Source organism: Dasypus novemcinctus, chromosome 20 (genome assembly GCF_030445035.2).
Source record: "Dasypus novemcinctus isolate mDasNov1 chromosome 20, mDasNov1.1.hap2, whole genome shotgun sequence".
Lineage (NCBI taxonomy): Eukaryota > Metazoa > Chordata > Mammalia > Cingulata > Dasypodidae > Dasypus > Dasypus novemcinctus.
In genome coordinates, this window is record NC_080692.1 from 33114272 (window position 1) to 33186360 (window position 72089).

Below are 72089 nucleotides of genomic sequence, written 5' to 3' on the forward strand. Positions count from 1 at the left end.
TAGAGAGAGAAAAATCTGAATGTCTAATTTGCAGCTGATAGTGTGCTTCAGTATGAGATAGAGTCTGATGCTTGATTAATACAATCTTGATCCAGAAATTGCTGTTAGCATGAGACCTAATCTTAGTATCATCTGATATAAACTGATTTCCTTTCAAAGTGTTCTAAATCTGTGCAAAAGTTTGCCCTTAACTTCAAGTTCTTGAGTATGATGGCAATTGAAAGGCTGAGCTCAATTTGCAATTTTTCTCTTGGCATGGGTCATTTAGATCCAATGCTTGCATTCTGAATGCTTGTGTTACATCAGAGTGCTTATACTGGCAAATCCTCAAAAAAGTAATTTTTTGAAGAGAATTTGCCAGTATGGTTCTTTGCAGACTCACAAAAATGTACTTTAAAACTTTTCCAAACGATCGTGAAACTAAACAAGTAACGGGGAGAGGGTGTGGCTCAGTGGTTTGAGCACCTGCTTCCCATGCACCAGGTCCTTGGTTTGCTCCCTGGTGCCTCCTAAAATATATATTTTTATATATACACACATACACATACATATATAAATAAAATAAATGAGTCATTACGTAAAGATTATTTATGATGAAAAACACAGTGCTTAGTAGTTAAAATGGGAAGTTAGTGAGGATAATGAAATGTGGATCACTAACACATCTCAAATAACACCATGAGAGTATTGTGGCTTTGGAAGAGCCATTATGATATTATAAGGGTAACCAGGATTTGAAAGTAGATGTTAGTAACACATCGCAAGGCTTGGACAAGCCCAGTCACAGGTTTCACAGGTGCATGTCCATGCAGAAATGATTGAAGTTTCCATACTAACATAGACTTTACACAGGTGGGAATGTAACACGTATGCCCTACCAAAAAAAAAAAGTGTGTATCTTTTCTTTTTGCTTAAGTTGGTGTGTAATTTCTGTCACACGTGACTGAAATAGTCCGAATACATAGGAAAATCCACAGCCTGAGATTGTGTGCATTAACAGTTATGTTGCATTACATATATGGGACTTTATTCCCAGATTGGCCTTGGTAAAATCATCTTGCCCTAATATTGGAGTTACGGAATCAAAAGGATTAAGATTTCTGGCTAATATCCCAGCTCACGCAGCAAACCTGAGTTTTAATCCAGGCTTCGGCTTTCACAAACACCGTGCACTAGAGAAAATTTTAAAATTTCCCTTAGCTTCCTCTTCTAAGTGGAAATAACGTCTGGAAGTCTGTTATAAAATAAATGAAATGTTATAAAAAATGACATCGTAAAAAAAATTATATATATATATATAAATAACCGGGTCCAGACCAACCACGTGCTAAACTCTTAAGTGGTAAATTATGAAAACCAGACAGGAAGAGGCGGGGCGCCAGCGGCTGCCGGGGCCTGAGCACTGAACAGAAAGCAGCGGCGTTGCGGGCTGTGCTCGGCTGCGCCGGGAGGCAATTTAGACCTTGGCCTCCTCCTAGTCCCGACTACCGGCCGGCGGCTCGCGGGGCGCTCCCTCGTGGCGACCCGCATCTCCAGGCGCTGGGTGGGCGGCCACGCCGGGTCCATGATCAAGGCGGCGGCTCCGTCGGCCCTGGCCGTCGGGGCTTCGGGCCCGCCCGCGGCCCCCGGCTCGTACGAAGTCTTCTGCAAGGGGCTCTCCCGCACCCTGCTTGCCTTCTTCGACCTGGCCTGGCAGCTGCGCATGAACTTTCCGTACTTCTACGTCGCGGGTTCTGTGATCCTCAATATCCGCCTGCAGGTACACTTCTAATGCAGTGAGGAAGTTACCAGCAAGATGGCGGACTCCGCCCCCCGCGGCTAGGCTGCTGCCGGAGGATGCTAGCGGCAAGTCCCGCAGTCTCGCGAGATTCCCGGGCGGCCGGGCCTCCGACTGTCGCGGGAAGGAGAAAAATTAATTACGCCATTCCGGAAGCAGAGATTTAAGTTGAGGCCCATTTAAGAAGCCGTGCAACCTTAGATAAAAGAACAGGAGAAACTTAAAAGATATGACAAAGGACTCAGGGTGCATTATGAAAAAGGGAGGCTGTTGAACTTTTTAGAAAAATAATTTTTTTACGTGTACGGGAAACTCATGGCCCAAATTAAAATAGGAAACCAATGGACTTAAGGAATTTTGGATTGGATTGCAAGCAATTCAGTGAATGAGGAAGAAGCTGAAGATGTTAAGGATACGATATGATAGGCATGTATTTCTTCATGCCACAAGAGTATAAACATCAACAATCAGAAACCTCAGGTGAAAAAAAATAATTAAAACTGAATGGAAGAGGCAGTCTCCAAATACCAAACAACATAAAATGCTGCAGGATTTCCAGCAATGGTGGAGTGTAAGAAAGTGAACGCTTTCGTTGTCCCCATGGTCAGTTGTTTCAAGGACAACGTCAAGACCTTGGAACCAAAGAGAAGGAACTGCAGTTGTAGCACAAAGCTTGGCTGTTCAGTGAATCACATTTAAATAATTACAATGATGTAAGTGCTGTTTATGTTTTTCATCTTTTAAGGGAATAATTATGGTTACAAAGTAGAAAGCAAATATAAAAAAGGATTGACAAGTGGGGTTATTGAAGAGGGAAGGGAAAAAGTAAATGGAATGAAAGTGGTGTCCCTTTTATAGTGGGAAGTTAAGAGGTGCCGTGCGTTATTGAAGAAAAAAAAGTTTAAGTATATAATTAAAAAGGGAGGAGAGTAGAGGAGGATAAAGTCAACAGGAGATGTTTGTAGAAGAGTTCAGGTGTGATGTCTCAAAAAGAATAATTGAGTACTTGAGGTATGTGAATATACAAATAAGAGGTTTTTAGTTTTTCTAAGAGTTTGGAGTTAATGATGTGTATGTAGATTTTTTAAAATGAAGAAAACAAAACAGGTGATTATGAACCCCAGGCAAACTTAAAAGTTAAGGAATTACACTGCAGACCTCAACTGTGAATACTAATCAGAAAACGTCAGTCATTATTTTGTAAACACTGAATACTCATTTAACAAGAAATGATTATATAAAATTGGGCAGGGGGAGAGGGGAGAGGTGTGTGTGTAATTGAGGGGAGGCAGTCAAAATCTAATGTTTGAAAAGCATAACCTTGGTATTCAGAAAAATGGAGGTAACTACAATAAGAAATGGTTAAAATAAAAGTGGTTGTCTGAAGAAAGGAGATCGGGTAGGTACAGAAAAGGCAGAAGGCTGTATTTCACTACCAGTTAATGGTATTATTTGATTTTTTTAAAAATTATTTACACTGAGTTTGAATTTTTAAATAAGTCTGCCTTAGTGCTGGATATATACACAATAAGCATTATAGGTTATAACAATATCTTAATAAGATGTGAGTAAAACATAAAATTTACACAGATGGAAAGCCTGTCTTTCTTTACTGAGATCCAACATGGGAGTGGAGGGTGGCGCCTTCAGGAAGATTTTAAATGAGAAGTTTGCCCTGGAAGAGGCTAGCATTGCCCAAGGTAAAGATTTAAAATAGTTGCAATGCAGTGTTTTGCATTCACTAATTGCCGCTAACAAGCAAGTATACTCTAGGATTTTAAAATAACAAGCACTCCCTCCACCACCATATTTGGTTTTGGGTAATTGAACCTCCTACTCTTTATTGTTTCCACCCAGTCTCTTATTTCGCATATCCTCCTCTTTTTTCTACCATCTCTACCCTTTTCTGCTTATGGATGTTCTAATCCACTAAGGCTGAAGCTTAGATGTCACTTTTTTCCATTAGGTTTTCCCCAGATTCCCCTGACTAGATTAGAGCTCACTTTTTAAAAATCAAAATCTTTATATAGATCTGAATATGCATTTATCATCATCAGTCATCAAATAAATCATCATAGATAGAGGGGAGTAGCACTCCTTAGCACAGATATGCTCCCAGCAGTTTTCTACATTAAGCATGCACTTAACAAAGCCTTCATGATTCTTATATTCTTCCCAGCATAACATTTCACTCACTGGTCCATCAAAATTAATTTACGACCCAGATATTTTCAACATTTATTTTATATGGTATGCTTTCTCTATGTTGTTTTTTTTTTTTGCTTCTACCATTGAAAGATTATAGCAAATATAAATCTTGACAATTTCTTTATTGTTGATAGTAGTTTTTTAAATGTTTACATATATAATCTCTAAAAATTACTACAAACTGCTATATTCAAATTGTGATATCATTAGCAAGCACAATTTTACCACCTGCTGACTTTAGTATTGTTTACATTTCAAGCTACTTTGATATAACTTTTTTATTATAGAAGTCAAACCACTAAAGATACATACAAACATCTAAAATTTACACAGAAATGTGGTTTTCTCTTATAAATTTTGCTTTCTCTTACCCCTAGTCAATTTGTAGTATCCAAAGGATGCTAGTGGTTGTATCTGACACATGCACACACACACATACACATGCATACACATACACAGAAGCTCTGTGCCAAAATGTGAGTTCAGTCCTTATATGGTAGAAATATACGCATTACTATGTACTTTGAGATAATCACTCAATTTATTTTTAAATTTATATTACAAACAGTAGTTTATAAGCCAACTAATTTATTTCCGCTACTATGAAAACGTATGTTTTAATTCCTTGAGCCAGAAATTAGCAAAATAAATAAGGTGTCTGGGAAATCTAAAACATATATAATTTGGGATCTTAATTTTCAGTGTGTTTTATAAATTAAATTTTATTTTATTCTAACAAGCTACTGTATATTCTAGCTTGGATTCCTAATTGTAAAATGCTTGCTTGTTTTTAAAGTTATGTCTGTCATTTAAAACGTCAACATTTTTTTCCTTGATTTGTTTGCTTAATGTTATTCAAAAATTCTCCCTACTCCAGCCTGTAAAATATTTTCATTTCTAAATAATCATGTTCATTTCCTCAAATGTAAATATAATTTCATATTTACCAGTACGTATAAAATGAATACATGATGCATTATATATTTGTATTCCTAAGTCTCAAATATTTTCTTCTTATTAACAAGTATTATAATGACAATACTTGCTTTAAAAATTCCAACGTTATGTCTGCTGGCTGTAGGACTAAATTGTTAGTTTATAACTCATTCTGGGGGAAATTTCAGAGATGCACAATTATACCTGAAACAATCCAGTAAAAGAAACAGAAGCTAAAAGTGATCCACAAAGGCTTCTCATTATTTTAATTCCTCTGGAATATGGAAAATCTTGAAAGAGTCTGTCTATGAAGATAAAGGTTTTGCTCTCTTCATGTGGCCTGTATAATGCCACAGGAGTCTTAAGGCAGTCTGTCTCAGCTTGCTGTTTTCCAGAATTAGGAGAAATGAGTGGCCCGAAGGAAACACAGTTGTTAGTAGAATGATAAATAAGCCTGCATGTTTTTTCTTCTGCATAAGGAAAACCCAACCTATTATTTGATTGGAAAAACAGTGAACTATGAAGAGGAGAAGGAAAGACATCACCATTTTCATCGCCCTTTTATGGGCCTCGGTGCTGAGATCCCTGGAGCCCAAAGAGTTGAGCCGCAAATTCCTAGTGTGTCTCCTCAAGGAGAGATATAAAAGGAGCAATGAGGTTAGGGACAGAAGGAATGGGATTAAATAGGTGATATTAAAAGCAATCATGCTGTTACAGTACAGACTTTTACATACATCTGAAGACCAAGTGAAGTTTCTTTCATCTCTTATAGAGACATTAGATGAGCCTAGAAATACAAGATTGAAAAACAGTAAAAACAAAGACCCCAGTGGAAGCACCAGTAGCACTTTGCTAATTCTCCACTTTAGCCAGATGAAGCAGGGATGGGAGAAATTGGCTATTTTAAGGAAGTAGAAAATACTTAAACAGGTGGCAAGCCAGGTAGCTAGGTGATTGGTCAGTATCCAAAAAATAGTAATAATTTCTTTTATTTTATGAATGCCAAGCAGCTGTGGCCCAAACACTAATACAAATGAATTAAATAGTATTATCCAAAGATAACCGATTCTGGTGATAGCCAGGCAGGTGAGGATGCAGTTGACTGATGAGATCTTTTGACTCTTGATCCAGTCCATGCAGTTAACTAATCCAATGAATCCATTCCCTAACATTCCCATTAGAAATTCTCCTGTTGCCAGTATCAAAAAGATATTTTCAGGTCCAGATGGCATTTCTGTAAAAGGAAATCCAGAAAGCTGATACTGTGTTTCACAGATATTTTTGCTGTCAAAAGGTTTTAGAATAATATCCAATTCGAGGCTTTTAACTTTTGTATTAAAAATGAAAATGCAACTAAGAAAGTTCTCCTATTTGATAATCATCTCATGTATCTTCGTAAAAGATCTTTCTGTTTTTTGTATTAATTCCAGCCTTAGGCCCGAAATATGTGCAGGGAGATCCAGTCTCTCAGGTCGTAATGAAAATCTTTAATGTTGTTTCAGTGCGCTTCTGATTTCCAAATTAAATGATGAATGTACCCACTCATCATTGGTACTGGCAACAGTTTTCCATGTGATGACATCTGAGGTATGCAAACATGCAAATAGGAGATAGATTTCGTTACACTGATTTGTAGTTTCCTGCTCAACTGAAACCTGATATCATTTGGAATCAAGTATCTTCTTAACTTTAATAAAAGTCTCTAAAAGTAATCTCTAATTCATCTATTAGAACTTGAACTGTGCTTTACAGTGCCTTCCAAACAGGGCAAGAATTTTTCTACCCTCAAGCTGCAAATATGCAAAGATTCTTCAAGGACAAGACAGTTTGCCCAATTGTCCTCTGACAGTGTGCTTCCAATTCAGTTAATTCTGACATAGGCTGACAAATAACCTTAGCCACCTAAACTCCATGAGGGAAGGGACATTTTTGTTGTTTCCTGCTCTGTTTCCAATGCCTGGCAAATAGTAGGTCCTCAATAGTTATTTGTTAAGCAGAGGAGTGCTAACTTAGTTGGTAATCATACTGAAAGTACAGAACAGGAGAGAGTGACTAAGACTTAATTGTGAAGCACTAGTATTAGAGTAAGAAAAGACAGTAACTCCTTAACTAAGAAAGTTTTAAAATTTATTTATAAACTCATGAAAAATTTCTACACTAACCCTGAAATAGCCCACACTGCTCTGTAGTCTCCCTGGGTCAACCTGGAGAAGTCATATACAATCATAAAAGCCTACATGTCTAAGACCCAGGATTGGGGGCCTCTGAACTTTGCTTCATGGTAGGTAACTATGTCCAGCTTAGGGAGTTGGAGACAGGTACAAAACTCAAGATCTGTCAGCAGGGGAAATAAGATGGCCCTAGAGATTGCTATTGTTTTCAGAAATGGTCTGAAGTGGTAGAGAAGGCTACCTGAGAAGAGGACTCCATTTGGAGGCTTGGTTTAGCTGTGGCAAAAAAAAACAAAAAAAAAAAAACAACATCCAGTACAAGTCAGGGGATGCTTAGTCATTAAAGGAAGCTTGAGTTCATAGTGACATTGAAGAAGAAACTTAATATAAAGGATACAACAACAATTCTAAAAATTTTAAGTTCCATATACTTTGAGTTGAGTCCAAAACCAACTTAATAATCACACTTAAAAATCTCTATAACTGGGGAAATAGATGTGGCTCAAGCAGTTGGGCTCCCACCTACCACACGGGAGGTCCCAGGTTCAGTTCCCGGTGCCTCCAGGAGAGGGCAAGCTGGCGCAAAGGGCAGATGCAGCGAGCTGACATAGCAAGATGATGCAACAAGGAGAAACAAAGAAGAAAGACAAAGAGAGGCACGACAAACCAGGGAGCTGATGTGGCTCAAGCGATTGAGTGCCTCTCTCCCATGTGGGAGGTCCCAGGTTCTTTCCTGGTGCCTCCTAAAGAGAAAATGAGCAGATAAAGAGAGCACACAGCAAATGGACACAGATAGCAGACAGTGACTACAAACAAAAAAGGGGGGGGGATTTTTTTTTTTAAATCTGTGTAACTGAAGATTGTCTCAACTCCTAGGTTGAACTACCTTTATGTATTTACTCTTCAAATGGTTGCGTTATTCATAATAGAAAAAGTTTTATTGTATGTATAAGTACACGGTATATTATTGCAAAATGTTTGGGCATATAATTAAATGTATGTTTATGCTACAGTAACAATCCAAATTAGTCTAAACTTAAAGTGATAACTGAAATAGAAATCAGAAAATTTCTGAACATTGTTAAATAGTCATCAGTAGAAAGATTGCCATTTCCCCCAAAGATTGGTGAGAAAATACATTCAGAAACCTGTTTTGTCGTATTTCACATAAAATGAGTGATTCTGATATGTAATGAATGACTACTTATGTGAATGTAAATAAAGTTGATTCAGCTGAAGATCTTATGTTCTCCTTCATTGACATTACCCTTTTGGCAGGAGTGGAGAGTGACTTCAACTGCAAACTAACTCCTTAAATTCTTCCTTTTTCCTCCCTGTGTCTGTGAATCTGCAAGGAAGAACATACTTGAACTTTATATTTACCTCTTTCTAATGTCTCTCCCACTACCCTGGCCCACATTTTTGGAACTCCCAATTGTCTTAATAGCCAGCAACAAATGTTCTACTGTGTGATTCTATCAATAATGACCATTTCCATTTACTTGCAGAGAAAGAAATAGTCGCCTGGTTGAAAGAAATAGTCCCCTGGTTCTTTTTGAATCACAACTTGGAAATGTACCCACATTGAACTGAGCAACAGCTTCTTTGATAGTCACTAAATTAAACTAATGCTCTTTGTGGGGTTTTTTTTGTTGTTGTTGAAAGAAATCTTCAGCATTTCCTTGACTGAACCCCAGCCCAAGAGGCAATCAGTTGGGGCCAGGGGCCAGAAGAAATTACATCTTCATATGTGGTGGAAATTTGCCTGCAGGCATGGAAGAAATGCTGTCTTAATCACTGCTATGCAAGAACATTCCTTTCATATTTCATTGTATGTTTTTGTCTGATTTACCAAGCCCCTTTAATTTTCATATCTGAGGACTACAGTTTTTTCTTCAAAATCCTTGAGACAGGGCCACTTTAACTTGTTAATACCAATCCCCTATCTGGCAAGCATCGGTGTTAGGTGCAAAAAAGAATTTGGCCATTTCCTTGGCCTTCTGAGACTGAATCTATATTGATGAAGGAAAAAGAAAAAGTGAAAACTGAAAAGCTTCAGTCTGTGAAATTGAATTTGTTCTGTGAGGGGACAAAAAGGATTACCTGTTTGTGTTTCTCAAATTCATCAGATAAACTTTTCAGATCAGTTTGTTCTTGTGAAATGTGGTCTCCAGGTCCTGAATAGAACAATAATCTATGAAACATACCCATTTTCTTGAACGAGAGAAGTGGTATGACTCTGATGATGATGTAAATGCTCCTTAAAATATGTCCCAGTCTGTAAACCTACAACTTCTCTACTAAAATTTAAATAAATGGATAAATAAATACCATGTCCCTGGTTTCAAGTTAATCAAGTCTTTGGTAGACGTCAAATACCAAGAGGGAACAGATTAACCACCTGTGACGTAGAGAAAATAGGTGTGCCTCTTTCTCAGAGATTGGCATAGGAGTGGGTTTCTGTTGGACACACACTGTAGGGCACAAGAAACATGCCTTGACTTGCCTGATTTATGCTTTCATCAGATCCTTAAGCCCTAGACCTGGGATTCAGAAATAAGCCTAATTTTTTTTTATTATCTTGTAGGAGCACAAGTTTAACTTTAAGATATTTACACAAAAGAATATATTCTGAAACAAACTATCTGAATCTAAATGTGATATAAATGTATTTTGTAAGATGTAAATTACTAAGTAAAATAGATACTATATTTCTTATAATTAAAACCATCATCAGTATCATTATTTTTGATATATGGAGGCACTGCATAGCCCATATATTCTTGCAGGGGGAAGGGGATGCTACCATTTGGCACTGAGACCTTATACTTTTAACATTCCCAGCTCCAGGGAATGTTAAAATGATGAGGGCCCAAGAGCAGTGCCCTCACCTATGAATCCATCAGGATTAATTTACAACGCAAATATAATTTAATTCCTTTAATTCCAACTTTTTCTGTTTCTTTGTTCTAAAAATCTAAAGAACAGCAAAAATAAATCCTAAAAGAATTCTACATTTTTAAACAATTTTACCATATATACTTGTATAAGATCTGCACAATATTATAATCCATACCATCATGTTCAAAATTTTTGTAGCAAAATTTCTCTACCCTTAAACTTATTTTCAATTTATTGTTACCCTTTCTAAATAAATTTTATTCACTCAGAACAATACTATATATATGCATTGTCCCAAATTTACACCAAACATGGCATTCTCTTATATACTTTGATTTCTGTGCCTTCTCTATTGACCTATATCTGTTTTTTTTTAAAGATTTATTTATTTCTCTCCCCTTCTCCCCTCCTCCCCCCACCCCAGTTGTCTGTTCTCTGTGTCCATTTGCTGCGTATTCTTCTTTTTGTCTGCTTCTGTTGTCAGCAGCACGGGAATCTGTGTTTCTTTTTGTTGCGTCATCTTGTTGTGTCAGCTCTCCGTGGGTGCGGCACCATTCCTGGGCAGGCTGCACTTTCTTTCAAGCTGGGTGGCCCTCCTTACAGGGCGCACTCCTTGCATGTGGGGCTCCCCTACACAGGGGACACCCCTGCGTGGCAGGGCACTCCTTGCGTGCATCAGCACTGCGTGTGGGCCAGCTCCACACGGGTCAAGGAGGTGCGGGGTTTGAACTGCGGACCCCCCATGTGGTAGACGGGCGCACTATTCACTGGGCCAAGTCCGCTTCCCTGTATCTGTTTCTTTAAGAACTCTAGTGATGAGTGTGACAAAATGCATATGCAAAACAAAAACAAGAAACAAAAGACAAAATGCAAATGCACAATCATTTTCAAATTAATTATCTTTGTAGTAGCAGTATGAGTAATCAATTGGGCTAACTTTTATATATGTGTATATATATATATATATATATATATGTATTTTTTTTTTAGGAGGTACCAGATATTGTAGCCAGGGCCTCATATATGCAAAGCGAGTGCTCAACCACTGAGCTACACATGCTCCATCCATATATTTTAATTCTATTACATAACATGGTAGAAATACTGATTTCTGACACTCTGAAAATGCATATTGCATATCCTGGCATTTAGCAAAATTAGTGTCTAGAAACATCAAAAGTGTTTATGACTTGGGGTTTCAAATTAAGATTAGCATTTTACATTTTTCCAATTTCTACTTTGCAAAGACTATTTTTGTCAAAAATTGTATTCTATTCTCATATAAGCATCTCATTTTCTTGTTATGAAACCTCTAACAACAAAGTTGGAATACTTTTTCATTAAAAGAAAAAGGTCTTTAGACTTAATGTTACGGTTCTTTCTCATCTAAGATTTTAGTTACCCAATTAACTTTTCTATCAGCATTTTATAAATGTTCTACTTATTCATGTGTATTACTTATCTTGATTTCTAAAGAATTGCATACTCCTACCATATGAATTGCAATTATATCACACCTTTGCATACAAAATTAAATATAATTGAAAAATATTTGAAATTGTAAAATATTGGTAACAAATGCTTTAAACAAAAATGATTCCTTTAAGAATTATATTGGCTGTGATATAATTGGGGGGGGGGGATTACATATTGACTGACCATGTGTGAATATCATCCAAAGCAGCCTGTTGTGGGGAAAATTTCAGTGATGCTCAACATACTTAAAGGAACCCAGTAGAAAGAAAGGGTGGGTGGGAGGGAGGAAGGAAGGAAGCAAAGAAACAGATGGGAAAATGGATTCTGAAAGGCTCCTCATCAAGGTATTGTAGAAAATATAAGACCTGGAAAATCTATGAAGCTAGAGAATTTGCTGTTTTTAGGTGGCTTCTAGGATGCCAGAGGACTCCCGAGGCAGTCTGACTTAGCTTGCTGTTTCCCAGAATCAGAATAAAGGAGTGGCCTAAACATAGTGACAACTAATGTTACTGTGTTGGGACCATGTTCTGAGACTATCCATTTTGCCGCATGGTTGGGAAAAAGTGAACTGTGAAGAGGAAGGGGAAAGCACCATTTTCATGGACCTTTTATGGATGGGCCTCTGTGCTCGGGTCCCTAGATCCCAGGAAGTTGGGGTGCAAACTCTTGGTGTGTTTCACCAAGAACAGAAATACATGGAGCAAAGAGGTCAGGGACAGAACAGTGGGGATAAAATTGGTCAAGCTAAGAAATTGGTCAAGGTTTTGACATAGCTTTTTTAATCAAAATGTGAAGTCAGGTTTCTTTAATTAGCCACTCCACCAGAGATCATTAACTGTTTCTAGTAACAAAAAGTCAAATATCAGTAAGAACAAGGAAAATAGGTGCACAAGAACCGCTCTGTTCATTCTCCATGTTAGCCAGAGAAAAAGGGGATGGGAGAAGTGAGTTGTCTTATGATACCAGAAAATACCTAGGCAGATAGCAAACCAAGTAGGTAACTGTGTAATCAGACTCCAAAGCAATCCCCAGTACCTCCTAAACAAAAAACAAAAAGCATATGAACAGATTTTGCCCATTTATAAGTGACATAAAAACATGAGGATAACCCCACTATAAATGAATCAAGCAAAGACCACAGCACATGAGTGATTTTGGAGATAGCCAACCTGGTGATGAAGTCAGTTGAAGAAACCTTTTTATTCCAGACCCATTCAGAGAAGAACTCCAATTATGAAGTCTCCAATTGCCAGTATCAGAAAGAATGTATCCAATGCTGAGAACATTCCCACAGAAAACTATATTTCTAATACCACATCTCACTGATAAATTTATAGTCAAAATTTTATAGAATAGCATGCATTTCTGATACTTCATTACTTTTATTGCAAGTCCTGTCTCAGAGCCTCCTGCTGGAAACAGTCATATATATTTAAGGAAACCCTTCCTTAATCCAGAAAGATCTGCAAAGGAATACAGCCTCACATACCTTCATGAAAAAGTTTTAATTTCTTTCAAAGAGCTATGAATTTCTAAACTATGTCTATTTATCATTGGCATAGTCTGAGCTTTTCCACTCAGGGTAATGATTATAATGTCAAAGTCAAGTATGTTAACATGCAAATTTAGGCCAGATTCTTTTTCACTTATTTGTACTTTCCTCCTCACTTGAAATACTATACCATTTGGACCCAAATAGCTTGTTTTTATTAGAAAGTTCTAGAAATAACCTAAATAACTTAGTTATTATTCAATAAATATATTTTGAGAGTGCCTGCTGACATCTTGGACCGTTTTGCAAATGCATTACAGGTTACTATAAAAAAAAAAATTAGGAATTCAAAAAAATAAAAATACAGAAAGAATAAGTAAGATATAATGTGAACACAGAAAAGGTTACTACAAAAACTGCTATGGGAGTGTTAAAGGGGTAATTATATTGCCTTCAATATCTTGAAGATACTCAGTTTTTCATGAAGAAATTGGCAAATATATTTGTGCTTGTAGAAGAGTATACAAGAAGATAAAAATCCAGACTACTTTTTTTATATTAAAGCACTCATATGAAAATTTATTGGCTATTTCAGTCTGACTGTTCCTCAGATATCTCAGAGTAACAATATTCAGAATTAAATTGCATAATTTTGCTTTTCATCTTTGTACGTCTTTGTTTAATTTATATCTTTGGTGAAAGACAAAATGCTGTTGATTTAGCCCTAACAGGAAGGAAGTATGTGTTTCAGATTAAATAAAGCACTAATAAGCAAAGTTATCTGCTATTCATTCCAGAACTATGATTTTGACAAAAGCCATCAGTTCATGAGTCCTGTACTCGAGTTTAAAGTGTATTTCAAGAACAATATTTTTTTGAAATAACAATATTGCATAATGACCTAGCACTAGGTTATTTTACATGAATAAAAATATTTTAATTTAGGACAAGTATTTTTAAATCAGAAGAAAGAATGATAGAGGAACATATTATATAGGGGCAAAACTGAATGAAAATAAAGGAATTTGGTAGTATTTTAGAGGAAAGAATGATAGACTTTACCAGATGAATGTCCAGAGATGGAGAGAAATACGTGGCTATGAGAAACATTTAGGGGGCCAAGTCTTTAAGGCTTGTTGATCCAGTTGAGAACTAGAAAAGGGAGGAGTAAAACATGATATCCAGGATTTTTCTTTTGCCTCCAGATTGATGGAGTACTGTGATTTGAGGGAATTGCTGTAGGAGGAGCAGGTTTAGGAAGCCGAGGGGAGGAGAAAGAAGAAAAAATGGAAGTTGATGAATTGTTTCAAACATTTGAGGTATCTGTCATGCCCCCAGTGAAAAGGTGGAGTAGCCATTTCGATAATTTGTGTCTGTGGCTCCGAAAAAGGAATTTAGACTAAAAGTGGAGATTTAGAGATCATCAGCACGTACTTGAGAAGTAATTGGCTCCAAGGGCCTTGAGGAACACCAGAAGATAAAGAATACCTAAAAAGTAGGGGGAGGAGAGAAACCAGGTTCTAGGGTTTCCAAGCAATTGAGAACAAATAGTGTTATAAGAAGTAATGTGGACCACATGATACTAATGAGAGGTCCTTTACAAACTGGACTGGGTAGTGTTTTAGTTTCTTTGGCTGTTGAAGCAAATAGCATGAAATGGGTCTGATTGTATGAGAAGCAAATACCATGAAATGGGTCTGATTGTACAAGAAGCAAATACCATGAAATGGGTCTGATTATACAATGGGAGTTCATTTGCTCATGCTTTTGAGGTTAGGAAAAAGGTCCAAATCAAGTCCTAATCAAGGTGGCACTTTCTTCCCAAAGACTGTCATTCTGGGGCTGGCTGCTGTGATCCTTGGTCCTTTGTTTATACATTTTCACATCTTCTCATCCCTCCCTTCTCTTCTGGGTTCTTTGGATGCTCAGCTTCTGGCTGCTCGTCTGTGGCTTTCTTTCTCTGTAAATTTCATTCTGCCTACAAAGGACTCCAGTAAAGGACTGAGACCCAAACTGATAGAGCTGAGTCACTCCTTAACTGAAGTAACCTCATCAGAAGGTCCTACTTACAATGGGTTCACACCCACAGGAATGGATTAACTTTAAGAACATGTTTCTCTGGGGAACATGCAGCTCCAAAGCACCACAGTGACTAAGTTTTTAATATTTATGACCAGTTATTCAGTACATTATTTTAAAATAGCTGAATTATTTTAGAAGAGAGCATAGTAATTTGTTGAGAAGAAACCAAAAAAATACTTAGTGGGAAAATCATAAACTGCTTTAGGCACTTACTAATTATGAATAATAATGATAACTCATAATAATAGGTGACATTTATAGAACTCTTACTGGCTCTGGGAAAAGTGATTTATTTGCATTTGTGCATATATTCATTCACCTAAGAACTTGCACAAGAACATTCATAGGACTATTTGTATTATACAGCAATATAAATAAATTTGAGTGAAGTGGGTAAATCTGACAGACAAACAAAATGTTACATATTATCCATTTTTGTAAAGAAGCAAAATGAAACTAGCATTATAGGTCAGGTTAGTGGTTATCTTTGGGAAGAAATAGGGGCATAATGATTAAGAAGGGACAAAAGGGGAACTTTGTGGTGCTGGTAAAGTTCTATTTCTCTTCTGTAAAATGGCTATCAACACTACCTGAAGGTTTGCTCCGATGGCTTTTTTTTTTTTTTTTAAGATACTTAGGTTACATAAATGTCACATAAAACGTGGTGGATTCCCATATGCGCCACTCCCTCCCACACTTTCCCACTTTAACAACATCCTTCATTGGTGTGGTAATTTGTTATAACTGATAAACACATATTGGAGCATTGCCACTAAGTGTGGATTATAATTTATTAGTATATTATAGTTTAAACTCTCTTCCACATAATTTTGTAAGTTACGACAAGATATATAATGGTTTATATCTGTCATTACAATGTCATTCAGGACAATTCCAATGTCCCAAAAATGCACCCATATTACACCTATTTTTCCCTTTCCCTCCTCTCAGAACCTCCAGTGGCCACTACCTCCACATCAATGATAAAAGTTTTTCCATTGCTAGAATAACTATGAGTCTACTACAATACCAGTCAGTCTACTCTAGTCCATCGTTCATTCCCCAATCCTGAGAATTCTGGGATGGTGCTGCCCACTCCACCTCAAATTGAGAGGGGAACACAGAGACCATGGGGCAGATGGGTGGGACTACCTTGCTTGCAGTTGCAGACTCTCTCTGTTCTTGGGATGGTCATTGTCCATCATTATCTTGTTAGTTGTCCTGGGTGAGTCCAATGAACTCAAGAGTAGGTGTTGCAACTCTGTTGAGATTCAGGGCCTGACTGGCACATGGATAGCCCAAAGATTTAAGTCTCTTGGACATAAACCTGTCAACTCTAGTACTAACTATAGATTCAAGTAGAAGTGGCAGAAGAGCCATGTATAGGGAAACCACAACTGAGTCCAACTTTGTCACACTGGGGAGCATAAATTCCAAAGTAGGGCCCAGTGGCAGGGTGCCAAATTCCTGAGCTGTCAGCCCTGCTTATAGTGTCTGGATGTCTCCAGAAACCCTCAGGAACCTGCTATTTGAGGCAATATTTACTGTGATGGTCAATGAGATCCTACTGAAATGTGCATAACATAACCTCTGGAATGACCTCCCAACTCATTTTGAAGTCTCTTAGCCATATAAACTCATTTGTATTTACCTTTTCCCCCTTTTGGTCAAGGTCTTTTTCCAGTTGCATTGCTAGCTGACTTTTGGTAGTAATCCTCAATGCCAGAGAGCCTCTTCCCTGGGAGTTATGTCCCACACTAGGAGAAGGTAATGCATTTATATGCTGAGTTTGACTTTAGAGAGAGAAGCCACATTTGAGCAACAAGGAGGCTCTCAGGAGGTAACTCTTAGGCACCCTACAACATTAGGCTAAGTTTCAATTTCAAAAAAAAAAAGGTTCATAAGTAGTCTTTCAATATCAAGGGCCCATCAATGGTCCATCCTCCTTCACTAGTCACTGCCCCTGTACTCAGGGGATTCTTGCTGTCCCATTAGAGAATGTGGCAAAACTCCCCAGGATGGGAATTGGATATTCTTTCAGTTATTTTGTGGATCTCCACCCATCGTGACAATGCCTCATGAACACTTGAACTCTTTCATATGCCTTATAGATATGCCCCAAGTGAACCTCCTCCTATGCATGCCCCATCACTGACACCCTGCACCAATTATCCCCCCCCGCCACAGTTGTAACCCTTCTGTAATCCAAAACTTCTTCAAAAATGAAGCCAACAAAATGACCAAATAAAGTGAATAAGAAAATGAAATAATGATAGTTTTTAAAAGGACAAAATACAAAAAAATTGAAATAATAAAATTTTAAAAATTAATTTTGGCATTATGTCTTTCATCCCTGTAAGATCTTTTGTCTTGTATGTACAGTGACACTTTCTTCCATTTTATTCCCCCAGTCTCTTTTTTTTTCATTTTATCTTCAAAGAAGCTTTAGGTTACAGAAAAGTCATGTACAGCATATAGGTGATTCCCATATGCCCAACATCCTCCCCCTTTTCACATTTCCCCTATTAATAACATTTCCCAATCTTATTTTAAAGAAACTTTATCCTCTGAATTTTCCAAGGCAGTGCCATTAAAGTTGCTCTTTTAAAAAAATCTCTTATACCTAAATTAGAATTTTATATTCTTTATTCACTGTAAAAGGTAATTCTCAAAATTCTATTTGTGAAGGCATTGGTGGTTCAGTGGTAGAATTCTCACCTGCCCAATGTTATTTTTTTATGAGTTATTTCCTTTTTTAAAAAATTTTATAACCCCTCTTCCCCCAGATGGCTCCCTTATCTGTCTGCTGGTCTTCTTTAGGAGGCTCAGGGGCACTGGGAACCAAACCTGGGACCTCCCATGTGGGAGGCGGGCACCCAATTGCTTGAGCCACATCCACTCCCCTGCCCAATATTTTTTTTTCCTTACCAGTAAAATGTGTTTATTTTTATAATAATAAAATAAGGAAAATAAAAATTTATTTTTGTTGATATACCAGAGTTAAGGGAAGTACAAGAATAAGGTAATTTCCTTAATTAATTCATAGGATTTTTAGGTACTTTGATGACAATAAAAAGTTAACAATACCAACAGTTTGCCATAAAACTTATCACAGCACCCCAAAAACATATGTATAAAGGGACATAATTTTAAAATCTATAAAAGTAAAAAATACACAATCAGAAGATCTAAGTCTTATTCCATTTTAACATAAAATTGTAAGCATTTATTTGCACAAAGCAAGTGTGTATAACAAAAGCCCAAGCACCCTTTTCTTGAGTCCAGGTCGCTGGAAGATGGGGATTTGCACAGAAGCAATTGCCTCCTTCCCTGACTACCCAGAAACCAGATTCATAAACAGCCCTGGGAGAACCACAAGAATCACGTTTCATTGCTATGACACGGCAGCAAGTGAGAAGCCCGGTGGTCTGTCTAGCCAGCCAGCCGCAGAAGTAAGGCAGGGCATGGGGACCAGACAAAGGGGGCACTGGATGAAGAACAGGAGCTGGAGCCAGCCAGCAGGCCCTGCTACCTATGATAGAAACCCACTGAAGTTGCCCTCTTCCCCTTCAGATTGGGGAACTTGCTCAGAGGGTGAATTCTTCCCTGGCTCCTTTTAGAGCTAAATTCATCAACTGGGGAAAGCTGAAAGGGTATGGGGTGTTTAAAGGGGAAATGACCCAAACACCACCCCAGGTGGCAAATGCCTGCCCATTCATTATTATTATTATTATTATTATTATTATTATTATTATTATCTTAGGTATCAAGGCTCGGGATTGAACCCAGGACCTCATATGTTGGAAGCTATTGCTCAAACACTGAGCTACATCACCTCCCCCAATATTGTTTTAAAGAGACATCTTCTCTGAATTTTCCAAACCAGTGCTGATAAAGTTATTTTTTAATATCCTATACCTAAATTAGAATTTTATACTCTTTATTCACTGAAAAGGATAATTCTCAAAATTCTATTTATGGTTACCCAAATAATTAAGATGAAATAAAGCAAATCAAATGTCAGCCTCTACATCTGGAATCTTCTCCTTCAGTGTCTTTGTATGTGTGGAAAACAGTTGTATTTAGAAGATGAATATGAGTTGGCTCAATTTTTATGTTGTATTGAACTATAAAATAGGTATTAATACTTATTTTTTAAGGGAAAATACAGTTTTTTCCCCTCCCATCTGAGGCTGAAATACCTAATAAGTTGAGTTTGGGCTGCACTGATTAGAGGGAAAGTGAAAGAGTGGTTTAAGCAGGAATCAGCAAGTTGTGGTTTTTCACCTTGGCCACAATTATAATCATTGTCAAGAACTCACACTTTCGTTAGTATGGGGTGGTGGAGGATTTAAGTTCTTGAAATAATGAATCATTCATTCCAGTAGGCATATATGAGTCACAAAAGATTTGGCTACAAATTTGCTCTGAACAAAAATAAAAGTTGTTCAATTTGAACAAAAATTCATTTTTAAAAATTAACTGTGTATAGGTTGTATGACAGAGCCAGAAAACAAATGTTTTTATTTATCAAATATGGCTCCCTGAGAAAGATAGAATACTTGAGCTAATAGTAATTAGACTCCAAGTAGAAAGAAAAAAGTATACGGGCTAAACCCCCGCTGCTCCACCTCCCTGCCCACTCCACACCAAGTGGGCACACACACAAAGATGTAACCGTGGAGAAAGGATTTGGAGAAAAGTTGGTTTGGTTCCCATGAACAGAAGCAGGTGGATGTGGGAAGAGTTCTGCTTACTGCATATAACAGAGTCGATACTAAAACAATTCCAGGATTAGAATGTCAGTATGAACTCTAACCTAATTTTTTATGTTCGGCCCAGAAAGGAAGACAAGGATCCAGAACACTTAAGGTCTGGTCCACACAGAGCTATTTAACATCATGTCACCTTTAAGCTACATCTATCCTAAGGGTGACCTTCAGACTCAGGACTTGAACTACAGATGGGAGACGAAGTGCCATTGGTGCCATTTTTCTTTTCTTTTGTCCCCAAGCACCCAATCTATGGGCTTTTTTCAGTGTGAATGAGTCATGTGCATAGGTTGGTATTATCATATAGACTGTCTGTAAATCCCTGCATTGCATTATGGGATTTCATCACAGCCACACCTGCCTCTTACACCACAGGGCTTGGATCTGATCTGTGGAGCCTGTTGTTGCTACTGTTGTTGGTTTTTTTTTTCCCCTCCCCTCCCCTCCCTTCCCCTCTCCTCCCTTTTTTTTCCCTTCCCTTCCCCTCATCTAATTCTGTGATCATAAAGATGATGAAGCTTCACCTCTAAAATTCAATATTATCTTCATTTTTGAGTCTTCAGAATTTGACATTCTTTTTAGTTCACAGCTATAATCACGGATACAAATTTGCCTGAAAAAAAGTTAGTGTGTCAGTTCCTAATTTGCAAGTAAGTAAATGCTATGTTAATCTGTCAGGCATCATCACACATGCAAAAACTAATCCTGTAAAATGAGTTTGTTTTTTTTTTAAGTCACAAAACGTCTTCTGCATTGATTAAAAGAACTGAAAAGTTTTGCTGAAAATAATCATATCCCTAGTCCTATCACAGGGTGGGTAGGGGGAAAATCTGACTTGAAAAAGCATCAAAAAATAGAAGAAATGCACTGTACAATCAAGATATCATGCTAAAGAACTGTATACATGTTATTCTGCAGCTATTTGATTAGACATCAGGCCATGAACTGTGAAACTCTGTTTCTGCAGAAAGCCCAAATGCAGTGACAGGATTTGGTGACTGGATGATACAGGAATTGTATAAAGAAAAAGGAAAATTCAGGAAAGTCTCAGTTTTCTAGCTTGGATATCTTGCTACCAATTAAGATAAAGAATATAAGAGGGGAAGCGGACATGGCTCAAGTGATTGGGCTCCTGTCTGCCACATGGGAGGTCCCTGGTTTGGTCCCCAGTGCCTCCAAAAGAAGACAGTGAGCTGGTGCAATGGGCAGTCACAGCGAGTTGACACAAGATGATGCAACAAAAGACACAAGAAGAAAAACATAATGAGAGACTCAATGAAGAAGGGAGCAGAGGTTCCAGTGCCTCCTAAAGAGGATGAGCAGGAGTTCAAGCAGGAAGGCAAGCTGACACGACGGGCAGGCGTAGCAAGCTGATGCGCCAAGATGACGCAACAAGAGACACGAGAGGGAAAACATAACTAGAGGCACAACAAAGCAGGGAACAGAGATGGCTTAAGCAATTAGGCACCTCCTTCCCACATCAGAGGTCCCAAGTTTGGTTCCTGGTGCCTCCTAAAGAAACAAAAACACAGACACAGCAAGGACAAACAACAAGGGGAGGGGAAAAGATAAATAAATAAAATTTTAAAAATAAAAAGAATACAAGAGAAAGAGGAGATAGGGAGGGGATGTGGCTCAAGCAATTGAGCTCCTGCCTCCCACATGCTCCTGAAAAAACAAAAACAAACAACAAGCAAAACAAATGAAAAAACCAAGCAGGGAAGCCCATGTGGCTCACTTGAGTGCTGGCTTCCCTGGTTCAATCCCCAACCCCTGGTATCTTAAAAAAAAAAAGGGGGGGTAGGATAAGAAGAAAGATGTTTTTTAGTGTTTCACACTTGTCATTTTAAGATGCCTAAGTATAAACCTTATAATATTTTTTGCCTTGAATTCTAGTTTTACCTCTGCTTTAATTTTATTTGCTTTACCCAATATATGCCCCATAGGTCGCTTGTCACTTAATTCAGGTGTGTCTTATTAAAGGGAATAAGGTAGGGACTAAAGAAAAACATTCTCAATCTTTATTCAATAATGAAGTTTAAATTGTTCACATTTGTTGTTATCTCTAATATAATTGGGATGTATTTTTGCCATTTTTAAAACTTTTGATCAGTGCTACTTGTGTTTTTCTCTTTTTAAATAAGCTGGTATATGGAATATGCTTTGTTTGCCTTTATCCTTAGGAACTGCTCACCTGTAGAAATTAAGTTCCTCTTAATTTTCTAATCCTCAGACTTCTTCAGTGTACAAAAAAATAGATAGGTTTAAAAGAAAAATGTGACATGATAATTGTATGCTTAAAAGACTAGTGCAGCTATAGTGTTGGGAATGGATTGTGGAATGGTCATAGTGATAGCTATGGCAAACCCAGGTAAAATTTGGTAGTAGCTTCAGTTGGGATGGTCTGTCAAGAAGGAGCAAAATGGAGGATTTTCATTAATATATACCTTTGATCGATGTTTTGATTGTGATAAACCTTTAATGGAGGTTAAACCTTTGATTTATGTCAATCTAAACTTGGAACATGTTTTAAAACAGATTATCAGCCCCACTGTAAATGATAAATAAAGTACAAATACAGGTACAGTTTCATGTTTGTCAAACCTCAGTTAAAACCAATATTTGATCATGTTACCAAAATTAAAGGTATCAATTCTGGAATGTAACTGAACATGACAAGAACTTCTTAATGGACACAATTTGGAAGAATGAAGCTAATAATTGCATGCTATTGTCATCTGAAATGAAAGTGTACATTATCAGTAATTTTCATAAAACTCGTCACTCCTCTATGATTTGTTTACTGTGTATATTAATGTAATACCCTAAAAAAATAAAAGGAAGGATGGCTCTCTTTTTTCATCTACCAAATTATATCTCCTATTTTTTGTTTTTATGTTTTGAGGAAATACATTTTGATTTAAGTATTTTAGAATTATACACCACTTTTTCAGAAGCCAACCATGGCATAAATGAAGAGAAATAATACCAAAGTAATAGGCCAGATGGATTGTTATCCAATTTGGGGAGTATATTTGGTATGGTCTGACCTAACGTGTGTGTGTATAGAAAATGAATAAATCACATTATTTAAATCCTCCATCTACTTAGTCTCCTTGATCTGTTAATAAATTCTGGTAGAGAATCTACATTTGTGTTTTTTATAACTTCTGTTTGTGCTATAACAGTTATGTATCTAAATGGTCTACGTTGTTTTGTATGCTATATAATGGTTCATAATATATTCTTGCCCAATTGTACCTTCCATCAATATTCTTCCTATACAATTAACTGATCCTTATACTGGACTTCATTTTCTCAGATATTAAAACCACCAGCCTTGTGCTATTTTGTGCCCATGTTCCTGATATGTATTTCCCCATCTCTTTAATTTTTTTGTACCTATATATCATTTCGTCATAAATTGCTTTTACAGATGAATTTGACCATGCAAATTCAACTGTAAGCTATTTATGAAAATTTTAAGGATATTCAAACCATTTCTAGTGGTAGTTAACTAGTATATTTGATCTTGGGTCCAAGATCTTATTTTTGTCTTTTTATTTTGCTTTCTGTTTTCTTTTCCATCCTAATTTTTGCTATGTTGACCACAACTCCATTCTTCGTTTTCTTTTTGCTCTAGTGGTAAGAAAGTTCTGGCTTGTATTTCTTATCTACTGGTAGTTACCCTTAAATGTTTATAAGTATACTTAAATCTTTAATTGTCTATAGGCATCAAAAATTTATCAGTCTGCTACCATGCTCCTGCTTCAATAAAATGAGTCCTTTCATTACAAATTATTTTCTTACAGAGCACTTCCTAGCTCTCAGATTTTGTTGAAAACATCTGGAATTTTGGTTCCAGGGTATTGCTAACTTGTTCTTTATATTTTTACTCATTAATTTGCTTACTCATTTAAATAAAATTCAAAGCCACATAAACAAAGAGTATTTAAACATGTACAGGTTTGACTGATTTTGCATGCTCCTCACTGCTTCTTGTTAACGCTCTTGCCTCTTTCCTCATCCTTTTATTTTGACCGACTTCTATTTTTTCAGGAGAGATGTATGAGTGGTAGTGCTTCTGGGTCCTGGCATGTCCACCAGGGGCTGATTTTGCCCTCACACTTAGACGATAGAATGGCTGGACATACGAGGTTCACAACTGTTTCTCTTCAGAGATCTGTAAATACTGTTTCATTGTCTTTCAGCTGGAGACCATCTGGCTCTTTTCTCTTTGTCAGGAGCCTATGTTTCATTTGGAGGAGTGTATGATTTTTCTTTGTCTTTGGAACGCGGTAACCTTAGAAGGGTGTATAGAAGCACACATCTTATCTTTCTTCAATATTCCTCAGCAAGGCTCAGGTTCTTTTGAATAGAAAATCCTAGTCTGTCTTCCATCAGGAACATTCCACACACACCCTCATTTCTTTCGTTAGTTTCTATTTACATTTATCTCTATATTTTTTAATCATTTCTTTCATGTAAATATAGCCTCTCTTAGCTTTATCTTCCCTATTTTATTTCTCTTCCCTACTGAGTTTCATTGCCTTTCTCTTGATAATTCTATCCCATTCTGAGAGAGGACTTTGAATTGGTCTTTAAATCACTAAGCCCTTCGAAGCCAAACTCAGCATGTAAATGCAATGCCTTCCCCCAGCGTGGGACATGACACCCGGGGATGAGCCTCCCTGGCAACGAGGGACCACTATCAACTACCAACTGATGATGCAACTGGAAAATGACCTTATACGGAAGGTTCAATGCGGATCAGCAGAATATCCATGTCTACATAAAATAACATGACTTTAAAATGCTGTTTGACCTAAAGTAAGGGGGAAATGGAAAGGAGAAATGAGTTTATATGGCTACGAGTTTCTAAAAAAGAGTCTGGAGGCTGGCAGAAGGATTGCCCTCATGCACAACTGAGCAGAGTCAGAGAGACAGATAAAGCAGATACAACCCCCAGATATTGGTTCCTTTGAGGGCTAAAGAGACCCATGGGAGTTATGGTCATGGCCGATGGGGTTAACTACCAGGGCAGATGGCCCCTCTTTGGAAATGGTGTTTATGTGTGATGAATCTGGACTCAGATGGGATCTCCCTTCATAAGACTTTCATGCTAATGTGCTGGAGGTGCAGTTAATGTTGGGGTTTAAGATATATTTAGGGGATTTGAATCTCTGGACTGACAATGTGATAGCCAGGTCCTGAGTGAGCCTCAACAGACTCCAGCACCTACAATCTGATCTATTGGACTTACCACACTCAGCTAAGATGGAGTTGAAGAAGGACAACCACCACACCATGGAGCCTAGAGTGAATACAACTGAAAATGGGAGGATTGCATCCAGCATCCATGTGGAATCTGAGCCTCCTCTTGACATAGAGGTGCAATGGACACAACCAATCCAATGTCCACATAGAAGAGGTGGCATTGGATTGGGAAAAGTGGACATGGTAGACGATGGGTATGGGGAAAGGCAGGAAGAGATGAGAGGTGGAGGTGTCTTTGGGACATGGAGCTGCCCTGGATGGTGCTTCAGAGGTAATCACCGGACATTGTAAATCCTCACAGGGCCCACTGGATGGAATGGAGGAGAGTATGGCCCACGATGTGGACCATTGTCTATGAGGTGCAGAGGTGCCCAAAGATGTACTTACCAAATCCAATGGATGTGTCATGATGATGGGAACGAGTGTTGTTGGGGGGGGGAGAGGGGGGGTGGGGGGGTGGGGTTGAATGGGACCTCACATATATATTTTTAATGTAATATTATTACAAAGTCAATAAAAAAAAAAAAGAAAGTAAAAAATAAATAAATAAATAAATAAATCACTAAGCCTTCCCTAAGCATTATGCATTCTGCTGTTAACTTTCTCTACTTTTAAATTTTCAGATATTATCTTTTGGATTTTGAATTTTTCTTAATTTCTTAATGCAGTGTACACATTAATTTTCTAAGGATTCTAACTGTTGAGTTTTTCTCTCTCTCCTGTTTCCTCCCATCTCTGTGTGCTATTAGGGCTATTTGCTTGGCATGCTGACTTGACTATTCTTTTTCTGACTCAGGTTTCCCCAATTATTTTCTTTGTCATTTCAGTAGTGTATACAGGATTGGAGATGTAGACAGACGGGTCAGAAATCATCTTGAAACCCAGAGACTTGTGGTTTAGTGTTGATGAAGATTTTTTGGGTTTTTATTTTTTCACATTGATAACTAAATATTTTGATTTGACATCCGGATTTTAATCTCACATACAGTTTCATAAAATAAAGTTTTTGCCTAGTGAGTAACTAACTGTTCATAATTGCATGCTAGTTCAAATTTCTATTTTCTATTTATAGTCTATGATGAAGATTTTTTAATCCTTTTGAGTTCATTGTCAAGTGATTTTACCAGAAATATAACAATGTTGTTTTATAGGAATAAACAATTAGAATGGTTGAAATCTTTCTCATTTTTTTAACCTGCTTTCATTTTTTTCTTTCTCTCTCTTTTTTAAACTAAAAATCAATTATACAGAATCTGCCAAAAGGACTTACAAAACTCTGCAGGATGGATACACCCAAGCTTTAATGGAGACAAAGGCTGCTGCAGGAAAAAGAAAGCACTGGCAACCATAGAGGGTCCCAAAACTTCCAAGTCCAGCCTCCAGTGTCCTTTCTCAGTCTCGCAGGACACACTTCATCATCAAATTATGAATCACAAGATACCTGTGAAGTATCTTAGTTTCAGGGAACCCAGGGACAAGTTTACTGAGGGGTCTTTTATATCCCAAAGGCATCATGAAAAGCCAGGCCTTTTAACAAGTTAAACTGGGTGAAAACCACTAAACAATACACCCCCACCTACGCAATGTAGTTAAGCTAGTACAGGATGCCTCCAAGGAAGTTCTGAACTTTAAATAGCACACTAAAAGTCACTAGCTGGAACATCCCATCCTTATCCTGAGTCAATTCCAGACCTGATGTCTCCAGAGATAAGCACAGAGTGAATACAGTCTACCTACAAGTTAATTTAAACCAACAACAACAAAAACCTAAGAGGAGTTAATTCTGTTTGTTGGCTGTAGGCTAAGAACTGCCCATGTCCTTTATGAGCATGCCAATGTCTAGTGTGTTTCCAGTGGGAGATAATCAACAAGGAGCTTGCGATTAGAGAAAAAATAAAAGGTAAAGAAGATACCAGGTTAACAAGAATTTGATCAACAATAAATTGAGTTTCATTCACACTGTCTTTCCAACTGGAGTTTCTTTTGTATTTTATATCAGTGTTAATCCAGAAATAATTTGACTGCTTACTCATTAATAAAAGGCTATATAAGAAAACAAATATCCCAGTAAAAATAAAAAGCTCTCCCCTGGCTATTAATCCTGAAGCCAGAGGAAAACGACGATAGAAAAGTGTTACCTTCAGCAAATAAAAATACCGAGTATGACACTAACCAGATACTTGAATATTTTGAAAGCAATCTAAGGACATCAAAAATTTGAACAATTTTGACCTCTGTTTGACCAATTAGGCTAACCTCATCAATCCTAATGACTACCCTATACTCTGCAGCTGACAATGTAAAACGAAAGTTATAAAGTCAGCTTGAATAATGGGGGTGGTACCAGTAAAGTGGCCATAAGCGTGTGCACGGGGGCATGTCTAGACACAACAAAGGAATACATGTGTGTACAGAACTTAAAAACAGTAATGCAATCGACCAAATCCAGTCTACTTTTTTGTTTTGGCCAGAATTCACAACTAGTAAATTATACTAACTTCTTGTCAAGTGGATGCATATACATGGACCTCTAGGGAAACCTCCTTAAAATGTCTCCTTAAAATTGCCACCACTGGGGAGTGGATGTAGCTCTTCCCATGTACTAGGTCCTGGTTTCAGTCCCCGGTAGCTCCTAAAGAAAAAAAAATATATATATATATATATATATATATATATATATATATGTATGTTTGTGTTTATGTGTAAATCCATCATAATAAAACAAATATGAATAATACCATATCAGCTTTGGAAACTATGTCATGAAATGGAACTGTGATAATTCTTTGCTAGCCAAGTTAATAAAACAAGGCTAAGAAAACTGGCAATAGGTGGTCTACCCAAGTAACCAGGACCCAAAGAGTAGTGGGTCTCGGGACACTCCCAAAGGTCTTGATAATGTTGACCTGACTCAGGTGGTTTAGACATTTTTGGGCCACATCAGAGAAAGCATTGCTTATTTCCTTTCACTTCTGTGATTGACAACATGAGGACTCCACTAGAAAGTTATGGAAGTCCAGGGCCGTGCTGCTGACATGGACTTCCGTATCGTACAAACAATTTAGCAAAGTTTAAAAGGGCTCTTTAGAGGTGAAGTTTGTGTAAGTAGTTAGAATTCTTTCAAGCAGAACGAGGCTAAATTTCTAACACCTACGCTCACTGCTTTCTCCGTGAGATGCTTGATCTCCAAGCAAGCAATCTACTCATGACTTTATCCTTCCTTCTACACAAAGGTGAAGTATTTATGCAAGGAACTTTACCAGTTTCTCGCAAACTACAGTTTAATTCCTACTTGATATTTAGTCAACACAAAGGCAGCTTAACGCTTCATGTACAGAAAAATACACTAATAAACAAAAATCCTCCCCTGAGGCCAGATGATTTCTTCTATAGTTCAAGACAAGAAGCCCTGTGCACTAAGGATTCATTGCCCAAGGAAATAGACCTGTAGCAAGAAAAGAAAATTTATGAGAATATTTTCTTCATGTTCTCCAAAATGGTCAGAAAAATACTGTCATTGTGTTCTAGAACAAAAAAAAAAAAAAACAATGATAAAAGAAATGACTTTGTGGAGCTAAAACTTGGTAGCATAATTTAATATCAATATGGAGGCAGGAAAGAGTAAATTTGACATTGCAAAAATTAAATAACGGAGTTAGAAGCCAGTTTTCTCAGAGCAACAACAAAAGAAGATTAAAATAAGGAATGTAATAGCTATGTAGAAGATAACAGCAGTGATAATGTTAACAAATTTTTATTAGCTCTCACTATTTTCCTATCACCACTCAAGTATCATAATCATTGAATCTTCCACATAATCCCATTATTCCTGTGGTCTATTATATCATCACTACTTTGTGGATGAATAAATGGAGGTTAAGAGATATGAAGTACCTTCCTGAAGTTGCCACAATCAGGAAAGGGAGAGAAATTTGAAACTAGCTCTTGGATTTCAGAGCCCACGCTAAATTAAATCATTCCAGAGTGCCACTTTTTATATCTGAATCATAGATTTGATTTCTTTAGCCTAGTCTGTTGACACCAAAACCTATGAGAACACAAAAAAAGAAAACATGGGCTGATCACAATTCTAAAATTAAATTATTTACTTAAGTCCTAAATGTTACACCAGCAAAATTTTTTCAGCACCAAAAGTCTAATACTAGGAGGTTGAGTTCCTATAGGAATTAGCAAGACACTCGCCCAACCCAGTCCTGGCTACACATGAGCCCCCTGGAGAGAACACGTCAGTCAGTAAAGAGGAGGTAAAGAGGTTATAAAAAACATATGGCCCACATGTCACTCACCTAGACAGACTGACGGTTCCACAACATCCAGGACCCAGACCTACAAACCTCCTACAGATTGGTTTTGGTTTTGTTTGTTCTCCATCTCCCCCGCTAAATTGCAAACTTCTTAGTAGCAGGAACTTTTGCCTGTTTTTCTTATCTATTCCCAGCACTTAGAATATGCCTGAGGAATAAATGAATAGTAATGTTATTATTTTATTTATTTATTTATTTTTTGAGAAGAGGATGCTTAAATGTTAGTGACTTTCCAAACGCAGGGTCTGGATAGCTGGAATCAAGAACAAGATCGCAGGCTACAGAACCAGGAAAGCAGTAACCGCAGATGATTCTTTCTGCAAAGAAAGCAGTTAGTGTTGAACTCTGAGAACTGCCAGGAGCTTGGTCAATAGGCCATAGCTAGTTGTTTCTATTCAGAATAACAGATCGTGGATCCAGGGTGCCACCTACTGCCAAAACTTTTAAAATGCAGAATCGCTTTTAGGGAAGTGAGTAAACCCTTCAAGGTGCCATCAACAAAATGAAATAACTGATGAGGTAATCTGTCTCAGATATTAAGACGTCAAAGTTAGATTTATTAGTTTAAAGTTTTCGCTGACCGGCAACACCGGATACAGTTTTTCCCAACCTTCAGCAAATGCAATTATAAAGGCAATATAAAAGCAAGAAGCATATTATTAACAATAAACTTGAGCCAACTGCAAAAATCTGGGAGAAAGTTTTATTTATCATAAGGATAATTCATTGGCTTAAAATAGAATTTATTGTAGACTCAGGTTTCAGCTCATTAAATAAAAGCAATTTGGAAGCAGGTAGAACAGAATGTCATTTACTCAGACATTTATTAAACAAATATTGACTAAATATCAATAGTGCCGGGAACTATTGGAGGTACTAGCCGCATCACAGTGCACATGTTACATAATGTTAGAGGTTTGCAATAATTAACAAGCTGTAGCTCAGTTTCCCCTGATATGCACTGGGGAAAGGCTAACCCCATCCCCCACAAGCCTAAGTGTCCAAGGGCATGGAACTTCCCCACAGGTTAAATAAAGAAACCACATAGAGATGGGAGTAAAGGGAAATGGAAACCTTCCCTACCTACATATCAGAGAGAGATAAAATTCCTACAGAACAAAGAAACATCTGCTCCTGCAGCATTCCAAGGAACCATAACTCCCTAACCACTATCTTCTAGTCACTATCAGGAAAAACTTTCACCTCTAGGACTTCCTATTGGCTCCTGAACTTCCCTCGGACCCTCAACCCCCTCCCACCATCATTCCCCCGCCTAGGAAAGTTCTGTATAAATTTAAGTCCCCCCCCTTCCAGGAGTGGGCTGAAGTCTCTCTTCAGACCCCCTCCATGCTGGTGGGGGGGCTGAAGTCTGTTCTTCAGACCCCCTCCATTGGGACAGCTTCTTAAGAAATCTTTGTCTATTGTCATTTCAGTCTCCGTGTCCCAGTAAGCCATATTTCTCCAACACATAATATCCCTGCTGTTGTGAATTTTGTATCCTATTTGGTGAATACATAAAATATAATTAGAAAATTAAAAGTGTATTTTCAGATAGTGATAAGGATTTCAGAGGAAGCAAGGTAAAAGAATTGGATAGTTTGCTCCTAAGAACCAGCAGCCTTTTTATGTAAGGTGACCAAGGAAAGCCTTATTGAAGAGAGGATGTATCAGTTAACTTCTGCTGCATAACGAAAGCACTCAAAGCCTTAATGGCTTTAAAAAAACACACACACACATATTATTTCTCATGATTATGTGAATTGGCTGTGCAAATCTCCCCAGCTAGGCCCTCTCAGCTGGGGTGGGTGATCTAGAAGAGTGTCACTCAGCTATCTCTGAGGTAGGATAGCTGGCATTGCTGGCTTCTCTCCATAGACAGTGAAAGGGTTCCCAGCAACAAGTGAAAACGATGAATAAATGGCAAAGGAAAGTCACAGACAGTAATGATGAATAACTTGTGCTTTCCATCTGTCCTCATGCAAAGTACCAGAAGTGGTCAGTTTTTATAATGGGGATTTTATTTAGGGTAAAAACTTAACAGTTCTGAGGCTGCAAACTTCAAATCAAGGCACCATCAAAGATGCCTTCTCACCAAAGTCACCTACTGTTGATCCTGGCTGCCATGCAGCCATCAGGCAAGACAGTGGATTGCCGGGTGTGCTACTCTCTCCTTGATCTCAGCTGTAGCTGACCAGTCATCTTTCCCCAGACCTTGGCTCCTTAAGCCTCTTGGGGCTCTTCTCTCCTTGAGATCAGCTATGGGCAAACCTGGAGTCCTTTCTCTCATGTAGCCAGATCAAAATCATAGAACTCCCTTTTCCTGTGTGTGTGTGTGTGTGTGCCCATTTTTATCAGACCCAGCAAGAGGGCAGAGACTCAACCTGAGGCATCCTTCACTGATGGAGTCCAATCAAAAGGATCTCAAGGAAGGGGGATGTGGCTCAAAGAGATGAGCACCTGACTACCACATGGGAGGTCCTGGGTTCAGTCCTGTTGCCTCCTAAAGAAGACAAGCAGATGCCTGCACCTGCCACAATGAGCTATACAACCACACCTGCCACAGTGAGCAGAAGCCTAAACGAGCAGATGCCATAAGCCAGCAGTAGCTGCAGTCCATGGGGAGCAGATGTGGCTCAGGCCGTTGGGCACTTGCCACCCACGTGGGAGGTCCCAGGTTTGATTTCTGGTGCTACAAATAAAGTAAATAAGTAAATATTTTAAAAAGGAGGGGGGGAAGGTCTCAAACCCACAAAAGCGTAACATTTTTCTTTTTGGGATTCACAAAAAACCTCAGACTGCCACACCATCTTTAACGTTATTTAAAAAAGAATATAGACTTATTGCACATGGATTTACTTTACTTATTCGGTCAGTGTATCAGTTTCCTATTGCTGCTGAAACCAATTACACAAACTGAAGGTCTTAAAACAATGCAAATTTATTATCTTTAATTTCTCTAGGTTAGTTGTTCAACACAGTTCTTGGTCTAAAATCAAATTGTTTGCAGAGTGACATTCCTTTCTGAAGACCCTAGGAGAAAATTCTTGCACTTTTTCAGCTTCTAGATTCAAGGCTTCCTTCAGTCTTCATAGAAGCATTGCTCCTCTCTAATGCTTCTTCCATCACCATATCTCTTTCTCTGACTGTAACCTGGAAAGTTTCTCTGCCTTTAAAGCACTGTATGGGGAAGCGGACTTGGCCCAGTGGATAGAGCATCCATCTACCAAATGGGAGGTCCGTGGTTCAAATCCTGGGGCTCCTTGACCTGTGTGGAGCTGGCCCAGGCGCAGTGCTGATGTGTGCAAGGAGTGCCATGCCACGTAGGGGTGCCCCCCGCATAGGGGAGCCCCATGCGCAAGGAGTGCATCCTGTAAGGAGAGCCACCCAGTGTGAAAGAAAGTGCAGCCTGCCCAGGAATGGCGCCGCACACACGGAGAGCTGACACAACAAGATGACACAACAAAAAGAAACACAGATTCCCATGCAGCTGACAACAACAGACGCAGACAAAGAACACGCAGCAAATGGACACAAAGAACAGACTACTGGGGCGGGGAGTGGGGGGAAGGGGAGAGAAATAAATAAATAAATAAATAAAATAAAAAAAAAAATTAAAGCACTGTATGATTAGATTGGGCTCTCCCAGCAATCCAGAATAATCTCCCCATCTCCAAGTCTGTACCCATAATCACATCTGCATAGTCCCTTTTGCCATGTGAGGTGGCATGTTCACATGTTCTGGGCATTAGGATATGGGCATCTTTGGGGACCATTATTTTGCTTACCACAGTCAGTTTACCAAGGACACAGAGAGGCATTGTTCAAAGACTGCCCTTCTTAGGAATCCTTAGGAAATGTACCATACCAGCTGCTAAAACAAATACCATACAGTGGGTTGGTTTAATAACAGAAATTTATTGGTTCATGGTTTCAGAGGCTAGACGGCATCTTCTAACTGGCAGGCAATCCTAGGGGTTCCTGCGCTCGTCCATCAAATGACAGTGTGCATGGTGGTGCCTTCTCCTTTCTCTCGTGGGTTCCATTGACTTCCAGCTCCTGACTGCTCCCATGACGTGTCTCTTTCCATGACCAATTTCCTTTGCTGATAAGGACGTCAGCCATATTGGCTTATAGCCCACCCTTCTTCAGTTTGGTCTCAAACTAATAACACATTCAAAGCTCCTATTTACGAGGGGTTCCCACCCACAGGACCAGGGCTTGGGACTGAGCAGGCCTTTTGTGGGGGACCTAAGTCAATCCCCAAAAAGCTTCGCCCTCTTTTTTTCCTGAGCTGTTCATTCTATTTTGTTCCACTTTTAGGGGCAACTTAAAGCTTTTTTATACCTCTATCAAATTACGTTCAATCAATTTTTTATGCTTATAAGGCATTTCCTATGTTATAGACTAAGCAATTTACATACAGTGACTAGTTTAACTCCCCAGACTTAATGAATTTAACAGCCTGAGGTAGGTATAATAACTATCCCCTTTATTGCAATTAAAACCGAGGTGCGTTAGATGACTTGCCCAGATCCACCAGCTAGTAAGCAGAGAGAGCCAGGATTCGAACCCTACCGGCTCGATTCCAGAGCCTGCGTTCTCACCCACTGTGCCTCCCTGCCTCTCACTGTTTCTGCTCTTTCACTCAGGTCATTTTGTATGAATTATTTTGTCTCATTACTGCAATGGTGAGAAAGCAGGAAAGAGACCCACACTGACACGCTTGTGATTGTGCTATGAGTTTCTTGTTTTGGGTATGTTGGAAGACAACAGAGAATAAGACAGACCTTTCAGTGGCCTCGTCCCCTGCCGATTCCTGGGCCTGGGCCAGGAGAGTCCGGTACAGCCTGGGTGAGGGTGTCTGGGTGTGGGAGGCTAAGGGTGCTCCTGACAGCAGCAGCATGTGCCTAAGAGGATGTCCATCCCCAGCACTGCGTGCAAAACAGAAACCATTTTTATATCCTATACAATTTTGGATTACACAGGACCATCTCTTTGGGATGTAATTAGGTGGAATCATTGAGTTCTATTTACTAATTGCTGAACAGTTCACCTTCAAGGCACAGTGATTCCCAAACTTGGCCACCTGGCAGAATCATTGGGGCGGTGGTTTAAAATGCAAGTTACAGGATCTAGCCTAAGAGCCAGTCAGTCAGAATCTCTAAGGGAGGGGCCTGAGAACTTAAGTCCCTTGAAAATACCCAGATGATTCTGTGTAGCTGACCCAAGAACTGGCAATTCCTAATCATCATAGCAGGCAACCCGGGAAGAAAATACAGCAATGACACTGTGCATCAAGTTGGAAAACACAAAAAATTTTCAATTAAATCATGTTGGTTTTTCAGACTGAATGATTTCAGGGTCTCTGCCTCGTTTCCAAAAAGAAACCTCAGCAAGAAAAAAAAAATTGTTTTTAATAACAGAAAAAGAAACCTCACGAACATTTAATCAACCCTTCAGTAGGCTAAGAGCCAATCAGGAAATAAGGATAAAAAATGAAACGTGAGAACCAGAACTTTTTTGTATGAGTACTGAGGGTCCCCCTGTGTGGAGCACAAATCAAATGCTATTCTCCTGGGTATGAAAACAGGCTCTGGTGCTGCCTGATCAGCAATCCCAAGCAGCAAATGCTGCTGGTCCTGCCGTGAGTGGCCACGGGGGTCCTGAGCTCACACGGCAGGGCAGTGGCTTTGCGGGATTGCCACCTCCATCACCTTGGGCAGGACGCAGTGTGGGTTACAGCAGCTATAGAGAAGATAGAAGAGGAAAGAATCTTGAGCTGTCAGGAGGAAACTCGTCTTCACCGAGGGCCCTGCCGTTAACTGCTTTTGGTGGAGGCTACAGGCCTCAGTGTCCTCAGATATAAAATGAAACTATGTGTTAAAACCATGGCTTCATTCTGCATTCCAAAGTGGGATGTAATAGGGCACTGTGAGAAGGGACTCTTGAGTGTGTGGGGATGGAAACCCTCAGACGAATTGTGAGTAGGTTTTAACTCTGTCTACACCGGGTTTATGATTTTGGGGTTTTTTTTTTTTTAGAGTTAAGGTTTGATCTTATTTGTTACTCTTAGAAAAGCTTATTTTTGACTAGGTTCAGACGTAAAGGTCTCAGAAGCTCTCAGAAGGACAGCCTCCATCTCTTGGCATTCTGTTCCCGGTGTTTTTCTTTGGCTTCCTTCATTCTTGGCCAAAAGTTTAGCATATTCGGTGTCTTACTTATTTTACTTGGGACCTTGTTTCTTCTGAGTAATACGGTGACGTTTGCGTTGCAGGACATACAGAAGAACAAGGCGCTGACTCTTGGGCGCTGGTCCTGGGGTTCGTATCTTCTTTGATCTGGGGTATTCTCATCACATACTGGTGGACATCATTTTCTTTAGGGATACTGGAAAGTTTGCAATTTTGCTAGCTCTTCTGGGCCGGAGGCAGCCAGGCACAGCAGTATTGGTCAGTCTAGGAATATCCTTCTCTCTTTTTTTTTTTACAATAACCAGATTGGGAACACTCAGGCTTCTGCAGTCCCAATGCAATCCCAGTGCAATCCCAAACAGATTTGCCTTTCTGTCCCTAGTTCTCCTTGGTCTGTGAGAGCAACGCCTCGTACTAGGAACCAGGCAGACACGGCCATGGGTTAAGACATCCTGCTTCCTGTCATTTCCCCCGTGGAATCCAACAACGTAATCCTGCTTTTCTTCACCCAGAACAGCGGCAGCAACTTCGCGGCGGTAAGCTTCTCAGAAAAGGTAGGAAGGTTGCCTTCCTCTTCCGCTTTACCGAGCTTCTGGCAGCCAGCGGCTGGAGAGAGATGTTCGGTTTCATCCCGAAGCAGCCCAAGACACCGTGAAAAAGAGCCACACTGGGTTTTAAGGTTTCATTAGAAAAGGGGTTTTCACTACCAAAAACTGAAGAGAATTAAACTAATTAAAACCATTTTAAAAACCAGAAATAGTATAAAGATTAAAGCGAACTCAACATGGCAAAAATGAAAGAAATCAAAACATAGCAAGATAGAAAATTAACATGCAGAAATAATCTGTATTGATAAATATTATATATTTATATTAATATTATGTATTTATAAACTGTTAAAAGATATAAAGAAAATTCCATTAGAGTAACAACAAAGGATATAGAATAGATGAAAAAACCTTAACAGGAAATGCATAAATTGTACTTGAGAAAAACTTAAAAAGAAAAAAACAACTCCTAAAATACACAAAAGTAGCTTGACCAAATCAAGAACATCATTGGTCTTTGGAAAGAAAGACTTAACACCATAAAATATCAGTTCTAAGTTAATTTATAAATTTAATGAAATTATAATAAAAACAACAATAAGTTTTTAAAAATAGAGCTAGAGAAATTAATACTAAAGTTGATATGGAAAATAAATATGTAAAAAAAATACAAGAAAGGGAAGTGGATGTGACTCAACCAGTTGGACACCTGCCTACCACATGGGAGGTCCCAGGTTCTAGTCCTGGTGCCTCCTAAAGAAGATGAGCAGATGCCCGCACCCGCCACAACAAAAGCTAGATGCTGCACCCCACCACAACAGAGCTAGATGCCCACACCTGACACAACAAGAGCTAGACACCTGCACCTGCCAACAAGAGCTAGATGCTGTACCCTGAAGCAATGAGCAGATGCCTAAACGAGCAGATGCCACAAACCAGTGGACACTGCAGCCCATGGAGAGTGTCTGTGGCTAAGGACCATGTAGGAGGTCCTGGGTTTGGTTCCCGATAACTCCTGGAGAAGGTGAACAAACAATGAGCAAACAGGCAAGAGAACCATCTGGGTGAGGGGGGAATAAATTTTAAAAATAAAGTAAAAAAAATAAATCTTAAAAATATACATATTTTTAAAATACAAGAAAATACAAAAACAAAAATCTACAAGGAAGAATCAGCCCTATCAGATATTAAAACATTTTATAAAGCTTCCTTAATTTGGAAAGTGTCATATTGCCTCATGAATATAAAGACAATGGAATAGAATAGAAATTATAGAAACAGACTCAAGTACACATGTATTTAGTATTTGAAGATGGTGGTATTTCAAATCACTAGTCAATGATTACTCCTCTCCCCCCCTTTTTTTAATTAAAGAAGTAGTAGATTTACAGAAAACTCATGCATAAAATACAGAGTTCCCATATACCACCCTATTATCAACACCTTGTATTGATGTGGTACAACTGATGAAAAAACATTTTTAAAATCCTGGGGATGAGCCTTTCTGGCACTGAGGGATTATACTAAGCACCAACTAGAAATGTAACTGGAAAAGGCCTTGACAAAAAAGGGGAAAGGGTAAAGACAAATGAGTTTATAGGGCTAAGAGACTTCAAAGTGAGTCGAGAGGTCATTCCAGAGGTTACACTTATGCTCATCTCAGCAGGCTCTCAGTGACTGCCAAAGTAAATATTGCCTCAGATGGTGGAGACATCCAGACACTAAAGGCAGCACAGACAGCTCAGGAGTTTGGTACCCTGCCAGTGGGCTCTACTTTGGAATTTATGCTCCCCAGTGTGACAGAGCTGGACTCAATTGTGGTTTCCCTACACATGGCTCTTCTGGTCCTTCTATTTGAGTCCATATTTAATGCTAGTGTTGATAGGTGTGTGTCCAAGAGACTTAAGTCTTTGGGCTGTCCATGTGCCAGTCAGGCCCTCAATCTCAACAGAGTTGCAACACCTACTCTTGAGTTCATTGGACTCACCCAGGACAACTAACAAGGAGATAATGATGGACAATGACCATCCCAAGGAACAGAGAGAGTCTGCAACTGCAAGCAAGATAGTCCCATCCATCTGCCCCATGAGATCTATGCCCCTTCTCAATTTGAGGTGGAGTGGGCATCACCATTCCAGAATCCTCAGGATTAGGGAATGAATGATGGACTAGAGTAGATTTACTGGTATTCTAGTATAGATTTATTGTGATTCTAGCAATGGAAGAACTTTTATCATTGATGTGGAAGCAGTGGCCACTGGAAGTTCTGAGGGGAGGGAGAGGGAAAAGCAGATGCAATATGGGGAGACTTTCAGAAGTTGGGAATTGTCCTGGATAACATTGCAATGACTGATGCAAGCCATTATATATCTTGTCATAATTTACAAAATTGTACAGCAGAGAGTGTATACTACAACATAAACTATAATCCACCTTTAGTGGCAGTGCTCCAAAATGTGTTCATCAATTATAACAAGTGTACCACACTAATGAAAGATGTTATTATGTTGGAAAATATGGGAGGGGTTGGGAGCACATCATATGGGAATCCCTGTATTTTTTTTTATGTAACATTTATGTAATCTATGTATCTTTTTTAAAAAATTCAAAAGTATATTTTTAAAAAACACACATTTGAAAATATATATACTATTAACTATATGGTTTACATTAGGGTTCACTGTATTGTATATTCCTCTATTGTTTTTATTTTTATTCTAGTAATGTATATACAACCTAAAATTTCCCTCTTTTAACCACATTTGAATGTATAATTCAGTGCTGCTACCATTCTCAAATCTTTTCCATCATCCCAAATAGAAATCAACAATTTAAGCATTAACTCCCCATTCCCTACCCCCACCCTGTCCCCTGGTAACATATATTATGATAAACGACTCTATGAATTTGCTTATTCTAATTATTTCTTATCAGTGAGATCATGCAATATTTGCCTATTTCTATCTGGATTATTTCATTTGTCTTCAAGGTTCATCCATTTATCACATGTATCAGAACTTCATTCCTTTTTATGACTGAATAATATTCCCTTGTGTGTATATACCACATTTGTTTATCCATTCATTGGTTGGATACTAGGGTTGCTTCCATCTTTTGGCATTTGTGAATAATACCACTATGAACATTAGTATGCAAATATCTGTGTGAATTCCAGTTTTGAATTCTTTCTATGTAACTTAGAAGTGGATTACTGGCTCAGATAGTAATTCTATACATAACTTTTAGAGGAACTGCAAAACTGTCTTCCCCAGTGGCTGTAAAATTTTACATTCCTACCAATTATGAATGATTGTTCTTATTTCTCCACATCCTGTCCAGCACTTGCAATTTTCCATTTTCTTAATAATAAACATTCTAGTGGATATGAAATGATATCTCATTATTGTTTTGATTTGCATTTCCCTAAAAGGTAATGATGTTGAGCATCTTTTCATGTGATTTCTGTCCATTTGTATATCTTCTTTGGAGAAATGTCTATTCAAACTTTTTGCCCATGTTTTAATTGGGATGGTTGTCTTTTTGGTGTTGAGTTGTAGGTTTCCTTACATATTCTGGGTATTAAATCCTTACTGTATGGATATGTGGTCAGCAAATATTTTCTCCTATTGTGTAGGTAGTCTTTTTACTTTCAAGATAAAATATTTTAATACACAATTTATTAAAATTTTGATGAGGTCCCATTTATCAATTTTTCTTTTGTTGTTTACACTTTGGGTGTAATGTCTACGAAACCATTTCCTAAAACAAGGTCTTTAGGATGCTTTCCTATGTTTTCTTCTAGGAGTTTGATAGTTCTGGCTCTTATATTTAAGTCTTGGATTAGTTTTGAGTTAATTTTTTAATATGGTGTGAGATAAGAGTCTACCTTCATTATTTTGTCTATAGAGATCCAGTTTTCCTAGCATCATTTGTTGAAGAGACTGTCCACCATTGAAATGGACTTGACACCCTTGTCAAAAATCAGTTGGGCATAAATGTGAGGGTCAATTTCTGAGCTCTCAAATTGATTCCACTGATCTATATGTCCATCCTTTTGCCAGTACCATGCTGTTTTGCTTACTGTGGCTTTGTAATAAATTTTAAGGTCAAGATGTGTGCATTCCAGACCAAAGTAAATTTATTGTTATTGTAGTTAACTATCTTGTGCTAAAGAAGACCTTGTAACATTGATATAAAGGCAGTGGTTGCCACAAGTTCAGAAGGGAGCAGGAGGGATGTATGGGTGGAACACAGGGCATATTTGGTGAAATTCATCTGTATGATACTCCAGTGACAGACACATGACATTATGCATTTGTCAAGGCCTGTGGAAAAAGTAAACCATAATGTAAATTAAAGTGTAAACCATAATGTAAACTATAGACTTTGATTTGAATCAGTGTTTCAATATTGGTTCATCAACTTTGACAAATGTACCACACCAATCTAAGATGTCAATAGTAGAGAAAATTATGTTTGTGGGGGTATGTGTCGGAGTTATATGGGAATACTTTATAGTTTTGGTGTAATTTTTCTGTAAAGATAAATCTAAAATGTCTCTAAAAACAAAGATTAATATTACAAAAAAATAAAAATGAAAAAAGAAGTGTGAGTCCCCCAGTGTTGTTCTTCTTTTCAAGATGGTTTTATCCTTTGTTATAAATTAACTTATCAACTTTTCCATTTCTGCAATGCAAGTTGTTGAAATTTTTATTGGGATTGTGTTAAATCTGTAAATCACTGAATAGAATTGCCTTCTTAACAATATTTAGTCTTCCAATCTATGAACATGGAATGTCCTTCCATTTAGTTAGATCTTCTTTGTTTTCTTTTAATGATGTTTTGTAGTTTTCTATGCAAGTCCTTTACATCCTCGGTTAGATTTATTCCCAGATATTTGATTCTTTAAATTGTTATTGCAGGCGGCAGACTTGGTCCAGTGGTTAGGGCATCCACCTACCACATGGGAGGACCGTGGTTCAAACCCCAGGCCTCCTTGACCCATGTGCAGCTGGCCCATGCAGTACTGATGTGGACAAAGAGTGCCCTGCCACGCAGGGGTGTCCCCCGCGTAGGGGAGCCCCACACGCAAGGAGTGCGCCCTGCAAAGAGTGCGCCCCATAAGGAGAGCCACCCACACGGAGAGCTGACACAACAAGATGATGCAACAAAAAGAAACACAGATTCCAGTTCCTCTGACGACAATAGAAGCGGACAAAGAAGACGCAACAAATAGACACAAAGAACAGAAAACCGGGGTCGGTGGGGGGAAGGGGAGATAAATAAATAAATAAATCTTTTAAAAAATTTGTTATTGCAAATAGAAGTTTTCCTTACTTTCTTCTTCATACTGTTCATTATTGATGTACAGAAACACTACTGATCCGGGGTTGTTGATCTTGTACTCCACAACTTTGCTGAATTCATTTATTAGTTCTAGTAGCTTTGTTGTAGATTTTTCAGGATTTTCTCTATTAGGATTATGCCATCTGCATATAGAGAAAGTTTCACTTCTTCTTTTCCAATTTGGCTGTCTTTTCTTTCTTTCTCTTGTCTATTTGTTCTAGCTAGAATTCCCAGAGCAATGTTGAATAACAGTGGTGACTGGGGCGTCATTACCTTATTCCTGATCTTAGAGAGAAAGTTTTCAGTCTTTCACCATTGACTGACGTTAACTGTGACTTTTTCAGATATACTCTTTATAATGTTGAGTAAGTTTCCTTCTATTCCTAGTTTTCTAAGTGTTTTAATCAAGAAGGAGAGCTGATGTTACAGGGACTATAATTAGCAGGGCTAATACATGGATATGATAGTCATTGAAAAGGAAAGCTTAGGGTTTTGTTTGTCACTAGAAGGAAAGCTAATGCATGAAACATGAGACTGTATAGCATAGTGACAATGAGTGTGGTTAATAGTACAAATTTGAGAATTTTATTCCACAAATCAGAACAAATGTATGTTAATATTACAAGATGTTAATAATAGGGTATTATTTGGGCAAAAATACACCTAAAGCAAACTAAAAAAAGTCTCAAAAACGACTTAAGAAAAATGCACCAAAATATTGGTACACATCTCTGAGTGATAAAATTACAGGGCGAATGTGTGGGGGTGTTACTTTCCTTTTTATATATATTTGTATTCTCAGATTTTCTACAACAATTGGGAATTCTTTTTGTGATTTAAAAAAATGTTGAGGGATAGGAAAGAACCTTTAAAAGGTGCTTGCTTTGATGCTGACAAGTAATTAATGTAACTTGCTAATTACTAAGTACTCTGTTTATTAAAGCAGTCTCCTGGCCTGTGCCTGGCAATAAAAAGGTGTGGGATGGGGGCTGATGGATTTTGTCAAATGCCTTTTCTGCGTCAGTTGAGATGATCATGTGGGTTTTCTTCCTTTGTTCTGTTAATGTGGTGTATTGCATTAGTTATGATGAACCAACCTTGCATTCCTGGGATAAATCCCACTTGATCATGATGCATAATTCTTTTAAAGTGCTGTTGGATTCAGTTTGCTAGTATTTTGTTGAATATTTTACATGTATATTCCTAACAGATATCAGGGTATAATTTTCTTTTCTAGTGGTATTTTTATCCACCCTTGGTAAGAGGGTGATGTTGGCCTTATAGAATGAATTAGGAAACATTTCCTCCTCTTCAATTTTGTGGAAGAATTTGAGCAGGATTGGTGGTGATTTTTCTTGGAATGTGTGATAAAATTTACCTGTGAAACCATCTGGTCCTGGGCTTTTCTTTGTTGAGAGGTTTTGGATTACTGATTCAATCTCTTTACTTTTTATTTATTTGACAGATATTTCCTCCTGAATCAGTGTAAGTCATTGCTGTGTTCCTAGAAATTTGTCAGTTTCATCTAGGCTATCTAAATTGTTGGTGTACAGTTGTCCATTGTATCCTCTTATAGTTCTTTTTATTTCTGCACGGTTGGAAGTAATGGTCATATTTTCATTTCTCATTCTAGTTGTATCTTCTCTTTTTTCTTTGTCAGTCTAGCTAAAGGTTTTGTTGATTTTCTTGATCTTTTCGAAGAATCAACTTTTGGCTTTATTGATTGTAGCAGTTTGATATAATTGATGAATTCCAAAAAGAAATATTGGATTATGCTTGTAAGCTGACCTGTACCTGGGCATGATTGAGTTATGATTAGGGATTGATTAGGGATTGATTATGATTAGGGATAAAAGGCAGGACAAAGGACAGAGTTGAGGATTTCTGATCTTGGAGTTTTGGTGCTGGAATTTGATGCTAAAGACTTAAACTGGAGCCCCAGGAAGTCAGCATGCAGAAGAAAAAGAAGGAAGCCCCAGCAAGGAAGGAACCTTGAATCCAGAGAAGAGCAAGCCCCAGGACCCAGAAAGCCTGAACCCTCGCAGCTGTCGGCAGCCATCTTGCTCCAAACAGATTTTGGTGAGGAAAGTAACTCATGCTTTTTGGCCTGGTATCTGTAAGCTCCTATCCCAATAAATACCCATTATAAAACCAACCAATTTCTGGTATTTTGTATCAGCACCCCTTTGGCTTACTAATATATTGATTCTCTCTAATTTTCATTCTCTATTTCATTATTCTCTACTCTAATATTTATTTCCCTCTTCTGCTTGCTTTGGGTTTAGTTGTTCTTTTTCTAAATTCTCCAGTTTTGAGGTTAAGTCTCTGATTTGACATCTTTCTTCTTTTATAATGTAAGAATTTGGAGCTGTATATTTCCCACTCAGCACTGCCTTTACTGTTTTTATATGTTGTATTTTCATTTTCATTTGCCTCAATATATTTCCTAATTTCCCTTGTGATTTCCTCTTTTTTTATTTGAAAACAAATGATTTCCTCTTTAACTTGTTTAAGAGTACCTTGTGGTGGGGGCAGGGAAGGAAGTATCCAGGGAAAGGTTCTTTGCCTGTGAGTTGTGAGACAAGTTCAGATTGTCTGACCATTGTTCTCTAGGCATTTTAGTTATTACTGTGTATTACAGGACAAGTCCTAATGTCCAAAGTATATAAAAAATAGAGGTAGTAAATAATCCCTATATAAAGGTTTTTGTATTAGTTTTAGGATGGACTGTCTTCTGGGAGTGACCTCTGACCATCCACCTTGAAATGGTGGGTGAGGAAGATGAGGAAGGTCAAAGGGAAGTGCTCCTTGGTAGTATCTCTATATCTAGAAGACAGTTGTAGATTATAACCATAGTTCTATACGTACATTTTTTGGTAAAATACCTGTGTTGATTGCAGATATGGGTCATACTTTACTTCACATCTAAGCTTTTTAGATATCTTGAGGTGACAATGTATGATAAAAAGTAGAGCTAGTGAATTAATGAATTTATAAATATCTTTTTTTTAATTAATAGAAAAGAAGCATTTTTGATGTGAAATTGTTAAACCACCTCTGAGCAGTATGCACCAGAACTTGTTCTTTAAATTGGCAGCAGAAGGGCAGGGGGAGGGGTGTATGAGATGTGTTCATATTTCCATTTGATGCTAACATCACTGTGTGAGCATCTCTTGGCTATAACGTAGGAAAACTTTGTTAATTCAATAGAAACATAAGTTCTTGCTAACAAGTCAATATAGATCTGATAATGAATTTTCTTAGAAGCATTATACTTACTGTACTTTATTGCTTTATGTCTCACTTTAAAATGAGCATTATTAAGGGAGCACAGTATTTTGTAATTCTGCCAGTATCTATAGAGGCCTGTTGCTATTTTTGTCTTAGGAAATTTTTGTCCCCAAGAAAGGAATACATGGGGTGAGGGGGGTGGTAGGTATATGGGGACCTCATATTTTTTTAATGTAACATTAAAAATAAATAATTTTTTTTTAAAAAAGGAATACATTTTTTTCCCCTGAGATGGTGTCATATATTCTTGGTCATCACAATACCTCATGACTTTGGGGCTGTGAATTGGTAAATATTCATGATGTGTGAAAAAGCATAATACATTCTGTGATATCTTGACTAGATAAAAATGTATGCTCCGTTGTGTCTATACACACACAGGACCTAAAGGTTATGTCAAACTAAACTGCTTATGATTCTGGATGACTTTTGTGTTCTTTGCTTCTTGTGTTTTTCCGTTTCCTATATTGCACAAATAAAAGTTTGAAAAAAAAAATGTTACTTTAAAAACCAAAAAAAAAAAAAAGAATTCCTTGTTTTAAAAATTCACATATTTGTGAATTTTCCATTTCTCCCCATTATTGATCTCTACCTTCATTTCTTTGTGATCAGAGATGGTCCATTGTATGATTTCAATATTGTTTAATCATTGAAAATTGTTTTGTGATCTAAGATATAATCTATCCTGGAGAAAGATCCATGTGCACTAGAGAAGATCTTCACGTGTATTCTGCTGCTGTTGGGTGAAGTGTTCTATATAAGTCTGTTAGGTCTGGTTGGTTTAGAATATCATTCAAATCTTCTATTTCCTTATTGGTCTTCTGCCTACATGTTCTAACCATTGTTAAAAGTTGTATATTGATCAAGGACTTAACGATAAAAACAACCATAAAGCTCCTAGAATAAAATGTAGGAAAACATCTTCAAAATCTTTTGGTAGGCAGTTTCTTAAACCTTATACCCAAAGCACAAGCAACAAAAGAAAAAATACATAAGTGGGACCTCCTCAAAATTAAACACTTTTGCACCTCAAAGTACTTTGTCAAAAGGGTGAAAGGCAGCTGACTCAATGGGAGAAAATATTTGGCAATCACATATCTGATAAGGGTTTAATATCCATGATATATAAAGAGATCAAACAACTGAACAATAAGAAGACAAACTACCCAATTTTTTTAAATGGGCAAAAGACCTGAAAAGACAGTTGTCCAAGGAAGAAATACAAAAGACAAACACATGAAAAAATGTTCCACATCACTAGCATGAGGGAAGTACAGATCAAAAATACAGTGAGATGTTATTTCACACCTATTAGACTGGCCATTATTAGAAAGTCAGAAAACCGTAAATGTTGGAGAGGATGTGGAGAGATGGTAATGCTTATTCACTGTTGGTGGGAATGTAGAATAGTACAGCCACTGTGGAGGACTGTTTGGCAATTCCTAAGAAAGTTGAATGTAGGCTTTCCATGGGACCCAGCAATACCATTACTAGGTATATACCCAGAAGAACTGAGAGCAGTGACTCAAATAGATATCTGCACACCGATGTTCATAGCAGCATTATTCACAATAGCCAAAAGTTGGAAACAACTCAGGTGTCCATCAACTAATGAATGGATAATGAATGGATAAATGTGGTGTATACACACAATGGAATATTATGCAGCAGTAAGAAGATTGAAGTCCCGAAGCATATCATTACATGGATGAACCTGTAGGACATTATGTCGAGTAAAGCAAGCCAGACAAAAGGACAAATGCCATATGATTGCGCTGTTTTGAACTAAATATATTATGTAAATTCATGGAATTAAAAATTATAATATAGGTCACCAGAAAATAGAAGTAGGGCAGAGAATGGAAAGCTGATGGTTAATCTGTGCAGAATTGGTTAAAATGTTGTTTGTAAATCTTTTAAATTTAATAGGAAATGTTGAGAGCACATCATGCCATCATGCTATTATAATTTGTGACTAGCAGAACTATTATAAGGATATGACAGTGGTTGAAAGGAAAAGCCTAAGGACAATTATATTACTAGAAGGTAAGCTAAAAAAAAATTTAACTTGGGACTATACAGCATACTGAAACCTCATGGAAAATACGGGTATGGGTGATATTGCATATATAAGACTTTTTACAAAATATAAATATAAATAAACTAGAGAGAAGGAAACTGAATAGCAGCTATGTATGGCTAGGGAAGCATAGAAAGATTGAGAGGTAATACGTTTTATTTATTCGGTTGGTTTTTATCTTTTATTTATTTGTTGTTTTTTTCCTGTCACGCCAAGAGGTGTCTTTTATTGTCACCAATCACACAAACGATTGTTTCTAACATCCCAGGGCAAACCTGGAGAAGTAAAGGCGCTGGCATCGGTGGAGTGCCCGGGACCAGTATACAACTTGTCGGTGTCCTTCGCGTGTCCAGCTTGCAGGCGGCTCTTTGTCCACATCGCCCCTCGGACCTCGGAGGTGACGGGGCTCGGGAATCCTCTAGGCCCTTAGGAGGCTTCTTCTGTTTCTCCTGCTCGACGGTCTCTGGTCCTCTGGTTGTTTTCCTCCGTTTCCGTCTTCTTCAGCTTGGTCTTGTCCAAGATGGCGATTTGCCCCACGTCGGGCTTATCTGCCATTTTCTTTAAGTGATTCTGGGCATCTGGCTCTTTGCCGAGGACCGGCGAACTCCCGCTCATGTTGCTGTAGCCGGAGACCAGTTTTTATCTTTTCGTATTATTGCTATTGTTGCTGGAATAATGAAGATGCCCTGGGAATGATTGGAGTGATGGAGGCACAACTATGTGATTGTACCAAATGCCATTGATTGTATACTTTGGGTGGCTTTGTGCTTTTATTACTATGCATCAATAAAATGGATTTGTTTTTTTAAAAAGTGGTGTATTGTAGTCTCCTACTATCAATATAGAACCATCTATTTCTTCCTTCAAGTCTGTCAATATTTGTTCATGTATTTCAGCACTCTTCTATTCAGTGCAAATATATTTAAGATTGTTATGTCTTCTTATTGAGTTGACCCCTTTCTGGTTTTGACTTGAAGTCTGTTGCATGTGATATCAGTATATCTACCCCAGCTCTCTTTTGTTTATTTGCATGGTGTAATTTTTCCCATCTTTTCACTTTCAACTTACTTATGTCTTTGAATTTAAGGTCTTTTGTAAACATTTGTTTCAGTCATGCCTTTTTAAATCCATTATGCTAATCTCTATCTTTTGACCCAAAGTTTAATCCATTTACATTGAAAGTCACTGCTTATAATGCTGGACATAATTCTGCCATTTCGTCTCTGTAAGTCATACACCTTTTTTGACCCTCAAGCTTTCTGTTAATGGCTACTTTCATATTTATTTATTTTTTTTTATTGTTCCATTTTGAGTCCCTTCTCATTTCTTACTAAAATTTGCTTTTTATGTTTTCTTTGTGATTACAGTGGAGCTTAAATTTACTGCCTAACTGTATAATAATCACATTTAATTTGATACCAACTTCACGCAATGGTGTACATATACACTGTTCATATACCCCCTCTGTCCCCCACCATTTCTGTACTTTTTACAAATTATATCTTTGTACATTTAAGTCCAAAACCATTGCTTTAATAATTACCTTTTATGCATTTGTATTTTAGCCCATGTAATAAGTAACAAATGAAGTTATATACCAAAGAATTCAATACAATAGTACTGGCATTTATAAATACCCATATAGTACTTTTCCAGGAGATCTTTATTTCTTTATGCCACTTTGACCCACTGTCTAGGTCCTTCCTTTTCAGTCTGAAGAATTCCCTTTAGTGTTGTTTATAGGACAAGTCTAGTGGTAATGAACTTCTCCAGGTTTTTGTTTATCTGGGAACATCTTAATCTCTCCCTCACTTTTGAAATAAAGTCTTACCAGATAAAAAAATTTTGGTTGGCAATTATTTTCTTTCAGAACTTTAAATTTTTTTCACTTTTTAGATTTTTTTAAATATACTTTGATTACGTGGATGTTACAGAGAATATATAAGGGATTCCCATACGCCCCACTCCCCACACCTCCCATATTTTCCCACATTAGCAACATCTTTCATCAGTGTGGCACGTTCATTGCAATTGATAAACACGTTTTGGAGCATTGTCACTAAGCATGGATTATAGTTTACATTGTAGTTTACCCTCTCTCCCATTTGACTCTGTGGTTATGGCTGGATATATAACGGCCTGTATCTGTCATTGTAATGTCGTTCAGGATGATTCCCAAGTCCCAAAAATGCCCCCCTATTATCCCTATTTTTCCCTTTCCCTAACCCCAGAACATCCATGGGTCACTGCCTCCACAACAATGGTATTTCCTCCATTGCTAGAATCACAGTAAGTCTATAGTAGAATACTAGTAGGTTTATTTTAGTCCATAGTTTGTTTCCCAATCCTGAGGACTCTGGGATGGTCATGCCACTCCACCATTAACTGAGGGGGGCTTCAATCCCATACATCCAATGGACAGGACTCTCTTGCTTGCAGTTGTAGGCACTCTCGGTTCTTTGATATGCTGTTTGTCTACCATCTCCTCCTAGTTTGTTGTCCTGGGTTAGCCCAGTGAACTGGAGAGTAGGTGTTGCAACTCCATGAGATTCAGGGATCACATAGACATCCCAAAGATTTAAGTCTTTGGATGTACACCTACGAACTCTAATACTAATTACTGATTCAAATAGAAGTTCAGAAAAGTCATGCATAGGGAAAACACTGCTGAGTCTAACTCTGTCACACTGGGCGAGATAAATACTAGATTAGGGCCCACTGGCAAGGAGCCAGATCCCTGAGTTGTCTGTTCTGACTATAGTGTCTGAACATCTCCATATCCCTGAGGAGCTTCACTATTTGGAGTAGTATCTACTTTGGCTGTCAATGAGATCCTGTTGAGATGTGCATAAGCACTATCTCTGGGGTGATAAGGACTCCCAACTCACTTTGAAGTCTCTTAGGCATAAAAACTAATTTGTCTTTAGCTTTTCCCCCTTCGGTCAAGGTCTTTTTCTTTTTTCTTTTTTTCCCCAGCTACATTGCTTGTTGGTACTTGGTAGCAATCCCTCGGTGCCAGGGAGGCTCATCTCTAGGAATCATGTCCCATGCTGAGGGGAAGTTATTGCTTTTATATGTTGAGCTTGGCTTAGAGAAAAGCCACATTTGAGCAACAAAGAGCCTCTCAGTAGGTAACTCTGAGGCACTCTACATTACTAAGCTAAGCTTCAATTTCAAGAGCAAAGGTTCATAAGTATAGTCATCAATATCAATGATCCTTCAATGGACCATCCTCCTTCACAAGTCATTGTCCCTGTACTTGGGGCATTCTTGTTGTTCCATTAGAGAATGTGGCAGAGCTCCCCAGGATGGGAATTTGATATTATTTCAGTTATTGTGTGAATCTCCACCCACCATGACAATGCCCCATGAATATTTGAATACATTTATATGCTTTATATGTATACCCAGGTGAACTTCCTCTCATGTGTCCCCCCTCACTGACACAACACACCAATAGTCCTCCCCGGGCACAACTGTAATCCTTCTGTGATCTAAAATCTCTTCAAAAATGAAGCCAATATAATAACCACATATAATTAATAAGAAAATGAAATATCAATGATAATTTTATATATAAGAAGTAAAATATAGAAAAAATTAATAAAAAGTCAAAATAAAATAATATTTTTTAAAATTGGGATATTAAAAAGTAATGTAAAAATACTTAAAGAAAGGAAAATGTTTTATTTTTACATTTTGCCTATCATCACTGTAAGACAGTTGTCCTGTATGTACAGTGACATTTTCTTCCATATATTCCCCCAGTGTCTTACTTTTCTTTTCTTCCATTTTTTCTTCAAAGAAGTTTTAGGTCACAGTAGAGTCATGTATAGAATACAGGGAAATGCCATATACCCAACATCCTCTCCCTTTTCCCCTTTCCCCATCAGTAACATTTTATATGTGGGTGGTACATTTGTTACAATTGATGCACAAATATTGAGACATAGCTACTAACCATTGTCAATGGTTCACATTATGGTTTACATTTTGCACTATATGCTTTTATAAAATCTAATAAAATGTAACATGGCCTGTCTCCATAATTGCAAGATCATGTAGAATACTTGATCACTCCCAAAAGCCCCCCTGTTCTATCTATTTTATACTTCCCTCCCTTTCCCCTTCAGGCCCATTGTGACAACCAACTTTCACTCCTTGAAGGACAAGATTCATAATTGCTTGCATCTTCACTGAGGGCTTGACACACTGGTGTGTCCTCCCCTATTAGGCCCTGCCGATCCTCTCAAGTGACTCTGTCCCTCTGTTTGAGAACATAGCAGACCTCCCTAGGATGGGAATCCAACTCCTTCCTGCTCATTATGTGGGTTTCTACCCACTGATGCAACACACTATGCCAAACTGATCAGTCACATGCTCCCTAGAAACCTGCTCCAGGTGCACCCTGACCTGAATACCCCCCATCCAACACCCTAAACCAGTAACTCTCCCTTGTCATATTGCCAAATAAGCATTCCAAAAATTGTAATTTCATCCACATACCCACCAATCCCCAGTGTTTACATGCTCCCTCCCTCAACCCTCCCCCCAGTTCCATGGACCATCCAACCCTCCCTCCCCACCTTAACCCCCTGTCCAACCTGCAACACCCAACCCAATATTATCACTATACCCCTATCATATCCCTTCACTGCACAACTACATGCTTCCACCTTGTCATAGATTTTGCCCATATGGGCATTGACTCACAAACTTCGTCTCCCTTTGTATTTCTTGTAAATCTGTCTTCCAAATCTATCTTCCAGACTATGACTCTGTGAGTCTGCTCAGTTTACTTAATTTATGTCAGTGAGGTCATGTAATAATTGTCCTTCAATGCCTGGCTGGCTTCACTCAACATAAGGTCCTCAAGATTCATCCATGTTGTCCCATGCGTTAGTACTGTTTTAAATATTTTGTACCATTGCCTTCTTGCCTCCATGGTTTCTGATGAAAAATCAGCACTTAATCTTAATGGGATTCATTTGTATATAACCCATTGCTTTGTTCTTACAGCTTTCAGAACTCTCCTCTTACCTTGGTTTGGACAGTTTGATTACTGTGTGTCCAGGCACAGTTCTTTTTAAATTTATGCTGTTTTGGGTTAATTGGCCTTCATGAATGTACATATTTATGTTTTTAGTTAAATTGGGGAAGTTTCGTGCCATTATTTCCTTGAATATTCCTTCTGCCTCTTTCCTCTTTTTTCTCCTTCTTGGACTCCCATTATTGGTATACTTGAGGGTGTCCCACAGATCTCTAAGGCTGGCTTTGCTCTCTTTTATTCTTTTTACTTTCTGATCTTTAGCCTGAATCATTTTGATTGTCTTATCCTCAATATTACTAATTCTTTCTTCTGCCACCTTCAACCTACTGTTGAGTATTTCATTTCAGTTATTCTGTTCTTCTCCTCCAGTATTTCTGTTTGGTTCATATTGATAATTGAAGAGAGGACCATATTTTTCATTACTGTTTTCCTCAAATCTTTTAGTTGTTTCTTTGTGTTTTTCTTTATCTCCTTCAGAATACTGAAGATCTTTAAAAAAAAAAAGTCTTTGTCTGGCAGGTCCAAAAGTCTGTTCCTCTTCATTGATGGTTTCTGTATTTTTACCTTGTTTCTTTGGATGGGCCATCATTTCCTATTTCTTTGTCTTTTTTGCACTCTATAAGTTTTAATATTTTAAAGTGATAGTTCTGCAATATAGTCCCTGAGCTCTCTTTTCTTTCAGCTTGTATTTCACTAGTAATATGACAGAGATTTTCTTGAATACCAGGAACAAATCAAAATAAACAATCCAAAGCAAAAACACCTTTCAGAGGCTTTTCAAATTGGCTCTGCCTTAGCTGGTGAACTCCTTCAGAGTTTAACCCTCCTATCAAGAAGATCATCCTGAGGCAAATGTGAAGTACAGGGTCCTTTCTGTCTTATCTGAACCTGCATGAAGTCATGGATCCTACTTCTTTTTTCTAGGTTTGTGCTTGCTAGTGGTCACAGGAATTCTCCCATTTGCAGTTTACAGAAGTTCAAATGAAAGGTCCCTCTACTTCTTTTGAAATAGACTGGGAGCACTCTTGTGTGACTTAATGTAGGCAGTTCTTTGCCCTAGTCCATTCAACTAAATTGTTTCTTACCCTGCTTTAACATTTGCAGTGTGCTTCTCTGTCTTCAGAACACATTCTCTGATGGCAAGCCCAAGACAAGTTTTCTATTTCAGTTTTTCAAACCTCCTCCTGATAAGTTGGCACTGACATACAGGTATCCCAGTATGCATGTAGGGGTTACTCTTCTCCTTCTGGAACTGGGTAAGGGACCCACAATGGGAGTGTAAGCTGGTTCCTCCTCATGTTGTGGAGGGGGTGGGGAAGGGTCCAGCAAATGCACCGGGAACTTCTATGGCATTTGAAGCTGCATAGTTTTGATTCAGCACTTTCCTGGTAAATGCAACCCTTTGACTGTTTTCTGTAGTTCTGAAGAAAATTAGTATCTCTAAGATTCCTTTGCTATTTTTTTTTGCATGAAGGGGCTGGAACAATGGCTATGCCTCAGAGCTGGCCCCCAGTGACCTGAAATAGCTGATTAAAGGCAATAATCAGCAATCAGACCACACACACCCCCCTCCCCCAGAGTCTGGAGGACTAATCTTTATGTCCCACCAGGAAGTTGTGCCAAGAACCCAAGATGTGGTCCCCACTGCTGCCAACCACAAGGCTGAGGTGTGGGACACAGAAGCTACTGTAGGGAGGGTGAGATTCACTGATATTTACCACAGTTTACCAGTGTCTTTCTCCCACTCTTCCTCAGATGCTGCACTGTGTTCCACTAGACTTCAGAGTTTCAAAATAGTTGATTCAGATGGTTCCTGCCACCTAAATGGTTTTGGTGGAGGGACTGATTCCTGGAGCTTCCTACTTATCCAATTTCCAATAGTCCTCCTCTAAAAAATGTTTAACAAATGGTACTGGGGCAATTGGATGGCCATTCAAAAAGAAATAAAATTACATCCAGTACAATACCATATACTAGAATGATCTCCAAATATGTTGGCAGTTGAAATATGAAAAATGAGATCGTAGGAGTACTAAAAGAAAATATGGCTGAATACTGTTATAAGCTGGGTATTAGAAAAGCCTTTCTAATTAGCACCAAAAGTCCAATTCATTAAAAGAAAGACTGATAAACTTGACTCTTTAAAAATAAAAATCTTTTGCCCAGCAAAAAGACTCTGTAAGAGAAATTAAATGAGAAATGGCAAACCAAGAGAAAATATTTAACTCAATATAACAGATAAAGAACTTATATCTCTACCATACAAGAACTGTTTTTTTTTTTAGAGGCAAGTCTCTTTTTTTATTTCTCTCCCCTTCCCCTGCCCTGCTCCAGTTGTCTGTTCTTTGTGTCCATTTGCTTCATGTTCTTCTTTTTGTCCGCTTCTGTTGTTGTCAGCAGCACAGGAATCTGTGTTTCTTTTTGTTGCATCATCTTGTTGTGTCAGCTCTCCATGTGTGCAGTGCCATTCCTGGGCAGGCTGCACTTTCTTTCGTGCTGGGCAGCTCTCCTTACGGGGCACACTCCTTGCATGTGGGACTCCCCTACATGGGGGACACCCCTGCGTGGCACAGCACTCCTTGTGCACGTCAGCACTGTGCATGGGCCAGCTCCACACAGGTCAAGGAGGCCCGGGGTTTGAACCACGGACCTCCTATGTGGTAGACGGACGCCCTATCCGCTGGGCCAAGTCCGCTTCCCCATACAAGAACTCTTAAAACCTCAGTTAAATAAGACCAAAATATGATGGGCAAATGGGCAAAAAATAAAAATGTGCAACAGATAATTAAAAAAACAAGATAAAATATAACTCAAACATATAAAGATATGTGAATTCACTGTAAAAGAAAAGAAAATTAAAACCTTATTTATTAAATTGGCAAAAATGTAGAAAAATTAGAAATCATTCATCTTTAGTGGGGATGCTAATTATTAAAATTCTTATGGAAGGAAATTCAGTAATATGTAGCAAAACTACATATTCACTTATATTTTGACCTAGTATTCCCTTTCCTAGGAATTTACCCTGAAGAAACACCTCCAACAAAAAAATAAGAATATGTTAATCAATACACCATTACTTGTAATTGTAAAATACTGGAAAAAATGCAAATGCCCATGTATAGTAGAGTGATTAAATAAACAATGATACATTCACACAATGAAGTATTAAGAAGCTATAAAAAAGAATGAGAAAACATCAACAATAACAAAAGAATGTAAACTATCTCTATGAACTATATGGAGTAGTAGTCAAGATATATTGAGTATTTTCCTATGTGCTTTTTAGCTATTTGTGTATCTTCTTTGAAGAAATGCCTGTTCAAATCCTTTGCCCAATTTCCCTGGGTTAGCCAATTATGTTAATTTATTATTGAGTTATAAGAGTACTTTATATGTTCTAGAAACCAGTCCTTTATCAGATTATGATTTGCAAATATTTTCTCCCACTACATATCTTTTTTTACTTCCTTGTCAAGGTCATTTGAAGGACAAAATTTTAATTTTATTTTAAGAGAGAGGAGTGTGTATTTTTTTTTCTTAGAGAAGTTGTGGGCAACAACAATCATGTATAAAATACAGGGTTCCCATATACCACCTGTATTAGCCAGTCAAAGGGGTACTGGTGTAAAATACCAGAAATGGGATGGTTTTTATAAAGGGTATTTATTTGGGGTAGAAGCTTACAGTTACCAGGCCAAAAAATATGAGTTACTTCCCTTACCAAAGTCTTTTGCCATGTGTTGGCGCAAAATGGCTGCCGACATCTGCCAGGGTTCGAACTTCCTGGGTTCCTCTCTTTCCAGGGCTTGCCTCATTCTGGGGTCAGCTGCTGTTATCTCCACAAGGTCAGCGGTAGACTATTAGGGGAACTGCTTGTTTCTCTTCCTGGGCCTTCTCTCTTTCCTTACGACCAAGCTCCTCTGTATTCTTACTTTCTGGGGCTCCAGCTCAAGACTCCCACATCAAAAACTCCAACTAACTCCTCTGCTCTGCCATGTAGTTTTATTTGTGAGTTCCCACTCCCTTGGTGGACAGGGACTCAACGTCCTACTTACATGGCCCAATCAAAGCCCTAATCATAATTTCATCATGTCCAGGTACAGACCAGTTTACAAATATAATCCAATATCTATTTTTGGAATTCATAAACCATATCAAACTGCTGTACCGCCCTATTACCAATACCATGCCTTACTATGGAACATTCACTGCAACTGATGAATACACACTTTTATAATTGTACTATTAACTATAGCCCATGGTTTAACTTAGAGGTCACTGTGCTGTGCAGTACCGTGAGTTTTTAAAAAATTTTTGTGTTCTACTGTTCTTTTATTCATTTTAAAAATTATTATTGAAGTATATCATTCATACATGAGCATACATAAGCAATAAGTGTATAGTAAAAGTTGTGAACTTACCAAAAAAAAAACAGGGCTCCCATACATCACACCAACGTCACCTTGCATTGTTACAGAACATTTGTTACAAATGATGGAAGAAAATCATCAAAATATCACTATTAACTATAGCCCATATCTTACATTTGGTGTATTTTCTCCAACCCACCTGATTATTAACACACTGTGTTAATATTATATTTTTGTTGTAGTTCAGGGAGAATGTTCTCCTGTTTGTTCTGTTAATACAGTCTATCTTCCACCACAGGATTCATTGTGCTATACAGTCCCATGCCTTGTACAACCCATTCAAAGTGTACACTCAGTGGCTCTCATTTTCATCACAGAGTTATGCTGCCATCACCTCAGCCAAGTCTAGAACATTTTCATCCAGCACAATGTCACTGTGATATATATGAAAACCATCCCCAGATTTTCCTCTAGCTTCCTTGCAGTTGACATTTATGTCCGTAGAATACCCCTTCAACCACAATCACACCTATAAACCAGTGGTGTTAGTTATACTCACTTCAATGAGTTAGCATCAATTTTATTCATTTCCACATTTTTACAATAAAACTTGGTAAAAATTTTCCACACCTTAAGCATTAGCTCCCTTCTCAACCACATTCTATCTCCTAGTAACTTATACTCTAGAGTCTATCACCATGAGTTTACTCATTATATTTATTTCATATTAGTGAGGCCATACAATATTTATACTTTTGTGTCTGGATTATTTCACTCAAGGACGCTGTGTCCTCAGGGTTCATCCATGTTGTCATAGGTGACCAATATAATCCTTTACTTAGAAAATCCTGAAAAATCCACAAGAAAGCTACTAGAACTAATAAATGAGTTCAGCAAAGTGGAAGGATACAAGATTAACATGTACAAATGAGTAGGATTTGTGTACACTCCTAATCATCAATCTGAAGAGGAAGTCAAGGAAAAATATCCCAGTGACTAAAAGAATCAAATATTTAGGAATAAACTTAACTAAGGACATAAAGGACTTATATTTGGGAGGGAAATTGCTAAAAGAAACCAAAGAAGACCTAAATAAATGGACAGGTGTACTAGTCACCCAAAGGGGTGCTGATGCAAAATACCAGAAATTGGTTGGTTTTCATAGAGGGTATTTATTTGGGGGAGGAGCTTACAGATACCAGGTCATAAAGGATAAGTTACTTCCCTCACCAAAGTCTATTTTCATGTGTTGGAGCAAGACGGCTGCCAAAATCTTTGAGGGTTCAGGCTTCTGGGGTTCCTCGCTTCCAGGGTCTTCCTTCTCTCTGGGTTCAGGGCTCCTTTTTTCCCAGGGCTTGCTTCTTCCTGGGCTCAGTTGTTCTCTCTTCCTGGGGCTTGCTTCTGTTTCCTCTGTGAACTTACTTCCCAGGGCTCCAGCTTAAGGCTTCAGCATCAAACTCCAACATCAAAACTCCAACATCAAAAACCCTCAATTCCGTCCTTTGCTATGCCTTTTATAGGTGGGGACTCAACACCCTAATGATGTGGCTTCCCCCAATAAGGGTTTGATATCCATATTATATAAAAAGATCATAGGGAAGAGGACTTTGCATCCGTCTACCACATGGGAGGTCTGCGGTTCAAACCCCGGGCCTCCTTGACCCATACACAGTGCTGATGCGTGCAAGGAGTGCCATGCCATGCAGGGGTGTCCCTTGCATAGGGGAGCCCCATGCGCAAGGAGTGTGCCCCATAAGGAGAGCCGCCCAGCACAAAAGAAAGTTCAGCCTGCCCAGGAATGGTGCTGCACACATGGAGAGCTGACACAAGATGATGCAACAAAAAGAAACACAGATTGTCGTGCCGCTAACAACAACAGAAGTGGACAAAAGAAGAACATGCAGCAAATGGACACAAGAGAACAGACAACTGGGGCGGGAGTGGGGGCGGGGAGGGGAGAGAAATAAATTTAAAAAGTAAATCTTAAAAAAAAAGAGATCATATCATACAATTCAATGATAAAAAGACAAGAACCCAATTTTAAAAATGGGCAAAAGACTTGAAAAGACATTTTTCCAAAGAGGAAATGCAAATGGCCAAAAAGCACATGAAAAAAGTTCAATAGCTAATAGGGATATGCAGATCAAAACTACAATGTGATACCTGTTCACACCTTATAGAATGGCCATTATTAAAAAGGCAGAACACTGCAAGTGCTGGAGAGGATGTGGAGAAAGGAACACTCCTTCACTGTTGGTGGGCATGTAAAATGATGCATCCTCTGAGGAGGACAGTTTGGCAGTTCTTCAGGAACCTAAATATAAAACTGCCAGGTGATCTGACAATCCTGCTAATAGGAATATCTTCAGAAGAACTGAAAGCAAGGATACAAACTGACATTTGCACACCAATATTCATAGTGGCATTATTTACAATTCCTTAAGTATGAAAACAATCCAACCGATAAATGAATAAACAATGGAATACTATTCAGCTGTAAAGTTTTTTTAAAAAACAAATCAATTGTATTGCTATTAATACATATTAATAAAGCATAAAATTCATCCAAAGTGTACCATCAGTGGTATTGGTATAATCACATAGTTGTGCATTCATCACTTCAATCATTATTAAGGTATTTCATTATTTCAGTTACACTAATAATAAACAAAAAAACAGACAAATGAGAAAATCCTTCACCTCTCAATCTCTCTTATGCTTCCCCTGCTGTACATAGCTGCTATTTATGGCTATTCTTGTGCAATTATTTATTTATTTATTTATTTATTAAACACCTTTATTGAGATATATATTCACATACCACACAATTTATCCAAAGTGTAGATAGATATTGTGCATTCATCATCATGTAAAGTGTTTAATTTAAAAAAAAACAACAACCATGGTTTAATTTAGGGTTGACTGTGTTGTGTAAAAAGTTTTCAATTGTTTTTTAAAATTTTATTTATTTTTTCCCTCCCCTCCCCTGCCCTACTGTTTTTGCTGTCTGTGTCCATTTGCTGTGTGATCTTCTCTATGTATTTCTCTTTTTTGTCTTCTTTTCTCATGTTTCTCCTGTAGGATTCACCAGGTTTTGGTACTGGGGACCTCTGATGTGGACAGAGTTTTCCTGTCAATCGCACCACTTCAGTTCCTGTTCTTCACCTTGTCTCTCCCCTTCGTCTCTCTTTTGTAACATCATCTTGCTGCGTTACTTACTTGCACTGGCTCACCGGGCAGGCACTCAGCTTGCTGCACAGGGCACTCATCCCATCACACAGGCACTCGGCTCAGTGCATGGGCACTGGCTCACTTTGCAGGTACTGGCTCACCAGGTGGGCACTCATCTGTGCACTCAGCTCGCCATGCAGGCACTCACGTGGGCACTCAGCATACCACATGGGCACTCGGCTCACCACGTGGGCACCCACATGGTCACTTCCCTCATCACGTGGGCACTCACCTCCTTGTGTGAGCACTTGGCTCACCGTGCACAGGCACTGGCTCGTCACACAGGCACACTTTCTCTTCTTCTTTTTCACAAGAAGGCCCCAGGGATTGAACCTGGGTCTTCCCATATGGTAGGTGGAGGCCTTATCGCTTGAGCCACATCTGTTTCCCAAAAGTTTTTAATTTTAAAGTCCAGTTAATTTATTTTTTCTTTTGTAGCTATGTTTTTGATGTCACATCTAAGACTTTTTTTGCCAAATCCAAGGTCATAAGGATTTATCTCAGTGTTTTCTTCTAAGAGCTTTATAGTTTTAGCCCTTACATTTAGTTCTTTTATCTATTATGAGTTTATTTTTGTTTATGGTATAAGGTAAGGGTGCTTTCATCCTTTGTATGTGTTTATCCAGTTTTCCCTGCACTATTTGTTGAAAAGGCTTTTTCTCCATTGAATTGTCTTACCACCCTTGTTGAAAATCAGTTGAGGGGAGCATATGTGGCTCAAGCAGTTGAGCAACCACCTCTCACACGGGAGGTCCTGGGTTCAGTTCCTGGTACCTCCAAAGAAGATAAGCAGATGCTGCAAAGAGCAGATGCCACAGCCAGCAAATGTCACGGCCAGCAGATGCAGCAGCCAGCAGATGCCACAGCCTGCAGATGCCATAGTCAGTGGGGAAATGATGTGGCTTAGGTGGTTGGGCACTTGCCTCCCATGTGGGAGGTCCTGGTTCAATTCCTCATGCCTTGTAGAGAAGACGAGCAGACACAACGAGCAGACAACAAGTAGACAGATGAGGGAGCTATCTTGGGGGTGGGGGGAATTTTTAAAAAAAGAAAATAAGTTGACCACAGATTTATTTCTGGTCTCTCAATTCTATTGCTTTGACCTATATGGCTGTCCTTGTGCCAGTATCATATCTTGATTGCCATTGCTTTGTAGTAAATTTTGAATTGGGAAAGTTTCAGTCTTCCTACTTTGTTCTTTTTCAAGATTGCTTTGGCTATTCTGGGTCTCGTCAAATGCCAAATGTGTTTTAGAATTTTTTTTGTCAATTTCTACAAAGAAGTCAGCTGGGATTCCGATAGGGATTGAATTGACTCAGTGGATCAGTTTGGAGAGTATTGCCATCTTTTATTTATTTATTTCTCCCCACCCCCTTGTTGTTTGCACTTGCTGTGTCTGTTTATCTTCCTTGTTTTTTTAGGAGGTACCAGGAACCAAACCCAGGACCTCCAATATGGGAGAGAGGAGCCTAATCGCTTGAGCTACCTCCATTCCCTGCTTTGTTGTGTTTCTCATTGTGTTTTTCTTCTTGTATCTCTTGTTGCATCACCTTGTTGCATCAGCTTGCCATGCCTGCCCATCACATCAGCTTGTTGTCTTGCTCGTCCTCTTCAAAAGGCATCAGGAAGCTCTGCTCCCTGCTTTGTTGTATTTCTCATTATGTTTTTCTTCTGTGTCTCTTGTTGTATCAGCTTGCTGCACCTGCCCATTGTACCAGCATGCTGTCTTCTTTAGGAAGCACTGGGAACCAAACCAGGGACTTCCCATTTGGCAGGTGAGAACTCATACAGTTAAGCAACATCCACTTCCTAGTATTGCCATCTTAACAATGTTAAGTCTTCCAATCCATGAACATGGGATGTTTTTCCATTTATTTAAATATTCTTTCATTTCTACAATAATGTTTTGTTGTTTTCAGGGTATAATCTCTGCATTTATTTTGTTAAATTTATTCCTAAGAATTTTATTATTTTTGATGCTATTGTGAATGGAATTGTTTTCTTAATTTCATTTTTGGATTGTTAATTACAACTGTATAAAAATACAATTGATTTTTATATATTGAACATGGATTCTGCAATCTTGCTAATCTAGTTTATTAGTACTAACTAGTTTTAGTTTTTAGTGGATTCTTTAGGTTTTTTAAACATAAAGTCATGTTATCTGCAAATGGAGATAGTTTTACTACTTCCTTTCCAATTTGGATGAATTTTATTTCTTTTCCTTGGTTAGACTCTTCCATGAAATGCTGAACAAAAGTGGTGAGAGTGGTGAAAGTCTTGTTCCTTATCTAAGGTGGAAAACATACAGTATTTCACCATTCGGTATGATATAAATGCCTTTTATCACATTGAGGAAGTTCCCTTTTATTCCTAGTTTATTAATTTTTTTTATCATGAAAGGGTATTGGATTTTGTTAGATACTTTTCTGCATCTATTGAGATTATCAGGTGATTTATTTTTACTTTATTTATATGACATATTAAATTAATAGATTCTTGAGTGTTGAACTGGCCTTGCGTTCCTGGGATAAATTCCACTAGATCATGATGCATAATTCTTTGTATATTTTGCTGGATATGGCTTTCTAGCATTATGTTGAGATTTTTGAACCCATATAATTAAGAGATATTTGTCTGTGGTTTTCTTTTCTTGTGATATCTATATCTGATTTTATTATCAGAGTAAGTCTGACCTATAAAATGAGTTTTGAAGTGTTTCTTACTCTTCTATTTTTTGGAAGAGTTTGTGAAAATTGTTATTAATTCTACTTTAAATGTTTGGTAGAATTCAGCAGTAAAGTCATCTTTGTCTGGGCTTTTCTTTGGAGGTAGTTTTTTTTTTTCAATAGTTTTTATTTATTTTTAAACGTTATATAGATCACACAAAATGTTACATTAAAAATTACAAGAGGTTCCCATATGCCCTACTCCCCACACTCCCCACTCCTCCCACACTGACAACTTCTTTCATTAGTGTGGTACATTCATTGCATTTTATGAATGCATTTTGGAGCACTGCTACGCAGCATGGATTATAGTTTACATTGTAGTTTACTCTCTCTCCCAGTCCATTCAGTGGGTTATGGTAGAATATATAATGTTCTGCATCTGTTCCTGCAATATCATTCAGGACAAATCCCAGTCCTGAAGATGCCCCCATAACACATCTCCTCTTCCTTCTCCCTGCCTTCAGCAACTACTGTGGCCACTGTCTCCATATCAATAATATGATTTCTTCCACTGCTAGAGTCATAATAATTCTATAGTAGAATACCAGTAAGTCCAGTCTAGTACATATTTTATTCCTCCATACTGAGGACCCTGGGATGGTGATGCCCACTCCACCTCTCAATTGAGAGGGGTCTTTGATCCCACATGGCTGATGGATGGAATTCTTCTGCTTGCAGTTGTAGACACCCTCAGTTCTCTGGTGTGGTGGTTGTCCATCCTCACCTCCCTGTCAGCCGACCTGGGTAAGTCCAACAAACTGGAAAGTAGGTGCTGCAACCCTACTGAGGCTCAGGGCCCAGCTGGCACATGTGTGCTAACCACACATTCAATAAAAGGGACAGAAGAGGCATGTGTAGAGAAGTCACATCTGAGTCCAACTCCATCACACTCAGGAGCACAAATTCCAAAGCAGGGCCCACTGGCAAAGCACCAAACTCCAGAGCCATCTTCCATGATCATAGGACCTGGGTGTCTCCGTAGCCCTCCGAAGCACCACTACCTGGGGTTGTATCTACTTTGACTGTCTATGAGATCCTGCTGAGACGTGCAAAGCATGACCCCTCTGATGACCTCCCAACTCATTTTGAAATCTCTTAGCCATATAAACTCATTTGTCTTTACCATTTCCCCCTTTTATTCAAGGTCAGTGCTTGTTAGTACTCCCTTGGCACCAGGGAGGCTCATCCCCAGAGTCATATCCCATACTGGGGGGAAGGTTATACATTTATATGCTGTGTTTGGCTTAGAGTGTGGTGTGGGTAGTTTTTTCATTATTATTATTATTACTAATTTAATCTCTTCCCTTGCTATAGGTATATTCAGATTGTCTATTTCTTCATGGTTCAGTTTTAGTAGTTTGTGTATTTCTAGTATTTGTCCATTTCATCTAAGTATCAAATTTGTTAGTGTAGCAGTTTGATATTATTGATGAATTCCAAAAAGAAATATCAGATTATGTTTGTTATCTGATCTGTACCTGGGCATGACTGAGTTATCACCAGGAAGAAAGGAATCTTGCACCCAGAGTAAAGCAAGCTGCAGGAAAGTAGGAACCCAGGAAGCCTGAACCCTCACAGACATTAGCAGCCATCTTGCTCCAAATTGACTTTGGTGAGGGAAGTAACTTATGCTTTATGGCCTGGTATCTGTAAGCTCCTACCCCAAATAAATACCCTTTATGAAAACCAACCAATTTCTGGTATTTTGCATCAGCACCCCTTTGGCTGACTAATACAGTTAGCATACATTTATTCACAATATGGTTTTGTAATCCTTTTGGCTGTTGTATGGTCAATAATAATGTTCCTCTTTCATTTTTTATTCTAGTAATTTGACTCTTATCTTGGTCAATATAGCTAAAAGTTTATCAATTTTGTTGATCTTTTCAAAGAATCAGTTTTGATTTCACTGATGCTCTATATTGTTTTACTATTTACGATTTCATCCATTTTCTCTCTAGTTTTTATTATTTCCTTCCTTCTGTATGCTTTAGGTTTAATTTGCTCTTCTTTTTCCAATTTGAAAGATGAAAGGTTAGGTTATTGATGTGTGATCTTTCTTTGTTCTTAATATAAGCATTTATAGCAATTAATTTCCCTCTACACATTGCTTTAGCTGAATCTCAAAAGTTTTGATATGTTGTGCTTCATTTTCATTTATCCCAAACAATTCTTTGATTTGTGATTTGATTTCTACTGTGAACCATTGGTTATATAGGAGTGTGTTATTTAACCTCAATGTATGTGTGAGTTTCCCAAATTATATCTTGCTATTGATTTCTAATTTTATTCCATTATACTCAGAGAACATACTTTGAATTATTTCTATCTCTCTAAATTTATAATAATTTATTTTTGTGGCTAGCATAGGGTCCATTCTAGAGAATATTCCATGTACACTTGAGAAAAAAATGTATATTCTGTTTTTCTTGTATGATTATTTTTTATCTAAATTAAATTTTCTGGTTTTGATCATTGTACTGTGACTATATAAGAGAATGTCCTTGCTCCTAAAAAATATACATTGAAGTATTTAGAGTTAAAATAGCATCATTTCTGCAACTTACTCTTAAATGGTTCAGAAAAATGTGTTTATATGTATGTGTGTATAGATAGGCAGATGATAGATAGATAGATAGATAGATAGATAGATAGATAGATAGATAGATAGATAGATAGATAGATAGATGATAGATGATAGAATGAAAAAATGAGGAAGCAAATGAGGCAAAATATTAGCAACTGGTGATGATGAACCTGGATAAAGTGTATGCAGAAGTTCTTTGTACTAATCTTGCAACTTTTCTGTAAGTTTGAAATTAAATCAACATCTAAAACTACCCCCCAAAAAATGTTAAAAGGTCACTGGACTAAATGCCTAATAAGGTTTTTCCCCACTCTAATATCTATGTGGCTAGGATTCTGATTTTTGCTTCCTTTGCCTGAAGGAGTCAAAGGACTCCTAAGAGTGATAGAAATCATTCTATTCCTATCTTCTTGTCCATGAAATTAATGTGTTCTGCATTTTGTGATTGCTGCACTTATTTCTCTCACTATGCTATCTCAAATAGTAATGGAGGCTATGGTGTCCAAATATAGTCCCTGTCTCTGTTATAATCAGTTTACAGCAGAGGAATACCTGGCATAGAGGGCCATACTTTGGAAACAGTTTCCATTTCCAACAATTATATTTTTTTGAGGCTTTGTTATCATATTTTACCTCTTTCTGAATTTTCAAGGGTAGACTTACTAAATCTCAATGATAGTGTTAAACAAGTTATCTCTGAATTCCTTCCACAGCCCCAATCCTATAGACCAAATTGTTTAATAACAACAAAATATAAATTCTAGAAGTTAACTAGAAACTTTGTACTGAAATAACTGGCAATATAAATTTATATAAGTTGACTCACAGAAAACTCTCAAAACCTAGGGCAAGAGTTTAATTTGATTTTTTAAAAATCTCAACCCATTGCTTCCATAATAATCTTTCTCCTCAGCATCCACAGCAGAATAATAACAACAATGTTACTGAGCCTTTACCATGATCTATGTACTGTTATAAGTGCTTTACATGTATTAATTTAATTCCCACAACAGTTCTGTGAAGAAAAGTACAAGTATCACTATCCTCACTCTATAAAAAAGGAAAAGCAAGGCACAATAATTTTGAGTAACCTGCTTAAAGTTACAAAGCTAGTAAATTGTGGTCTGGAATTCAAATCCAGACCCTCTGCCTCCAGGATCTAGGCTCTTAATACATATGATACGCTTCTTTTCATGGTTCAGAAATCCCTTCGCACATTCTTCTTTATCTTGCATAGAGATCCAAAAGCCTTCACTTGGGTCATTGAAACTGAATGGATTAGTTTCTTCCCTCCTAGCCTGGACACAGGCACCCTCTGTGTGCTAAATACCATTTTCCCATTGTCTTTTGTATTGGATCTGATAGTCCCTGCACCATCGCTTGAGTCAGAGTCAGTGAGCTGCATCTCCCTTCAGCTGCAGATCTTGATCTCTGCTGGCAATTTGCTTTATTCATTCCTCCTTTGGGAACTCTGGTATCACTTTTCCATTCAAAGGCATAGCAGGAAGTTTAGTACCTGGAAAGCATGGGGTGGGACCTGGAATTGAGCTTCCCCACTGGCTGACCCATTTCTCCAAGTCTCAGCGTCCTCCCTAAAGAGAAGAAAATTTCACCTAGTACTTTATAGTTTACTGATGCGTTTTATGGGCATTCTCTCTTCAAATGGAGCAAATACTTCAGAAGTCTAAAGATTAAAAAGGATAAGAGTGTGTGAAAATGCTTGTAAACTTTTAAACTATATACAAATATTAATTGCTATTAAAATTACTACCCAGGTTCAGCACCAGAAATTGTGTAATAATTATTTCTGTCTACTGTGGTATCATTAGAGCAGAAATGATTGAGATTGAAAGATTGAGAACTTATCAGAAAAACAAAAATATCTATTGGACTTCTAACCTTACTATAATAAATCCAGAAGACTAGTACAAACAGACTAGTTATCTCGATCTGGTCTCATAAGTAAGACACAAAGAAGATCATGAGCTAATACAGTGGTTTTCACTCCACTCAAGTGACAAGAACAAATTCCTAGGCAAACCCTACAATTTCCAATTGTTGAAATTTGAAGAACATGTTTGGGAATCATGTCAAACCTCCTGGATTTCTGAGCTATGAAGCACATAGGACCTAAGAAACTACTGAGACATTTAGGAATTGGTGAAAAATCTCTATGACCTATAGGAGAGACCTGTGTGGCCTTACTACAAGAGCCTCTTTATTTTTTTATTTTTTTATTTTTTATTGACTTTGTAATAATATTACATTAAAAATATATATGTGAGGTCCCATTCAACCCCACCCCCCACCCCCCCTCTCCCCCCCCCAACAACACTCGTTCCCATCATCATGACACATCCATTGGATTTGGTAAGTATATCTTTGGGCACCTCTGCACCTCATAGACAATGGTTCACATCATGTCCCATACTCTCCTCCATTCCATCCAGTGGGCCCTGTGAGGATTTACAATGTCCGGTGATTACCTCTGAAGCACCATCCAGGGCAGCTCCATGTCCCAAAGACACCTCCACCTCTCATCTCTTCCTGCCTTTCCCCATACCCATCGTCCACCATGTCCACTTTTCCCAATCCAATGCCACCTCTTCTATGTGGACATTGGATTGGTTGTGTCCATTGCACCTCTATGTCAAGAGGAGGCTCAGATTCCACATGGATGCTGGATGCAATCCTCCCATTTTCAGTTGTAATCGCTCTAGGCTCCATGGTGTGGTGGTTGTCCTTCTTCAACTCCATCTTAGCTGAGTGTGGTAAGTCCAATAGATCAGATTGTAGGTGCTGGAGTCTGTTGAGGCTCAGGACCTGGCTATCACATTGTCAGTCCAGAGATTCAAATCCCCTAAATATATTTTAAACCCCAAGAGCCTCTTTAGACGGTAGTGTGAGAACCTCTTTGTCCTTAGGAAGGAAGGATTCTGGAACTCGTGTATAAGAACCTCTGTGACAGTGTGAGGCCACTATGGCTGACATTAACTTGACCTGTTAAGGCTTAGCTTTTGGGCTTAACAGGTCCTGGAAAAGAGATTTAATGCTATAGAAATAATTCTTTAGACCAATAAATCCAATAACAAGAAGTGTGATTCCAGTTTCTGGCTTTATAAGTAGTGATGGACAGAACAGTTTTTTGCTTCCTATGGTATTTCTCAGGAAGAACTATAAGGAAAAAATTTTAAACGGAAAGGTAACTCAATATATAGGATATTGCAAACTCTGATTTGAAAACAACAAAACAAAGAAGATCTAAGTAAATAGAGAAATAATTCATGTTCATTGATTAAAAGACACAATATTGGTAAGATTTCAATTTTCTCCAATTTGATGTATAGATTCAATGAAACCTCAATCAAAAGCCCAGCAAGCTAGTTAGTAGATATCAGCAAAATAATTCCAAATTTGTATGGAAAGGCAAAATACTTTAGAAGAGCCAACAGAATACTGAAGAGGAAGAAAAACAAACTTGGAGGACTCACACTACCTGACTTACTACAAAGATGCAGTAACCAACACAGAGTTATATTGATGAAAGAATGGACAGGTAGGTCATTAGAACAAAGTAGAGAGCCCAAAAATAGACCCACATTATTATAATCAACTTATCTTTGACAAAGGAGCAAAGGAAAGTCAATGGAGAAAGGCTAGTCTCATATCCAGATGATACTTGAACTGTTGGACATCCATATGCAAAATAGACACTGACCTTACATTTTTCACACACAAAAAAATTTACTCAAAATGGATCACAGACAAAAATGTAAAATGCAAAACTATAAAACTTCTAGAAGAAAACTTAAGAGAAAATCTAGGTGAACTTGGCAATGAGTTTTGGTCCATGAAAGAAAAAATTAGTAAGCTAAACTTCATTAAAATTTAAAACTTCTGCTCTAGAAAAGACACTGCTAAGAGAATCAAAAGACAGGACAATATTTGCAAAACACATATCTGATTTTAGAAAAACAAAACTTCTATCCAAAATACTCGAAGAACTCTTGAATCCCAATAATAAAAACACACTCTGCCCAATTCAAAAGTAGGCAAAAGAGCTGGAAAGAAACTACACCAGAGGAGATATACAGATGGCAAATAAACTTATAAAAAGATACTCAACATCATTTTGTCATCAATGAGACACCACTGCACCTATTAAAATGGCTAAAATCCGAGACAATACCAATTGCTGGTAAGGATGCAGAACAACCGGAAGTTCGTTCATTGCTGAAAATACAAAATGGTACAATCACTTTGCAAAAACAGTCTGGCAGTTTCTTACAAAGCTAACTAGAGTTTTCCTTACAACCCAGGATCATGCTTACAGGTATTACCCACCTGAATGGAAACTATGTCATCCAAAAACCTATCTACAAATATTTACAGCAGCTTTCTTTATAATTTTCGAAAAACTAGATGCATCCAATATGTTCTTCACTATGTGAATGGATTAACAAACTGTGGTACATCCATACAATAGAATTTTATTCAGCAATTAAAAGAAATGAACTATCAAGCCATGAAAGGACATGGATAAATCTCAAATGCGTATTGCTAAGTGAAAAAAAACAATCGGAACAACCTGCATATGGTATGATTCCAGTTATATAACATTTTGGAATAAGCAAAACTATAAGGATAGTAAAAAGATCAGTGATTTCTAGGCATTTCAAGGGAGGTAGAAGGTTTGAACAGGTGAAGCAGGTTTTTTTTAAGGACAATACTGTGTGATACTGTAATTGTGGATACACGCCATTATGCATTTTTCAAAGCCCATTGAACTTTACAGCACAAAGAGTGAGCTTTATTGTATACACATTTTTTTAAAGTCATTTCAGAGGTTGGGTGAATCCCAGGGGGGGGGAGTGCAGAACATGACAAAACAACCTAACTCTATTAAAAAGGTATAAAATGACTTCACAGAAGGAGGCAGGGTGACAGATGCTGCCTAAGTAACTGGAAATAAGTGGAGTCTGTAAAACTAAGGACAAAATCTACTGCACATAAGCACTGTACTATATTTGATAAAATTCATTCCCATGGAAATACGGATTAACAAATCTGATGCTTCTATGTCTGCATAATGGAACTGAACAATTAAGTAAATGAATGGCAGAGGTGGGAGCTAGGTTTCTCACTGCTGAAGTAGGTACTTACAGATAAGCAAGGGGAAGTGGCTAGAATGATCCATTTGGTAATGGATTAAAATTGAAGATATCAGTATGAATTCATATTTAGCTTAATATAGATACAGATGAACCAATATTTCTACATATGGAAATATCTGCATGTAAGTATTTATGTATGGGTTTGTAAGGGCCTGGAACAGTGATACTTCAGTAGCAAGGAGCACACCTAATGCCCACATTGTTGTCTTTTTAAGATTAATTTACTTATTTCTCCCCACCCTCTTGTTGTTCTTCACTTGCTGTGTCTGTTTGTCTTCCTCATTTCTTTAGCAAGCACCAGGAGCCAAACCCAGGACTTCCGATGTGGGAGGGAGGGAGGTGCCTAATCACTTGGCCCACCCTCGCTCGCTGCTTGGTTATGTCTCTCATTATGTTTTTCCTCCCTCCATCTCTTGTTGCATCATCTTTTTTTTTTAAAGACTTATTTTTTATTTATTTCTTTCCCCTTCTCCCTCCCCCAAGTTGTCTGCTCTCTGTGTCTATTCACTGTGTGTTCTGTGACCGCTTCTATCCTTATCAGAGGCACCCAGAATCTGTGTTTCTTTTTGTTGCGTCATCTTGTTGTGTCAGGTCTCCATGTGTGCAGCGCCGTTTCTGGACAGGCTGCACTTTCTTTTGCGCTGGGCGGCTCTCCTTACGGGGTGCACTCCTTGCACATGGGGCTCCCCTACGTGGCATGGCACTCCTTGCACGCATCAGCACTGCATATGGGCTAGCTCCACACCGGTTAAGGAGGCCCGGGGTTTGAACTTCAGACCTCCCATGTGGTAGGCGGACATTGGGCCAAGTCCACTTCCCTTGTTGCATCATCTTGTTGCATCAGCTCACCATGGCTGCCAGTCACGCCAGCTCACTGTCTTATTTAGGGAGCACTGGGATCCAAACCAGTGACCTCCCATGTGATAGGCAGGAGCCCAGTCACCTGAGCCACATCTGCTTCCCCTAATGCCCACATCTTTATAGCTAATAATACTATCCAACAAAAGAACCAGAGCTCCTTGGAGAAATGGCTGATGCTAGGACTGGGGCAGAAAATATGTAGGATGAACCTGAAGAATCTTGTAAAGCCAGAAAGTAAGGCAGCACTCATTTTAAAAGTAATAAAATAAAATAACATCACAATGATAGGAGTAGGTCAAAGGAACACAGGTGCCAACTGAAAGAGCTCCCAATGGTGAAAGCTAGAACCATTTGAGCAACTAAATAAAAAGGTATTGGATTATAACCCAAAGTATAAAATAAATATCCATGACTCCATACCGATATAAAATGATTGGATAAATAAATGAAAGAGGGAGAGAGGCAAATATCCCAATGCAGAAGAATTGCAAATAATTTAGAGGAATATTCTACCCTCAAGGAGGTAGTACATAACTCTCAACTCCTTACAGTCTGGAAAGGGGAGGAGGGAGTAACTTTACAATGGAAAAACCTGACAAACTTTTTCTAAGCCAAGGTGATCAAGGTCAATATGAATAATGATGTAACACTGATAGTATGTACTCTGGATATGATGTGATTAAATGGTGATTTTACTTTACTTCTGTGGCCTTCCTCCCAAAATTCCATAACCCAGTCTAATCAAGAGAAAAATACCAGACATATCTCAATAAAGGAATATTCTACACAATACTTAGTATATCTCAAAATTCTCAAGATCATCAAAAGCAAGAAAAGTCTGAGAAACTGTCACAGCCAGGAAAAGTCTAAGGAGACAGCTAATTGTAATGTGGTATACTGGACAAGAGCCTGAACCAGAAAAGGCAGATTAGGTAAAAACAAAGGAAATCTGAATAAAGTCTCAACTTTAGTTAATAATAACGTATTGACACTGGTTCATTAATTGTAACAAATGTACCATACCAATGAGGGATAATAATAGGGGAATTGGGTGCAGGGTATATGAAAACTCTATACCATCTTCAGAATTGTTCTGTAAATCTAAAACTGTTCTAAAAATAAGTTTATTTAAGAAAAAAAGGCAGCCAAATTTTAAGCTTCAGAGTAACAGTGCATGAGGTTGTAATCCCAAATCATTAGTGCTAAGC

At 38.1% G+C, this 72089-nt stretch overlaps 1 protein-coding gene, 1 long non-coding RNA gene and 1 pseudogene across 3 annotated transcripts; 1 reads left to right on the forward strand and 2 right to left on the reverse strand.

Moving 5' to 3' along the window:
- The first annotated feature begins 1369 nt into the window (after window positions 1-1369).
- On the forward strand, window positions 1370-27049 carry LOC139437088 (uncharacterized). 2 transcript variants are annotated; one of them, XR_011646665.1, is made up of 2 exons: window positions 1370-2490; window positions 26343-27049. It is a non-coding gene; the product is annotated as an uncharacterized lncRNA (long non-coding RNA). The 2 variants fall into 2 exon arrangements; XR_011646666.1 differs by lacking the exon at window positions 26343-27049 and adding an exon at window positions 8601-9420.
- LOC139437062 (taste receptor type 2 member 42-like) lies at window positions 12078-12755 on the reverse strand. Its single transcript, XM_071210042.1, has 3 exons — window positions 12696-12755; window positions 12443-12507; window positions 12078-12213 (listed from the first exon to the last, which is right to left on the reverse strand). The coding sequence occupies exons 1-3, from the start codon at window positions 12753-12755 to the stop codon at window positions 12078-12080; spliced, it is 261 nt and encodes an 86-aa protein (XP_071066143.1).
- Window positions 27050-35496: 8447 nt separating the features above from the next.
- On the reverse strand, window positions 35497-36238 carry LOC111766505 (small ribosomal subunit protein eS6-like; annotated as a pseudogene).
- Between the last annotated feature and the right edge of the window lie 35851 nt (window positions 36239-72089).

Excerpts from the sequence above, each read along its gene's own strand:
- LOC139437062 (XM_071210042.1), bottom strand. The coding sequence starts at position 12,755 with ATGTTCTCAGCATTGGATACATTCTTTCTGATACTGGCAATTGGAGAC. Across the intron at positions 12,508-12,695 it reads TTGGAGACTTCATAATTGGA|GAGGTACTGGGGATTGCTTT; the intron begins GTTCTTCTCTGA and ends TTTTTTGTTTAG. Across the intron at positions 12,214-12,442 it reads TTGGTTTGCTATCTGCCTAG|CTTGACCAATTTTATCCCCA; the intron begins GTATTTTCTGGT and ends CCAATTTCTTAG.